This window comes from Rutidosis leptorrhynchoides, chromosome 10 (genome assembly GCF_046630445.1).
Source record: "Rutidosis leptorrhynchoides isolate AG116_Rl617_1_P2 chromosome 10, CSIRO_AGI_Rlap_v1, whole genome shotgun sequence".
NCBI classification, from domain to species: Eukaryota; Viridiplantae; Streptophyta; class Magnoliopsida; order Asterales; family Asteraceae; genus Rutidosis; species Rutidosis leptorrhynchoides.
The window spans coordinates 128999172-129071260 of record NC_092342.1 but is presented as its reverse complement, the minus strand read 5'-3'; the positions used below and the strand labels follow the sequence as shown (position 1 = coordinate 129071260).

At 34.6% G+C, this 72089-nt stretch overlaps 4 protein-coding genes across 4 annotated transcripts; all 4 read left to right on the top strand.

Annotated features, from left to right (window-relative positions):
* The first annotated feature begins 24269 nt into the window (after positions 1–24269).
* Positions 24270–29717, top strand: LOC139873186 (uncharacterized). Its single transcript, XM_071861120.1, has 9 exons — positions 24270–24384; positions 24475–24591; positions 25233–25315; positions 27355–27438; positions 27744–27819; positions 27927–27999; positions 28927–29000; positions 29089–29182; positions 29495–29717. The coding sequence occupies exons 1-9, from the start codon at positions 24270–24272 to the stop codon at positions 29559–29561; spliced, it is 783 nt and encodes a 260-aa protein (XP_071717221.1). The 3' UTR covers positions 29562–29717.
* A 516-nt stretch (positions 29718–30233) lies between these two features.
* Positions 30234–30973, top strand: LOC139871544 (enoyl-CoA delta isomerase 2, peroxisomal-like). The gene has a single exon (XM_071859248.1). The coding sequence runs from the start codon at positions 30234–30236 to the stop codon at positions 30942–30944; it is 711 nt and encodes a 236-aa protein (XP_071715349.1). The 3' UTR covers positions 30945–30973.
* A 1679-nt stretch (positions 30974–32652) lies between these two features.
* Positions 32653–34220, top strand: LOC139873280 (uncharacterized). Its single transcript, XM_071861211.1, has 7 exons — positions 32653–32734; positions 32848–32883; positions 33024–33161; positions 33311–33397; positions 33599–33646; positions 33719–33795; positions 33894–34220. The coding sequence occupies exons 1-7, from the start codon at positions 32666–32668 to the stop codon at positions 34039–34041; spliced, it is 603 nt and encodes a 200-aa protein (XP_071717312.1). The 5' UTR covers positions 32653–32665; the 3' UTR covers positions 34042–34220.
* A 4529-nt stretch (positions 34221–38749) lies between these two features.
* LOC139870619 (uncharacterized) lies at positions 38750–40219 on the top strand. Its single transcript, XM_071858401.1, has one exon. The coding sequence runs from the start codon at positions 38750–38752 to the stop codon at positions 40217–40219; it is 1470 nt and encodes a 489-aa protein (XP_071714502.1).
* Positions 40220–72089: the final 31870 nt, after the last annotated feature.

Here is a 72089-nt window from a genome sequence, read left to right as displayed (position 1 = left end):
AACAATTGCAACTAAAAGCTTGTCTTTCTTGAGGAATAATGCTATGAAATATATGTTCGTTTTTAGCATTATCAAATATTCCCACACTTGAGCGTTGCTTGTCCTCAAGCAATATCGTCTTAAAATACTAGAATCACTTCTTTATTCTTCACACTTTGTACATCAGTGATTTCTATACGGCAGTATAAACAATGGTAGTAACGATATGGTTTACAGTCCCACATGACTATAAAAATTTAGATCCATTAAGGAAATTGGATCTTTATGAAAACATTTGATCTTTTTGAAAATTAAATCTAGTTTTTACCCTAGATAAGTTTTCCGGAATAACCCTTTACCGGTGTTTGCAAAATATTTTTGTGGGTTTGGTGGGTTACAGATTTGAAAATTTTAGCTCAAAACTTGCGGTTTTGTGTCATCCACTTGCTAACCTTGTATTTGGAAAGCAACACGTCCAGTTTACTTGTTCCGTATATTACCTTTCGGCAAACTACCGTCCGGTTGTAAAGGAAAGCGTTGAACAAGCAACTGTTAAGGCAATGTCCCGTGACATGCTTTTGATTATGGTCTATAACGTGTCGAACGCAATTACTATCCTTGGTAGGAGCAATAGTAAAGCTCACCCTTATAATTTTTCGGTCTGGCACAAGGTCCTGTCTTTGACCATGCTATGCAACCACCGTTCTTACGGTTGACATCCGATTTGGTTCAGGTGACCTAATGAATTTTAGGTGAATTCCTAGGATTTTACGTTCAATGGTAATGAACGCATTGAAAATAGGGTTTTCAGAAAACAAATCGGTTTATAATTTTGATCAAAATATTTTCTCGTTTAAGCTCGAGTTTAGATATCATCGAATTCCATGAGTTTGTAATTCTCAATCTTTAAGGTCAATCTCTAGGATTGAGTAATATCAGTCTTAAAAGCTGATTTTTAATCTTTAAGGAGATTATCCTTTCTGGGGATCTGATTCATTAGTCTTATCCAGCTAATTTGCATGGTGCCCCCCCATTGTACGAGATAAATCCTTCTCATGGTTAGGATAAATCTGACCACTTGGCGACCCTGTTTAATGCTGAGGTCCGTGGATTTCCTGCTGATTTTAGTGATGACTTTTCTAGATTTTTCGTCAACCTACAGCTGGTCTGAACGACAACTTCATGACCTAAATCAAGAAGCGCGTGTCTTTTTCGGAAGACTTTACTTCCTTTTAATGATGGAATTGATTCATCGTGTAGATCCATCTCTTCTTTTCTTTCATTGGGTAAAACAGTTTAGTTTAGTCCAAAGCAAAAGTATTTTCAGTTATTTGTTACAAATATATGTGGCATATGTTTAAAATAACTTGGTAAATTTTCCCACACTTGGCTTTTTATTTTTCTTTTTATCGTCCTCTATTCCATTTTAAATGAATTTTAACATTTTAGTTTGTTTCTCAATTTATGTCCTTTTTGAGGTAACAATAATTTCGGTGTTAAAACCTAGTTTTATCGTTCATAAATATGTATAAACATGATTTTGAATTCATTTAATTGAAAATTTTGAAAAATTTTACTAGAATTGGGTAGTCAGTATATAAGACTAGGGCTGTTCTTTTTTTATCAGAGAGCACTAGATTCTAATACAACTACTGCTTTACTAGTATTTTTAATGGTAACCAAGTGTATAAAGTAAAAATTTTAAAATCCGAAAGAATTTAACCCCTTCCCACACTTAAGATCTTGCAATGCCCTCATTTGCAAGAAATCAGTAACAATTTAAATTATTGAGGGTGATTAGTGTGAAAATGATTAAATTTTTACCAAAGTTTCCAAATATATTGGCGTTTGTTTGCTGAATGATAAATGGTGCACGTCATTTGTTCATTCCGTCTTGTTGTTATTTCACATATATTTTGCATCATTGTCGTCAAAATTACTTGCTTTTGCTGAACTTAATGCCAGTCTTTGAAAACGCTTTGTGTTACCCTGTTTTGTGCATAAAAGAGAATACATACAATACAAATATAATCATACATGCAATTTGAAATGGAACTTTGGCATCCCACTTTCAAACTATAAGAAAAATATTAGTACACAATAATAATAAGAATATCAAACATTACATAAACGTAATAAAATGTTAAGTGTTTAAAATAAAAATAAAATTTAACAACTTATCTCTACTAATCAGGAGGTGGGTTAGGAGGATAATTAGGATAGGGATCCCAATTCATGTTCGCGTCCGGGTTCCATGGCTGATTATAGGTGAACTGGTATGCTGCGTCATAATCATATGAATCATAGGGTGGTCTCATTTCTGGCTGATGTGCGGGATAGTATGCGGGTCGGGTCGGATAATACATCTCGCCAGGCTGCAACTGGCTTATAATTTGGCGCTGATGATAATCCCATCGGCCATGCTCTCGTTGCCGGGAATGCTCGTAGTCATTCCGGCGTTGCCATGCCTCGTACTGCATATGCCTATCATAGTTCGTCATGTATTCATCCTCCATACGAACGCCTAAATCAAGAGCAGTCTCCCGAACAACTCCTATAATGTTGTTCGCCTCCTCCATCTCATCATCCGAACCTCTCTCTTCCTGTCGCTGAGGTCCCTCGTATCGATATACCCGACCACGTCTCATCAATAATACCCTTGCACCGTGATAAAGGTTTGAACTTATAGTTTCACCTCCTTCCTCTATTTCGTTCATTGGACCCCCTTGGTGCTTATCTACACCTAAATACTCTCCAATGAGAGTAATGAAAATACCACCACCTATAATACTCCCCGATTTCATCCCCGAAACTACATTAGCGAGATAATAACCAACACAATAGGGAATGTTAACGAAACTCCTCGGGTCTCTAATACACTTGAGGTAGAATAAATCGTTTACGGTCAATTTCTCCTTATTCCTACCCCTTTGTGTAATTGTGTTTGCTAAGAATCTATGAATCACCCGGAGTTCAGCTCTGTCTATATCTAAGTATGTATGATTTCCACTGGCGTGAAATTCATTAAAGTGGGACATACGCCTCCAGATGGCGTTAATATCAAATTCCCTATCTACCCTTTCTCCTTGGGCAATCAGGCTATTACAGTCGGGGCTCAAAAGTTCAGCAGGGGTGTAAATCTGTAAGGCCCTAGCTAAATCTATCATGGACATTCTGTACATTCGTCCACCTAACAGAAATCTAATAAAGCTTCTATCATCTATCCTCCTAACATCACTGTTTAACTTAATAGTACTAAGTAATTCTATACACCATTCCCTATATATGGTTCTACGAATGGAAAATAGGCGCATCCAATCGTTAAACTGAGAATTACCATACCTTTGCACCAATAATTCCCGAATCGGTTCGGCAAGGTTAACTGTTTCCAAAGGTACCCAGTCAATTGCCCTTGGCATTTCAACAACCTTAAAGTAGAGAATGTGCATGTTCTTTTGATAATCTGGATACTCTATCCAACATCGATCAAATCTTAGATTTGGGTGTAACTGATCTTCATTAATGTCTAAGCTCAGAATCCTTTGATGTGGAGCGAATTGACGAAACTGATTCATGAATAACTGATCTTGATCGTGATATGGAATATGTTGCTCCTCCTGTTCTTCTTCTTCTTGTTGCATATGCTGTTCTTGTTCATGAAACATTTCCGGTTCGGGCTCTGGTTGCCTGGATGATGATGCTCCTGAACCTCCAGTATCGGCTTTCTGCAAAACACATTAAACACAAAATTTGTGCATCCAAATATGCATTAGTGTTAGCAAAATAATAACTTGAAACAATTATGATGACATGTTCAATTCATAACATATTTTATACATATTTTCCTAAAAATAACAATTATATACTTTTACATACGAAAATGTGTACAATGTTTTATCACATTTAAACTCTTAAACATGTCAACAATAATCATTATGGCAATTGAACACTTGTTACATGGCATTCAAATCAAACTAGTGCTCATTTTCATTTTTTTGTCAAGTCTATACTTTGTCAAATAAGCATATTTGAAAAATGTACATCAAGTTCATAAGCATTTATCTTAAATAACATGCCAAAATAATCACTACTAGCAATGAAACAAGTTTCAAATGGCCTTTATATCAATTTATCCAAGTTCATGAATTTTTGGACTTAAAAAGTCCACTTTAATTCTCAAAAACATGTTTAGGCTCAAAGTTTGGATCAATTAACTACCTAAACATGTTACACTACTTAATTTAGCAACAATTCATGACAAAAATCGGCCATAACCTGTTTATATCAAAAAGCCCCAAATTGCTCAAGAACACAAACCCTAGATTCTTAAAAATTTGAAGTTTTTAGCTTCAATTCATGTTAAATAGCTTCTATCTAGGATATACATGCATAATATAACAACAATTCAGCTCTAATTACACCTAAATTTAACAAAATCAAAATATAAATTTTCTAGCTCAAGAACACAAAAATTCGAATTTAAAGAGATTAGGGGTGAAATCTTTACCTTTCTCCTGAAGGGGTTGAGACTACTGAATCTAGGCATGATTATTGTGAAGTTTTGCAAGAAATTTGGTGAAAATTGGTGAAAAATTGAGAGAGTTTGGGAGAGTTTTCGTGTATATGTGTGTGTTTGTGAAAGAAAGAGCAGAACTCGGCTGGATTTTGATCCTGTCCAGTTTTTTATGGCCATGCGAGTCGCATGGCTTCCTGCCCATCCCCATGCGACTCGCATGGGGTGTAATTTCTGGATTTTTTTATTTTTTTTTTTTTTATTTTTTATTTTTTTTTTTTTTATATATAAAAACCTTATACTTTTAAAACATAAAATTTAATAAAATTTTAAAAATTTTGTTTCTTTTTTAAGACGAGGTCGTTTCGGGACGATGCCCTAGTCCGTCCCTCGACAAAATTTTAAAATTTGTCTTTTTGTAGCGATTGTTTTAAAAGCTTAGATTTTTGGGTTTTTTCAATGTTTTTGGCATACTCTAATTCAGTAAGATTAAAAATAATGATAATAAAAGTTCTCGTCCCTTCCTCGGGTAAAGCAATTTCGGTTCAAAGACCTAGTCTTCAACTTACGACGAATTTTAAAAATCATATTCTTAACTTAATGAGATAAAGTAAATTTTTGTTTTTAAAATCACACAACTTAAATATAAAATTCAAAATTTAATATTAAAAATTCACACCAAACTTAAAATTTGAAATGCATAAAATTAAAAATTCATATTTTAAAAATTCACACCAGACTTAATTTATAAATTCATATTATAAATTCACACCAAACTTGTTTTAAAAATTCAAATATTTACAATTTTAAATATATTGTTTTTACAAAGTTTACAATATTAACTTAAGATTTAAATATTAATTTTAAAAAAACATGGTAAAAATAAATTTAAAAATCTTTTTGTCTTTTTATCCCACTTTAATCAATCAAATATTATCAAAAATATGCGCCCCTCTTTTCGGTAAAGTAATTTCGGTTCCAAGACCTAATTTAACTCATGACGAATTTTTGAAATATTTTGGGTTGATTGATTAAAGATATTTATACCTTAAGAATAAACGTTAAATTTCGCAGTGATGTAGTAAATTTTTGAACAATATCAATAATTTCGGTCGCCAAACCTAATTTTATTTAATACCAATTTAATACTTTTTAGCGAACAAATTAGCGTTTATTATCAAAAGGTTAAAAATAAAAATAAAAATAAAAACTGTACAGACATACCTGTGAAATAGATTTCTTAGTTATATGATCTATTATATTCATAAGATAGTCGGTTTAATTGGTTTTCCATGGCTGCATAGGCGTAACCTCGAGCATTCATTGTCTTTTCTTTTAAACATATGAACGGTCCGTCTCTGCATAAAGTAACAAATTCGGTATTGGAATAGGTTTGATTATTTGAACATTTACCTCCATGTGACCATTTTCCGCATTTGTGACATCGTTCTAGGTGTCGTGCTCTTCTTTTCGCTGCGGATTTTGATTTTCCTTTACCAAATTGTAACTTATTATCTTCGCATCTGGATCCTTTTCTAACTCCGTCCATTCTTTCTCTGATTACTGATACTATTTCACTCGGTAGTATGTCATTATTTCTTTTAGTGATCAAAGCGTGTAGCATTAGACCATGGTTTAGTTCACAGGCAGTCTTCATTTTGTAAAAACCTAAAAAAATTAAAAATTCAGAATGGGGGGAGAAGACTAGTTCTTTAGGGTCTGCTAGGGAAAGACCATACGTGTTCCATTTTCGAGAACTACACGAAAACAGACAATCTAACTCTAACAGAAATACATATTATCCTTTAAAGACTTGATTCTCCCCACATTTAGTTAGCTGTGGTGTCGAAATTGTGATTAACTTCGTTGTCGACTTCCATCGGACCATGTATGTAATGTTTAACTCTGTGACCATTAACTTTAAATTCAATCCCATTTGAATTTATCAATTCTATCGTTCCGTATGGGAAAACTCTTTTGACTATGAATGGTCCAGACCATCTTGATTTCAATTTTCCAGGAAATAGCTTGAATCGTGAATTGAAAAGAAGAACTCTGTCTCCTTCTTTAAATTCTTTTGAACTTCTGATTCTTTTATCATGCCATTTCTTCGTTCTTTCTTTATAGATTAACGAATTTTCGTATGCTTCATGTCTTAATTCTTCTAATTCGTTTAGTTGACTTAATCGTAGACGTCCGGCTTCATGTAAATCAAGATTACATGTCTTCAAAGCCCAAAATGCTTTGTGTTCAATTTCTACTGGAAGATGACATGCTTTTCCATAAACAAGTCTAAAAGGTGTGGTTCCAATTGGAGTTTTGTAGGCTGTTCTAAAAGCCCAGAGTGCATCCTCCAATTTAATGGACCATTCCTTCGGATTTGATCCTACGGTTTTCTCTAGAATACGTTTTAAAGCTCGGTTTGTATTTTCAACTTGTCCACTTGTTTGTGGATGATATGCGGTGGAGATTTTATGAGTTACTCCATATCTTTTAAGAACTTTCTCAAGTTGATTATTACAGAAATGAGTACCCCGATCACTTATTAAAGCTTTCGGTGTTCCAAACCTTGCAAAAAGACGTTTTAAAAAGTTGACTACAACTCGTGCATCGTTAGTTGGGAGAGCTTGTGCTTCCGCCCATTTAGATACATAATCAATGGCTACGAGTATATATAAATTATTATGAGATTTTGGAAATGGACCCATAAAGTCAATACCCCAAATGTCAAATACTTCACATACTTGGATGACATTTTGTGGCATTTCATCACGTTGACTTATTTTTCCGGCCCTTTGACATGCATCACAGGATTTGCAAAGAAGGTGTGCGTCTTTGTAAATTGTAGGCCAATAGAATCCAGCTTCATAGACTTTTCTTGCTGTTAGTTGAGGCCCATAATGCCCTCCTGTTGGTCCTGTGTGACAATGGTTTAAAATTTTACTAGCTTCATCTCCAAATACACATCGGCGTATTATTCCATCGGGACAACTTTTAAACAGATGTGGATCTTCCCAGAAATAGTGTTTTATATCACTGAAGAATTTCTTTCGTCTTTGGTACGATAATCCTTTTTCAAGGAATCCACAAACTAAGTAGTTTGCATAGTCTGCAAACCATGGGATTTCTTTATAATCTATCTTCAATAGATATTCATCAGGAAAGTTGTCTTGTATGGCCGATTCATTCAGAACTTCTAATTCGGGATTTTCAAGACGAGAAAGATGATCAGCGGCGAGATTTTCTGCTCCTCTTTTATCTCGGATTTCAATATCAAATTCTTGTAAGAGTAAGATCCAACGGATTAATCTTGGTTTAGCATCTTGTTTTGAAAATAGGTATCTAAGAGCAGAATGGTCGGTATAGACCACCGTTTTTGCTAGAACTAGATATGATCGAAATTTGTCAAAAGCAAAGACAATAGCAAGGAGTTCTTTTTCAGTAGTTGTATAGTTTGTTTGTGCTCCTTGTAACGTCTTACTAGCATAATATATAGGTTGAAATCGTTTTTCAATCCTTTGTCCTAAAACGGCTCCCATTGCAAAATCACTTGCATCGCACATTAGTTCAAATGGTAGATTCCAATTTGGTGTTATCATGATCGGTGCATTAGTGAGTTTTTCTTTAAGAATATTAAAAGATTTGATACATTCATCTGTAAAGATGAATGGCGCATCCTTTTCTAGGAGTTTATTCATAGGAGTGGCAATTTTAGAAAAATCTTTTATGAAACGTCGGTAAAAACCGGCATGCCCTAGAAAACTCCTAACTCCTCTAACATTGGTGGGATGTGGAAGTTTAGCAATTACATCAACTTTAGCTCTATCCACTTCAATTCCTTCTTTTGAAATTTTATGTCCAAGAACGATGCCTTCTTTAACCATGAAATGGTATTTCTCCCAATTAAGTACTAGATTTGATTTTTCGCATCTAATTAGCATTCGTTCCAGATTAACTAGACATGATTTAAATGTATCACCGAAGACTGAAAAGTCATCCATGAATACTTCCATGCATTCTTCTATCATGTCGTGAAAAATTGCCATCATACACCTTTGAAAGGTTGCAGGGGCGTTACAAAGTCCAAATGGCATGCGTTTGTAAGCAAAAGTACCATAAGGGCACGTGAATGTGGTTTTCTCTTGATCTTCGGGTGCTATTGGAATTTGAAAATATCCGGAAAATCCATCTAGGAAACAATAGTAACTATTTCCAGCTAATCTTTCCAACATTTGATCTATGAAAGGTAAGGGAAAGTGATCTTTTCTGGTGGCGTCATTTAATTTTCTATAATCAATACATACACGCCATCCTGTTACAGTCCTAGTAGGAATAAGCTCATTTTTCTCATTTGTGATGACAGTCATGCCACCCTTCTTAGGCACGCATTGAACTGGGCTTACCCATGGACTATCAGAGATTGGATATATCAAACCTGCATCTAGCAGTTTAATAATCTCTTTCTTAACTACATCTTGCATATTAGGATTTAGTCTTCGTTGGCGTTGCACATACGTTTTATGACCTTCTTCCATAAGGATTTTATGTGTGCAATACGAAGGACTTATTCCTTTAATATCATGAATTTTCCATGCAATGGCTGGTTTATGAGCTTTCAACACAGAAATGAGTTGTGATTTTTCATTTTCAGTAAGAGAAGACGATATTATTACAGGTAATTCAGATTCACCATGTAAATAAGCGTATTCCAAATGGTTTGGAAGTGGCTTTAACTCTAATTTCGGAGGTTCTTCTATCGATGATTTATATCGATATCTGTCTTCTTCTTTTAGCATTTGAATTTCTTCTGTTGTTGGTTTATATCCATTAGCTATAAGTGTAGCTAACATTTCAGCTTCATCAATTGGTTCATTACCTTCTCCTAAAGAACATTCTCCCGTTCCTTGTAATTCTGGAAATTCTTCTAATAATTCTGCATGTGCATCTATAGTTTGAATATAATAACATGTATCATCTGCAGATTGTGGTTGTTGCATTGCTCTATCAACTGAAAAGGTAACACTCTCATCCTCTATACTTAGGGTCAGTTTCTTACCGAACACGTCTATCATTGCTTTAGCCGTGTTTAAGAATGGTCTTCCTAATATAAGAGGAACTTGAGAATCTTCTTCCATGTCCAAAACAACAAAATCTACTGGAAATACTAAAGTACCAACTTTAACTAGCATGTTCTCCATTATCCCTCTAGGATATTTTATTGATCTATCGGCTAGTTGTATGCTTATTCTGGTTGGTTTTAATTCTCCAAGGTCTAGTTTAGCGTATAGTGAATACGGCATTAGATTTATACTAGCACCTAAGTCTGCCAATGCTTCTATTGAACTAAGACTACCCAGAAAACATGGAATTGTGAAACTTCCTGGATCAGATAGTTTTTCTGGTATCTTATTCAACAGCACTGCTGAACAATTAGCATTCATAGTTACAGCCGAGAGTTCTTCCATTTTCTTTCTATTCGTGATTAGATCTTTCAAGAATTTAGCATATCTTGGCATTCCTGAAATCACATCAATGAAAGGAAGATTTACATTTATCTGTTTAAACATATCCAAGAATTTGGATTGCTCGGCTTCAAGTTTTTCTTTCTTCATTTTACTCGGATAAGGAAGTGGTGGTTGGTATGGTTTAACATAAGGTTTATCCTTAACTGTGTTATCTTCATTAACCTTTTCAACTACCGGTTCTTTTTCCTTATCTTGATCAGGTTGTGGTTCTTGTGGAGTAGGAATAGTTTCATCAGAAGTTACAGGTATTTCAGATGGTTTAAGTGTTGTACCACTTCTTGTGGTAATGGCTTTAGCTGTTTCATTCCGGGGGTTAGCATTTGTATCACTAGGTAAACTTCCCGGTTTTCTTTCACCTATTAACCTTGCTAGGTTACTTACTTCTTGTTCCAGATTTTGAATAGAAGCTTGTTGATTTCTAAATGCTTGAGCATTTTGTTCATTGGTTTGTTTTTGAGATGTGAAAAACTGCGTTTGAGTTTCAACTAGCTTCGTCATCATATCTTCTAAATTCGGCTTTTTATCATCGGTTTGTTGTGGTGGTTTGTTTTGAAAATTCGGTCTTTGCTGATTGTAAGTATTATTGGATACTTGTTGATTGCTAGGACCTTGTTGGTTATTGTATGGAATATTTCGGTTATAATTCTGGTTTTGATTGTAAATCGGTCTTGGCGGTTGATAATTATTCTGATAATTATTTCCAGGCCTTTGGTTTATGTATGAAATATTCTCTCTTTGTTCCATTGTTAATTCAATACTGAGACAATCTTTTGTCAAATGTGGTCCTCCACACTGCTCACAACTAATTCGTATTGCATGAATATCTTTAGTCATCTTTTCCATTCGTCTCTCGAAAGCATCTATCTTTGCGGAAATGGAATCTAAGTCATGGCTAGAATCGGCTCTAGCTGCTTTAGATGATCTAATGATATCTTTTTCTTGGTGCCACTCATGTGAGTGGGAAGCAGTGTTATCAATAATTTTGTAAGCATCAGTTTCGGTTTTCTTCATAATAGAACCACCAGCTGCTATATCTATGTCTTTTCTTGTAGTGATGTCGCATCCTTGGTAGAATATTTGTACTATTTGGCAGGTGTCTAAACCATGTTGCGGACATCCTCTTAACAACTTTCCATATCTTGTCCACGCCTCATATAGAGTTTCATTTGGTTTCTGTGTGAACGTAACAATTTCTGCTTGAAGTCTTACGGCTTTAGATGCAGGAAAGAATTGTTTAAGAAATTTGTCAACTAAAACGTCCCATGTATCGATCGCCCCTTCAGGTAACGATTCCAACCAATCCTTGGCTTCTCCCTTTAAAGTCCAGGGAAATAACATGAGATATATCTGTTCATCCTCCACTTCTCGTATTTTAAATAGTGTGCAGATCCTATTAAAGGTACGTAGATGTTCATTTGGATCTTCCTTCGGCGCACCACTAAATTGGCATTGATTAGTCACCATGTGTAAAATTTGTCCTTTGATTTCATAATCTGGCGCATTAATGTCTGGATGAGTAATTGCGTGACCTTGGCCAGTGCGTTTAGCTCTCATTCGGTCTTCCATACTTAAAGGTTCCAGATTCTCCATAATTGAATTTGTTGAATCGGAATCACTAGATGCTTCAGATTTAATGGTTCGTTCCTCAACAATCTCTGTTTGAATGATTGGTGGTTCCGGAGGAAAGTTTAATGGTTCAGGATCTATGAACCGTTCCTGAATATTTTCTGGATTCTCAATTGTGAGGTTTGTTTCAAAAACTGGATTATCGGAAATTTGAACTGAAGTACTTGGTCGACTGGATGACGATTCTAAAGAAAAATCAACGGCGGTTATATTTGTTAAACGATGTCTTGATCGAGTTACAGGTGGTGAACGTACAAAAGGTGGTGAACGTCTTGCTCGGTGCATTCACAGAATATCCTATTAGTTTTTAAAAGGAAAGAAAAATTATAATAAGTTATCCAATCAATAGACTTTTCTGATTTTGCCCACGTTTCGAATAGCCAAAAGATGCAGCAGAGGGGCAGGATTCGTTTGGTCTCAATATAATTGAGGACTGTTTGGCTCCAATAACCCGGTCCACGTACAAATCCAACTATTACTACGAACCAGAAAATTTTGATGTCTATCAATTTAACTACTCAAAATAAATTTTCGTAATTTTAAGAAATTTAGATAAGAAGTAGAAAAAATTCTAAGTCCTAAAACTAGAATAGCGAGAAATAAGAGAGAAAAAGAGTTTGTCGATAAAGGTTGAAAAAGAAAAAATGGTTGAAAAATAAAAGACGACGGAAAAATAAAAGAAACTTATAAAAACTTAAAAATACTTAACTAACCTAACCTTATTACTACAACTAACTTAAAATTATAATCGCAAATTGAAATTACTAATTGGAATGATAATTGATACATAGTAAAAGGTCTAAAAATATTAAAGCTTACAAGGAAAAACTAAATCCCAAATGGAAATAACTTAAAAAGAAACTAAAACTTAAAAAGGCGTCGCAAAATTCTAAAGCACCTAAATCTTAGTCTAAAGAAAAAGCACTTAAGGAATTCTACGGCAAAGCCTAAAAATATAGGAGTAAAAATAACTATAGCAAAAACTAAATTTAAAATTAATTATGAGCTAAAAATATAAATATTACGCTACAACGATTAAAAAGGGACAAAATATTAAAAGAAATAAAAAGTTATAAAAATATTAGATTTTATAAAAATATTATTTTTATATTTTATAATAAAAGTATTAAGGAAATAAATAATAAAACTAAACAAAAAGTAAAAATAACTAAATAAATTAAAAGCTTAATTATAATAATAATAATAGTATTAGGGTTTAATTAATAATAATTAAATAATAATCGTAATAAATGCGAAATTAGGGTTTGGATGTGACCCTGTCAGACCTGTCATGCGACTCGCATGGTTTAAGGGGGCGGGTCATGCGACTCGCATGACTGAACTGAACCGGTTCAACTGGACAGGTTCAATTTGACAGGTCACGTATATTTAATATTTATTTTCTTTTTTCTGTTTTATATTTAAAATATAAATATATATATATAATTAAAATAAAACTTAATTTTTAAAACTTAAAATACTTTATAATTTTGTAAAAATAAAAGAAACTTAAAAAAATATATTTAAAATACTTTTTTTTTTTTTTTCGATTTTAAAAGCTCTTTTTTTTTTTTTTTTTTATCTTTTTAATTTTTAAACAAAAATATAAATTTTACAAAAACTAATTATAACTTAAAAATTAAAAATATGGCGTTTCGCTTTGGCGAATGATTCCCCGGCAGCGGCGCCAAAAATACTTGATGTCGAACGAGGTGTATATAAAATAGTTATTATTTTACTAGGAAAACACTATTAAATACGATACAATTTTACACAAGATATTTATTTATTTATAGAATGGATATACTTAAACCTTGCTACAACACTTATAGGCAGTGTACCTAATCGTACAGTAGTGTAGTTTTTTAGTAAGTCCGGTTCGTTCCACAGGGAAATCTTTAAACAAAGCTCAACGCTATATTAGTTTATTTTTATAAAAATACAAATATATATATAAGTAATATTATTATTATAAAGGGGGGTTTTTTTTTACCGTTTAATGACCGGTTTGTCGATTTTAAAACTTTAGTCGCAGTTAAAACCTAATGTAAAATATAAAATAAATACAAGACTTAAATTAAAGCGTAAAGTAAATAACGATAATGAAATTGCGAATAATAAAAGTGCGATAAAATAAACTTGCGATAATTAAAAAGTACGATAATTAAAAGTGCGATAAAATAACAATAAATAAAAGTGCGATAATTAGAAGTGCAATTAAATATAAAATAAAGGAAATTAAATATGAAATAAAAGAATTATGCTTATTTAAACTTCCGTAATCATGATGTTTGACGTGTTGATTTTAGTTTTATGCCCATGGGTTAATTGTCCTTTGTCCTGGATTATTTAATATGTCCGTCTGGTTTTTGTCCATAACAGTCCATCAGTCATAAATATAAATTGCAAGTGTCCTTGTCAAATTATTATTATACCCGAAGATAAATATTCCAACTAATTGGGGATTCGAATTGTAACAAGGTTTTAATACTTTGTTTAATGAATACACCAGGTTATCGACTGCGTGTAAACCAAGGTTTTACTACTTTGTTAACAATTACACCAATTACCCTTGAATGTAATTTCACCCCTGTTTTAATTATTCTAGTGGCTATTAATCCATTCCCGTGTCCGGTTAAATGAACGATTATTCGTACATATAAATACCCCGCCCATCGTGTCCGATCGAGTATATATGGTAATTTATAGGGACGCCCAATTGTAAATCTTTATATTAACATTAACAAACTTTCATTTAGTTAAACAAATATAAAGCCCATTAATAGCCCATAGTCTAGTTTCCACAAGTGTCGTTCTTTTGTCCAAACCCCAATTATGGTACAAAGCCCAATTACCCAATTTTAGTAATTAGCCCAACATCATGATTACTTCGTTTTAAATAAGCATAATAATAACTTAGCTACGAGACATTAATATAAAAAGGTTGAACATAACTTACAATGATTAAAAATAGCGTAGCGTTACACGGACAGAATTTCGACTTACACCCTTACAACATTCGCTAACATACCCTTATTATTAGAATTATAATTAAAATTAAAATATAAATTATAAATATAAATATATTTACGTATGAAGAGGAAGAGAAAAAAGATGATTAAAAACTCGGCAGAAAACTGGCTTTTTATAGGACCTGACCAGCAATCTCACACCATGCGACTCGCATGGATTTGTGCTTCTGGCCATGCGAGTCGCATGGCCACCCTGGATCCAGCCAAATGGCTTTGTTTTCTTCTTGCCGACGTAATATAATAATAATAATATATATAATATATAATTATATATAATTATATATATATTATATTATATTCTTGTGCATAGTAGACTAGATATTTTTGGTCCGTTGCGTCGGGCGTTTCTTCTTGGCTCAGGTCCCGGTTCCGGATTTTCGGACGTCCTCGCGTATTATTTTAAATCGCGTACTTTGCGTTTTGTAACTTGTACTCTTGTCATTTTGAGACGTTCTTCATCAATATTTTGAACCTTTTTAGTTGTATCTTGTACTTTTGAGCTTTTTGGTCGTTTGCGTCTTCAATTCGTCAAATCTGTCTTTTGTCTTCACCTTTTATTATTTAAACGAATATCTCTTGTAAATAGAACAATTGCAACTAAAAGCTTGTCTTTCTTGAGGAATAATGCTATGAAATATATGTTCGTTTTTAGCATTATCAACAACATTTAACAAGATCGTTAACCTAAAGGTTTCAAAACAACATTTACATGTAACGACTAGCGATGATTTAACGACTCAGTTAAAATGTATATACATGTAGTGTTTTAATATGTATTCATACACTTTTGAAAGACTTCAAGACACTTATCAAAATACTTCTACTTAACAAAAATGCTTACAATTACATCGTCGTTCAGTTTCATCAACAATTCTACTCGTATGCACCAGTATTCGTACTCGTACAATACACAGCTTTTAGATGTATGTAATATTGGTATATACACTCAAATGATAAGCTCTTAGCAGCCCATATGAGTCACCTAACATATGTGAGAACCATCATTTGGCAACTAGCATGAAATATCTCATAAAATTACAAAAATATTAGTAATCATTCATGACTTATTTACAAGTAAACAAAATTACACATCCTTTATATCTAATCCATATACCAACGACCAAAAACACCTACAAACACTTTCATTCTTCAATTTTCTTCATCTAATTGATCTCTCTCAAGTTCTATCTTCAAGTTCTAAGTGTTCTTCATAAATTCTATAAGTTCTAGTTTCATAAAATCAAAAATACTTCCAAGTTTGCTAGCTTACTTCCAATCTTGTAAAGTGATCATCCAACCTCAAGAAATCTTTCTTATTTATAGTAAGATATCTTTCTAGTACAAGGTAATACTCATATTCAAACTTTGATTCAATTTCTATAACTATAACAATCTTATTTCGAGTGGAAATCTTACTTGAACTTGTTTTCGTGTCATGATTCTGCTTCAAGAACTTTCAAGCCATCCAAGGATCCTTTGAAGCTAGATCTATTTTTCTTATTTCTAGTAGGTTTACCTACTAAAATTAAGGTAGTAATGATATTCATAACATCATTCAATTCATACATATAAAACTATCTTATTCGAAGATTTAAATTTGTAATCGCTAGAACATAGTTTAGTTAATTCTAAACTTGTTCGCAAATAAAGTTAATCCTTCTAACTTGACTTTTAAAATCAACTAAACACATGTTCTATATCTATATGATATGCTAACTTAATGATTTAAAACCTAGAAACGCGAAAAATACCGTAAAACCGGACATACGCCGTCGTAGTAACACTGCGGGCTGTTTTGGGTTTGATAATTAAAAACTATGATAAACTTTGATTTAAAAGTTGTTCTTCTGGGAAAATTATTTTTCTTATGAACATAAAACTATATCCAAAAATCATGGTTAAACTCAAAGTGAAAGTATGTTTTTCAAAATGGTCATCAAGACGTCGTTCTTTCGACTGAAATGACTACCTCTTACAAAAACGACTTGTAACTTATATTTCTGACTATAAACCTATACTTTTTCTATTTAGATTCATAAAATAGAGTTCAATATGAAACCATAGCAATTTGATTCACTCAAAACGGATTTAAAACGAAGAAGTTATGGGTAAAACAAGATTGGATATTTTTTGATTGTTGTAGCTACGGGAAATATTGTAACAATTCTATACAAATCATATCCTAGCTAACTTATATTGTATTATACATGTATTCTAATATATTATGTAATCTTGGGATACCATAGACACGTATGCAAATGTTTTGACATATCATATCGAACCATGTATATATATTATTTGGAACAACCATAGACACTCTATATGCAGTAATGTTGGAGTTAGCTATACAGGTTTGAGGTTGATTCCAAAAATATATATACTTTGAGTTGTGATCTAGCCTGAGACGTGTATACACTGGGTCGTGGATTGATTCAAGATAATATATATCGATTTATTTTCTATACATCTAACTGTGGACAACTAGTTGTAGGTTACTAACAAGGACAGTTGACTTAATAAACTTAAAACAGTAAAATGTATTAAAAAATGTTGTAAATATATTTTGAACATACTTTGATATATATGTACATATTTGTTATAGGTTCGTGAATCGACCAGTGGCCAAGTCTTACTTCCCGGCGAAGTAAAAATCTGTGAAAGTGAGTTATAGTCCCATTTTTAAAATCTAATATTTTTGGGATGATAATACATGCAGCTTTATGAATGTTTTACAAAATAGACACAAGTATGTGAAACTACATTCTATGGTTGGATTATTAAACCGAATATTGCCCTTCAAGTCTGGTAGCCTAAGAATTAGGGAAATGACCCCTAATTGACGCGAATCCTAAAGATAGATCTATGGGCCTAACAAACCCCATTCTGGAAATTGGAATGCTTTAATACTTCGATTTATATGGTGATTGCGATTGCCAATTTATGACATACTTGCGAGTATACGGGGAATATTCTATATGCATTATGTTAATGTCGGTTACCAGGTGTTCATCATAGAATGATTTTTATACACTTGCGAGTGTAAGATTATTGAATAAATGAAATCTTGTGGTCTATTATATTAATTTTATAATATATAGGTTAAACCTATAACTCACCAACATTTTTGTTGACGTTTAAAGCATGTTTATTCTCAGGTGATTATTAAGAGCTTCCGCTGTTGCATGCTAATATATGGACAAGACTTGGTGTCAGCATGCTTGTATAATATTGTTTAAAACTGCATTCGAGATTTACTTTGTTGTAACATATTAATATTGTAAACCAATATGTATTGGTAGTGTGTAAGTGTGATATTTTTAGATTATCATTTCTGATAATCTAGGTGGTGTCCTTTTAACATTGTCGATAAAATAAAGGTTATGGTTTGTTTTAAAAACGAATGCAGTCTTTGAAAAACGTCTCATATAGAGGTCAAAACCTCGCAACGAAATCAATTAATATGGAATGTTTATAATCAATATGAACGGGACATTTCAGTTATAGGTACTGAACAAACCGCATTCCTCAAAGGTCGTAATATCCTTGATAGCGTCTTAATTGCAAATGAAATAATTGATGAATTAAAACGTAAAAAAAATAAAGGACTAATCTTTAAAGTAGACTTTGAAAAGGCATTCGATTGCAATGAATGAGACTTTCTATTTAAAACCATGCAATTCATGGGTTTCGGTTTAAAATGGATTAGTTTCATTCGTGCATGTCTTTCCTCTTCGTCTATCTCTGTACTAATCAATGGCTCGCTGAAAGGATCCGTTCATATACATTATAAACGATTCACAATAGTTGATTACATCGCGAGGTATTTGACCTCTATATGATACGTTTTACAAACATTGCATTCGTTTTTAAAAGACAAACTTTCTTTACATTAAAAATTGACGGCATGCATACCATTTCATATTACATCCAACTATAATTGACTTAATATTAATCTTGATAAACTCAACGACTCGAATGCAACGTCTTTCAAAGTATGTCATGAATGACTCCAAGTAATATCCTTAAAATGAGCTAATGCACAGCGAAAGATTTCTTTAATACCTGAGAATAAACATGCTTTAAAGTGTCAACCAAAAGTTTGGTGAGTTCATTAGTTTATCATAATCAATCATTTCTGTAATAGTAATAGACCACAAGATTTCAGTTTCTATAAATATCCGTACACTCGCAAGTGTATAAAAGTATTCTATAAGCTGTAGGCACCCGGTAACAAGCCTTAACGTTCATGTTTTACCCTCTGAAGTACACCAGATCAGGTGTGTTTAAAATAACCTCGAAGTACTAAAGCATCCCATAGTCAGGATGGGGTTTCTCAGTCCCAATAGATCTATCTTTAGGATTCGCGCCTACCGTACATAGACAAGTAGTTTAATGTTACCAAGCTAAGGGTATATTTCTGGTTTAAACCCACGTAGAATTAGTTTTAGTACTTGTGCCTATTTCGTAAAACATTTATAAAAACAGCGCATGCATTCTCAGTCCCAAAAATATATATAAAAGGGAGCAAATGAAACTCACCATACTGTATTTCGTAGTAAAAATACATATAACGTCATTTAACAAGTGCAAGGTTGGCCTCGGATTCACGAACCTATATTAATTATATATATTTATATGTTGGTCAATATTTGTCTAACAATTTTTGGTCAAGTCATAGTGTACCACAATCCTAATGCTCGAGACTAATATGCAAAAGTCAACAAAAGTCAACTTGACCCAAAAATGACTTTCAAAATCTATACATGTTTATTATATAACTTATATATAGTAGTTTTATATATTTAAATATATTATCAGATCTTATTATACTAAATAATACAAGTCATTTATTAATAAATAAAAATTTATATTAAAATTCATATATGATAAAAATATACTTTTATATATCTCAGGTAATAAAATTTATAAAATTCACTTAATATCATAAAAATATAGTGGTATGTATTATTAATGTAATTACATTACGTGTGGTAAAAATATCTTTGTACGCATATTTATTTGATAAAATAATATTGATAATAATAATAATGATAAAAATAATAAAATGATAGTTTCAATAAAAATATTAATTTTTAGTAATAAAGATAATTTTAGTAATAACATCAACTGATAACAGTTATAATAATCGTTTTAATAATAATATTAAAATTAATGATAATTAAGTTGACCATATCTTTTAATCCGTTCATCGAAACCACACGATTTCTAAATGAAAAGTTATTAATTTTTTTTCTTCAGCTTTTCAACGACATGCATATCATATAACTTATCTCAGTAGCATATGTATCAAATTCGTGATTTATCATAAACTATTTAACGACGAAACTAAGCATACAAACATGCATAATCATATATACTCGAGCACTAGTTAGGGATACACTATTAATATATAAAAGATAAGATATGAATGCTCACGTATCAATATTGTGATTCAATATTGCAGGAAAGTACGTAGACGCAACAAAAATGATAAACATTAGGTTGACCTCACGAGCAATACCCTCGATCAATACCCATAACCTTCATAGCTATAACCCATAATTTCCTTAGCTATATCCCATTTGAAAACTTATTTTGAAATCGTCTGAATATAACTCCGTCGTAGTATTTTATGTATACTAATAATATCTTGAAATAGTACTAAGTAAATATATATATATGTAATTCGATTGAGAGAGTTTAGAGAAATATATTTTCAAGTTTCTATGAAATAATGAAACCTATTGAATTCTATTTATAATAGATTTTTGAATTATTAAAGTGAATTATTAAAGTATGAATTATTAAAGTGAATTATTAAAGTATAAATTATTAAAGTGAATTATTAAAGTATGAATTATTAAAGTAAATTATTAAAGTATGAATTATTAAAGTGAATTATTAAAGTATGAATTATTAAAGTGAATTATTAAAGTATGAATTATTAAAGTTAAAGTAAAGTAAAAGTAAAGTAAAGGTAAAGTTAAAGTATAGTAAAAGTATAAAAACTATGTATGTATAATACGCGTATATATATAATATTAATTTAAATCATTATATATATTTAATGAAATAAAATATAAATATATTTATATTTATTATACTGGTTAAGTAATGAGTTGTCAAAAGTGATTCTAGATATTTATAAAAGTTATATACGTTTTAATAATAAAGTTCTTTTTAAACTGAAAACGTTTTTGTACGTTTGAAAATAGATTAATAGAATATTATGGAAACCAATTCTCCACTAGCTTTTGTCTAACTTTCGTAAATGACACTTTTTATTTTTATTTATAAATAGCTTTACAAATTATTCCGAATATCGTTAAGAGGAATAGATTTTCTCAAATCATAGTGGACCTCTCAACAGAGACTTGTAATCATAATTCAATGTTTCTGATAATTCAATCATTTAATATATTTTTTTTAATTTCGTCGATAATCATATTGAAACAAATACGTTCATATAAAGCATTATACGTTTAAATACTTTGTTGACATTTTCAATTTATAACATATACACATATACATACATATTCATATATGTTCATTTAATGGTTCGTGAATCATTGGAATTTGGTCGAGGTTTAAATGAATGTATAAACATAGTTTAAAATCCTTGAGATTTAACTTAACAAATATTGCTTATCGTGTCAGAATAATATAAAGATAAAGTTTAAATTTAATCGGAAATTTCCGGGTCGTCACACTCGCCCACCAGAGAATTTTCTCCCGGAAGGGGAATTCGACAAGGTGATCCCATATCGCCGTTTCTATTCATCATTGTCGCCGAAGGTCTTAACATAATTGTCAAAAGAGCATTAGCCAATGGTCTTTTACAAGGATTAAAAGTCGGGCACGACAACCTCATCATAACACACCTCCAATACGCAGACGACACAATCTTTTTCGGTGAATGGAATAAAAGAAATGCCAAATATATCTCCAAACTCCTAAAACGTTTTGAAAATATATCGGGTCTCAAAGTTAATTTCCGCAAAAGTAAGCTCTATGGTATTGGTACATCCATGGCCGAAACCGAGCAAATGGCTAGTTACATTAACTGCTCTCGGGATCTAACTCATTTACTTATCTCGGCCTTCCTATTGGAGTCCCCACTTCACACACCTCTTCTTGGCATCCAATCGTGGAAAAATTTGACAAAAGACTATCGGATTGGACTGCCAAATCAATTTCCTTCGGGGGTCGCCTTACGATCATCAAAACTATTCTAAGTAGTATCCCATTATACTACTTTTCCTTATTTCATGCACCATCCGCTATCCTTAGGGTACTCGAATCTAAAAGACGAAAATTCTTCTGGGGTGGTTCTTCAAATGATAATAAAATTAACTGAATTAAACGGGATCAAATAATGTTACCATATGAAAGTGGGGGTTTAAACGTGGGGTCTTTTTTTGCTAAAAACATATCACTACTATGTAAATGGTGGTGGCGTTTTAAAAACGAAGATAATGCACTATGGGTAAAAATAATCAAAAGCATCTATGGGCCGGGGGGGGGGGGTTGGATACTAACATTTTATGCAGGAGCATTTCAGGTCGCACCATTTGGAAAGAGATTATTAAAGCAGGAAAAGTCGCAGACAACGTAGGAACATCTTTCACATCGTCGATTTCAAAACGCATAGGCAATGGCACACCGATTAACTTTTGGCATGATATATGGATCGGATCAGAAAATTTAAAATCATTATTTCATAGACTCTACATGTTAGAATCTCATAAAGAAACTATTGCCGATAGAATACTGTACGTTAATTCCACTTCGATCGGAAATTGGGATTGGTCCCGGACTCCCAGTGGCCGTGCAATGGATGAACTTGAGGAACTCAATAATCTATTATCTTCCGTAAGTATTTCGGATTGCCCCGAATCATGGAAAATTTCCCTTGACGCATCCGGCATCTTCACTACATCAACTATGTAAAACCTGATCAATACGCTTAAATATGGCATCAACTTTAGAAATCTATCATTACCTCGCAACAAGTATGTCCCACAAAAGGTCTTCATATTCTCATGGAGGGTCATTCAACTAAAAATCCCAGTCAGAAGTGAACTTGATAAAAAAGGAATTGACCTTCACACCATCTTATATCCCCTATGCGATCACCATATCGAAACCATTGATCATGCGTTGATAAATTGTCAAAAAGTGTCTTCAATTTGGATACAACTACTCGATTGGTGGAATCAAAATAGCACAACAATTTCTAACATCAATGAAGCCATCATCTCCGATCAAGGCTTCTCGCATAACCCCGTTGGATCTTCCTTATGACAAGCTACTAAATGGATTGCGTGCTACATTATATGGAAACATAGGAATCTAAAAGTTTTTTTCAGGAAAAATATGGAACCCTGCAGTGATAATATCCGAGATTCAAACTCAAAGTTTTAGCTGGATCTCAACCCGTTCACGAAAAAAAACATCAATCGATTGGCATCAATGGCTCCTCAACCCTTCATTCTACGTGGCATCTCCTCCAAATCGCATGGGAGTCGGTTAATATGGCATTATTTAAATCGGGTAGTGTTCGTTTGTTCTATTTAGCCTATGTGGGTTAGATTAAATGGGTAGGTTGTTTGTCATCTTTGTCGCCGCTTGATCGGCACGGCTGTCTCCTCCTGCCCTGCTTGTGTTTCTTCACAAGTTCGTCCCTCATTGGGTTATTTAGCCTACGTCACTCGCGATTATCCTTTTAGTTTTAACTCCAATCTTTTTCCGATTGTTTCGATTGTTAATATCATTGTATAGAAGCGTATAGGGAATTGTATTGTTATAATCCGGGTAATAATAATAATACTTTTTGCTTTAAAAAAAAAAAAGATAGATACATAGATTTGTGCATATAGAGAAGAAGCATTTGTATATTTGAATAATTTATTTCGGCATGTTTGATACCTTACCTTTTTACGATATCATTTAAAATAGATCATTTAATAACGTTTTTTATTGTATTGTGTAGACTTTTCAAACAAACCCAAAACTAATAAAGTGAAATTTCCAGTATTTGTGTAAATTCTATGCTTAATAGTTAACACCAGATCCGGAACAGCCCGCATGATCCGGCGGGAACTTTCGACTTTGCATACTCATATTCAACATAGCGTTATGTGTTTCTGGAATAAAAAACGCGTTGGTGTGAGTTGTTATGTATGAAAGGTAACCCGAAATATTAAGCGTTTTTTTAAAAAGTGTCTGTTCGCGTATAGCTAGTTGCGTTGTGTTCGTAAAATTATTTCGAGTTGAACAGCGAAGGCAAGAAAATATAAAAGGTGGTGAGCGGGAAGATATAGCCGGTTAAAAGTTTGAGTGGAGTTTGTTTGAATATTTTAATTAAATTAATAATTTTATGTTTGATACCCCTTGGGGTGGAGTTGAAATGTTGTGCAAGTTGGGGGGATTTTTTTTTTTTTTTTCCGAATGTCGTTGGCTTTTTTTTTGTTCAAAAACGACTATTCCACGCACAATAGCGGATGTAAAATCACAACCGGTTCATTGTAGCAACAACCACCGCAAAGCCTGACAGTAATCGCCCAAACAACGGTGGTGGTGGTTACAAACGCCATGGACGCCGGCGCTGTTTTCCGAGTTCTAAAACCTTCAAATACAATTTTTAAGAGATCAATCAGTCTCCGGCGATGCACATCGTCTTGCAATTCGCCCACTACGATTCATACACGTCAGTCAAATATTCAACTCCTCATTTCAATCAATTAATTAATTCATTCCATATACCTTTTAACAAAACCCGAATATGATTTGAATACAGGAAATTCGAGAACAACAAAGAGAGCATACGATGGTTTATTGTTGGATGCAGGTGGAACACTTTTACAATTGGCTAAGCCTGTTGAACATGTTTATGCTTCAATTGGTCGTAAATACGGTCAGTTTCTATAGGTTTTACTTTGTTAATAACTTTTTTTTTTTGGGCAAAGAGTAAAATATATAAAAATTGAAAAAGACAATACAAAAGGCTGGATATACCCAAAGCCCTCAATAGAAAACAAACATACAACACCCCAAAACAACAAGCCCAACCAACACCAATTACATATAAACGAATCTAGAACCTAATAGCTGCAATTTCCACATTTTAGCTGCTTTAATCACAGCACTGGATGGTTTGACCTTAAAGGTCAACATTTTCATCTGAACATAATTGAAGATCATATCACTCAGAACATTGGCAGATCTCTTGACATCCTTAAACACCCGATGGTTCCTTTCTTGCCAAATGTAATATACACAAGCAGCCAATACCAATCTATTGAGAATACACCATATATTATTGGTATGAGGATACTTTGTTAATAACTTAAATAATAATTAATTAATGACTTATTAATTATGCAAATTTTATGATTAGATTGGTCATAATTATGCTAACATTATGCAAACTTTAAGTGGTAAAACCAGGGGTAATTATGTGTTTATGAATTGTAGATAGTTTTTTAGTACTTTAATAGGATGATAAATTAATTATGATTAATTTATAATTTATGTTATTAGTTGTTGAATAAATAGGTCTAGAAGTAACTCCAGCTGATATAAAACAAGGTTTTAAAAGAGCCTTTGCTGCTCCATGGCCCGAAAAGCTTCGTTACCAGGTATGATTCGAATTTGATTTATTTATTATTGTGAATTTGTATAAGTTTCGTTTTGTATTCGAATTTGATGGATCTTATATGCCATTGTTATAAAAAAAAAAATACTATTTTTTAGTATGGTTGATATCATGGACCTACAACACATCAATCAAGTTTAAATAATATAATGATGATATTCTTTATGAAATATTTTTATATTTCAGAAACAATAGCAAATATGAATTGTTCCAGTAAAGATTGAGTTAAGTGATTGTTTACCGAAGCATGAATTGATTGAACCTAAAACTAATTTTGGAAATAGATTTAGGTTTGACTGCTTAATTTGGGAAAAAAGTGATTAATAGATTGTTTTACTTCTCCCAAAGACAGGGGTTCGGCTGGTAATAGAGGTGTTAAAATTCACCAAACTGAGAGTGTGCACCAACTAATTCAATGCAAACACCAATACAACCCCTCCAGGCCCCCACACACTAAATGAACCAAATCGCCCCTAGTTCTTCAGGTGTTTCTTCACGGTAACTAACACCCGGGTAATCTTTTGGACGGCTTACACGTCCGGGAGCAGATTACCGGGTAGACAACGTTGTTATCCTGGTGGAAGGGCTTACATGTGAACATGGCCTGAGGTCTTCTCAAGTGAATCCTAACGGTAAATCGTTCCTGGATTATCTTTAGGACGGCTTACCTGTTCACATCCTCAGACTGTTTCTAACCGTGGAGGTGATGTCAAAGGCAAGTGATGTACTTTTTGGTCATGTGGCAAGGTCAAGAAATGAAGTTTTTTAAAGGGAAGTGTTTAATTTGAGTGTTAAATATTGTGGTGGTGATGTGGTAAAATATTATTGGTAGTTGGGTATATAATATATTAATTAATAATATATAAAAATATTCGAAAAAATCTGATTGACTGAAACACATTTGACACACTCGTCAAATTCTCGACTGACGCCCCGGGCGTCAAATTTTGACGCCGCGTTAGGGGCGTCAAGGGCGTCAAAAAAGTGCCACATCGAATTCCACCTCATCTGACGCCACTTTTTCATGCTGGGTTAAAACCAGCCTCATTGTCGCCCGTCCGGTTACGTACCATTTACCTTTTAAGACGGATAATCCGGGGAAAGATATCTGGTAAGTTTATGACTTGTCAGATAGTCCACTTATTCTTGTCCCGGACCTTGGTGCCGGTCCCGTTCAAGGGCTTATCTGATATTTTGTTAATAAATCATATTAAGAAATATGATTTATTTGATACAGATCTATATGCGTATCATCAATGGACCTACAACATATCAATCAAGTTTAAATAATATAATGATATTGATATTCTTTATGAAATATTTTTATATTTTAGAAACAATAGCAAATATGAATTGTTCCAGTAAAGATTGGGTTAAGTAAGTGATCTATATAGTCTAATAAACCTCTAAAATGATGATGTCATCATTATGCTAAATACCCCTTAATTTTGCTACACCATGATGTCATTATTATTATTATTTTTATAATAAAAAAATAAAAATTACCGATTAAACATACTTGTCGATTTAAAGCGAAACATAAGCTAACCAAATCCCATCTAGATTCGTTTATTATATATTAAAATTATCCGATTCTTAATTTTAGATCCATTTGGGTTTTATACAATTAACTCTTACATGTTTAATTGGTGTATTAACTAATTGGGTTTATTATGATTTGGTTTAATCTAGATTAAAATTACTATTATTATTAGAAATATAAATGTTCAACTTATAATAATTATAATTATAATTATTACATTATTAATATTCAAATATGAGTTCTTTTTACGAAATTAATTACGTTACATATGTATGCGAAAATACATGTCTCTATATATTTGTAAAAATAACGACAAGTTTCTTAGTGAAACGGGTCATTAAAATAAATGATTTTAGCATTTACATTCACTTAATACCTAAAACATGTCATTAAATTGTTTCGTTTAAACAAACCCGTGTTTTCACGGGTCACTTCACTAGTTGTTTACTGAAACATGAATTGGTCTTCGTGTTTAATAGGGAGATGGAAGGCCATTTTGGAAGCTTGTTGTTTCTGAAGCTACTGGTTGTGCCAATAATGATTACTTTGAAGAAGTTTATGAGGTGAGTCGTGTAATGACTCATATTTACGGGCATAATAATCGTACCACTTTTTGTTGAAATTAGTAGAGGTGGCAATTTCAACCTTATTCATTTATAAATGGGTCAATTTGGGTTTTGTTTGATCTTAAATGAGTGAAGCGAGAAGTTTAGCTAAACATGTCCAATGTCTATGATTCATTGATTCATTCATATAACCTTGTAAATGGTCTGAACCTTAATCTGTTTTAACCCGGTTTCCTGCTTGACACCTCTGATTAATTAGCATCTCCAGATGTTAATATTTTGCTCTAATTTTTATTAATTAGTACTATGCCAATGGTGATGCTTGGCACCTTCCAGTTGGAGCGTACGAAACTCTACTGATTCTAAAAGAGGCTGGAGGTCATAATAATTAAGTACTTTTCTTTATCTTTTAAGCAGACGTATTTTGAGAGTAATGCATTTCTGTTTTGTTTATGTGAAATTCCCAACTACCAAATATAATACAGTTAAACTGGCGGTTGTATCCAACTTCGACACTCGTTTGAGGAAGTTGCTACAAGATCTTAGCATTGTAGACTTGTAAGTATCAACCAACATCTTATTAAATGGATATACTAATGAAACAGCAATTTCTGGCAACTACTAAGATTGTCTTAAAACTCATTTTAAGACAATCACTTATATTGTGGCAACCACTATCTTTACCCATTGCATTTCTCAATTTAAGAACACTGTAATTGTTGGGATAGGTTGCAACTTTGACCCATTCACTTATAAATGGGTTGATTCGGGTTTGTTTTATTTATAATGGGTAAAGATATAGTTTGTCAGGGATAACACTTTCTAAATCATTTTGTCACGAATAAAGATATTATAACTTCTAGACAAGAAGTGTTTTGGGTCTACTTAAATCGATATCTTTAGACCAATATTAAATATTGAATATTATCCTTTTTGGCCCATTACCCATGACCTAACCCCACCCATTTTCCACCTATATGTCTCTAACTGGCATGTATGATAAGTCAAAATTTGGACAATGTTAGGTCAAAATTTAATTTTTTTAGTATTAAATTTGTGCCAATATACCAAAGAGCCAATGGCTTAGCGGTATCGAGGTCACCCTTACAACCTTGAGGTTGAGGGTTCGAGTCCTGTTTAGGACAATTCGTGGTGTATATATTCGAGTTAGATTTAGGTGGGTGTGTGAGTTTTGCCTTTCAAAAAAAAAAATTTGTGCCAATATATATGATTGAAATATTTATGTTATATGATTGATACATTTATGATTTATGTGTAATATATAGTATATGTTTAATTTATTTATTGGTAAAAGTCAACGTTGGTCAACCCCAACTCGTCTCCGTCATCTCCCCGACTCGACCGACTAGTTCCTCTAAGGTCTTGACCGACTCGTCTCCGTCATCTCCCCATTAGAATGTTGATTGAGAGTGAAAACATGGAGTGTTTTTTGAATTTAGATACACTATTTTTTTTTATGGCTAGGTTTGATGCTGTCATAATTTCTTCAGAGGTCGGGTATGAAAAACCAGATGCAAAAATATTTGAAACTGCTTTAGGTATTTAAGACTACATCTACTGATCATTTCATTTCTTGCTAATATAGATTTGCACATGATGCACCATCTACTCATAATGATAATGCAGATCGAATTAATGTGAAAGCGGAGAAAGCTGTACACGTAGGAGATGATCAAAAGGCTGATAAGTTGGGCGCAAATGCAGTTGGCATCAATTGCTGGTCAGTTTTATTATTTGATATTTCAAGTGTTAAGTGTCCATGCTCGGCTTTGCATACTTGCGGAGGCTTATTATTACATTATTTACAGTGGGGTGTGCTTAAATTATTTTTTTTTTATTTTTTTTATTTTTTTTTGCAAAAACTCTTATTTTTAGTACGGCAAACTCATGCACCGTATATAATTTTACACGAATAATGTCCTAAACAGGACTCGAACCCATGACCTTAAGGTCAGAGGGGCGGCTCCCTGATACCGCTAGGTCAAAGGCCTTTTTACCTGATAATATTGTGGTTGATTAAACTGATGAGCAGGTTATGGGGAACAGAAGTGAAGACATTTTCGGATATTCAGGATCGCATTCTTTTACCTGATTCTTAATATTTACGAGCACGATCTATACAAGTTCTTTAATATCGGACTGCCACAAATCAATTTGGTTATTATTAATACAGGTGTGCGATCAGGCTATGTTTACGTTCTAACTTAAAATGACAGGTTTCTTGGTTACAATAATAATGTTAAGCCTTCTGACAAGTTTTTTGGTTTCAACCTAGGTTGACGAATTCAGGCAGAAATATGAACTTCAAACCTTTTGCAACAGAAAATCGATACTTAATAACGTGTTGATTTAAGCTAGTTTGCAGAATACGTTACAAATTGATATATTAGTGAATATTTCCGAAGTTCGTATTTCTGTTTCGAACTTTCTGTTTCGAACGTTAGTGAATATATAACGAAAATCGATACTTAATAACGTGCTGATTTAAAACAAAACACCCTTGATTTACACGATTGATCAGAAATACGAGCTTTAAACCTTTTGTAGTAGAAAAATGTTTTTCAATAATATATGAATTTGAATGTGAATACAATTAAAACTAAAATAAATGTAGGTGGATGTCCCACTATTAGACTTCATGAAACGTTAGTAGTTTATCAACCAACCAAACTAATTACTTAACTCCACTGATGATTACCCATTCATTATTTATACAACTCATTCCAAAATTTTTAAGACATTGATCACCTTCTACCACTCTAAACATCATCATGTGTTCCGTAAAAAAACACGACAACATTTTCTACCTAACCCTAACCGGCGACGATCAACACCTACTCAACCCTACTTTCATCTCGTCCATCCGTTCATCACTCTCCGAAATCAAATCTGAATCTGCTCCAGGATCAGTCCTAATCACACTTGCCAATGGAAAATACTTCTCAAATGGCTTCGATGCCAAATCCAACGATCATGAAGTGTCTTCTATCGATCGCCTCCTAGAAATGGTAAACCTATTTAAACAGTTGATCACGGACTTCATCTCGCTCCCAATGCCAACAATCGCATGCGTTACTGGTCATGCAGCAGCTGCAGGGCTAATTCTAACAATTAGTCATGATTACGTGTTAATGAGACGTGATCGTGGTGTTTTGTGCATGAGTGAGATTGATTTAGGGTTAACGTTACCGGAATATTTTGTTGCAATGATTAGGTCAAAATTTGGGAAACCGGAAGCGATTAGGGATGTGGTTTTGAGAGGGGTGAAGGTTAACGGGGATGAGGCTGTGTCGATGGGGTTGGTTCATTCGGCGCATGATAGCGAACAAGAGGTGGTTGAGGCAAGTGTAAGCATGGGGCAAGAGTTGGTGAAGAGGAAATGGGATGGTGAAGTTTATGGTGAGATTCGAAAGTCTTTGTATCCGGAGTTGCGTAAGGTGTTAGGATTGAGTACTAAGGATCTTGCTAAGATAAAGTTTTAAATTATAAGTTTTGAAAATTTGATATTTTATACTCCGTATATCGTTTTTGTATCGTGTACTTGCTTATTATACAAATATATTTATAAAGTTTTAGCTCGAGAGTCCTCTTAACATCCATATCAATATTTTTAGTAAGGGGCACTCCGCACTCGCCTTGGTGGAGGTTTAATCGTTAGAAATTCGTGAGCCATAAACCAAATATCATAACCTTTGGTATCGCCTACAAAACATCAAGGTTCACGCTTTTGCACTTGTGCATTGGGATGTGGTAGAGAGGTCTCAAGTTCGAGTCTCTCCCCTTAAAAATATCTGTGAGATTTATTTCCTGAAGCCGAATTGTCTTAGGAAACAAGGGAGGAGCTTTCTTAGGGCAGGAGGGGGCCCTCGCCCCTCCAAAAGTTTGAGTAGCTAGTGGGGATTTGTAGCCCTCTGAGTTACGGATGTTTGGGCGTTTGAATCAGCTAAAACAGAGTCCGTATGAAAGAGATATGACCAAAATAGTGAAGGCTCGCAGAATTTGCGAGGTGCCACCATTTTGATTATATCTCCTTCAAATAGACTCGAATTTAGTTCATTTAAAGACTCAAACGCTCGTAACTCAAAGGACTACAAATTTCATTTTGATTGTTACCTAAAATCAAAAGCCACGATTCCGGTGAGGCCTTTTCCTATCGGAGATATCACCAACATACTCTAAATTAATATCTTTCACTAAAATTATTTAGCATCTCGATATAATATGTCATGTTCGACCCCTCCAAAATCATTGTTCAAGCTCCGCCACTGTTGGGAAAGGTTTTACCGACCCGTATTCAGGACACAGGTCCGACCGCCTGCCCTCGTGATGGTTTAATGTTCGGATCTCTGTCATGCAGTTTAGGTTTTTTGCCTGAAAGCGCATGTGTGCACACCAAATGAGAGAGAACAACTTACCTTTAAAAAAAAGGAAAAGAAAAAAGAAACGTAATAAATATGGAAGGATAAAAAAAAAAAAAAATGGTGTATAAGTTAAATAAAAATACGAGCAAGGCTTGACCCAATCACATGGACCCGGTTTGGATCCGCACCTCGCTTAAAGTTGAAGCTATACATACACATTCAGCTTAATATTCAAGCAATACTTACTATACTATAAATATAAATAAATAAAAATATTCCCGATTACGATTACGATTTCTCTAAAACAACAGTCATACGCCTGTGTTCAGTCAGCCCAATTGAATCACCGGTAATATTGAATTTTTATTCTATTTTTTTTTAATAGTCTAAATATATATCTATAGAAGATAGACTATAGATATTATTTTAATTATTTTTATTATTTTTATTTATTTATTATTATACATTTATACAAGTTATTTTTTTGATTTTTTTTCAAAATTATTAGCCGTCCCTGATTTCTACGATTTAGGAATTTGGTTATCATTTAAAATTAAACATAGGTTTCGTTCGTAGCAGATGAGTCAAACATTCTGAAAATTTAGGGAAAATTTGGGTTTCCACCCAAACCAGACCCGACCCGACCCAATTGGGTTCGACCCGTTTTGACTCGCTTAAAAAGCTAAGCCGTTTGGGTTCAACCCATTTGGTTTTGACTCAAACCCGACCCGGCACGACCTGACCCGATTGCCAGGTTTAATTATGAAGCTACACATGATGCATAAATCCTTATTGATTTTATTTTATTTAACTTTTTTTTTTATTTGCAGTTGTTAATTGAAATGGAACAATTCCCACAAAGACAATTGTTTGGTGGAGCAATTTCTACTAGTTTCCCCCTTAGGTTTGAGGTTAGTTTGTTTTGAGTTTTACATTTTCGATTTCCGTTTTTTCGTACTTGTTGCGTATGTTCTTCATTTTTAAAGTTTATAATCTTTTTTGATATATAAATATTTAATCTCAGGATGTGAGTACGATTCGTGAAGTTCCTGATCATCAGGTTTGTTTATTTAGTCCATGTCTTTTGTATCTGTTGTTCAATATGAATTACATAACTGTGTAACATGTGTGTTCTTCTTGAATTTTTCTTGTTACATATTGTTTTTCCTTATTGGATTTATTATTTGTGTTTGTGTTCAGGAAGTGTTTGTGGACCCCGAACGTGATGACAGCCTGATAATCGAGATTTTAGAAATGAAAGATGATGTTGCAGACAGTGCAAGTGCTACTTGGTTTCTTCAAGATCTTGCTAGTGAACAAGGCGCCGAGGGCAACATTGTAAATTCCCTATCTTTCACCTTCTTTACAGTTTATAAACTACATTGACACCACATAATATTAAAACGTTGGTCGACTACTTTTAATGATTCATTGTGAACATCAATATGTGTTCTAAAATCTGTGTTTTTTTTTTTTGGTTCATTTAGGTGACTGAACAGTCGGCAATATTCGAGGCTCAAGAGTTAGGATACAGAAACGTGCCTTCTGTTATAACAACTGCTACTGCTCAAATGGTAAAAAGATAGTAATTTTGATTAGTTATATTAATAGTATTTTGAGATGAAGCTGTGAAAAAAGATAGTAATTTTGATTAGTTATATTAATAGTATTTTGAGATGAAGCTGTGATCCTATACAAACAAGATACAAATGTAATTAATTATTATTTTTTATTATTATATTTATGTTCATTTTTTATTGTTACAATTCGTGTAGGCTATCTCCAAGGGGCGTCAAGGAAGAGAAGCACAAAATCTTGTAAAGGTATCTCGTCATATTTTCTTAATATCTATTATTATATTATCTTTAATGGTTCTTATTGTACGGTTTTTTAAGGTTTACTTGGCAAATTTGAGACTTAAAGGTGTTCGAACTGATATACTCATCACTGCTTATGAGCCTGTCTTCATAAGGTATGTATGGACTATAGGTTAAAATAATGTTATCATGGTTAATTTTAAAGTTCATGAATCAATTAATCGACTTTGTTTGTTTGGTGTTGTGGTTGCAGCCCTTTAAGTGAAAGTGCACAGTCGGTTGGAGCTGGTGCAACGGTACCTGCAGTCGAGTCGGGTCGAACCCCGATGGGTGATGTTTTCAAGCAAGTGGTTTCGACATTTAGGATCAATGATTGGAACCTTTTTGGCACTTCTGTTTGATAAAATAACAGTAGTAGTTCTTTCTTTGATTAAAACTTGCCTACAGACATTTGGATCCATCTGTTTTTTGATTCATGTTTGTTATAGGTTTAGGATGTTTTGAGGTTTTACTAATTTATTAGGTTTATTATTGTTTCAAATGTTAGTTTTTGAATGATTATTAATGATGTTCTTGGACAGTATTTTGAAAGTGATTTTGAGATATTGAATGTTAGATGTATTATATAAACTTCTTGTGTTGTGAAAAATGTGACAGGATAAGCAGAGTCTATGCATAAATCAATACATTAACATACTAGAGGAACAAAGTACATGTTTGTAAATCGTCCGATGATTAATGATTAATGATTAATGATCTTTCCACTTCTAAAGTCGCATAGCATATGGATGACATAATTCTATTTTAGTACTGGTAAAGTTGTTACTTGTTCTATCCTACTGAATGATTGTGCTTTTAGGTATTCCATTTGGCTTGATACCAAACATCATCCTAAACCTATAACAAACATGAATCAAGAAAACAGATTCAATACAACATTTGGTTAGCTCAAGCATAGATCTTAATACGATGTATGATGTAATTACTTTACATGTTCTGGAGATACATGATGCATTCTCCCTCAATTGTAATTTTCGGGCTTTCATTGTTTTGATGAAATGTTCCCTCAAATTTCTTCGGGCACAGTCCACAATTTTTTAATTTGTGGTTCTTTTGCAACTTCTTTTCCTTTTCTTCTATGACTCGTTCAAATACGTACTTGTGGTTGTTGGTTTGTTTCACGAATTTCTTCCACCTCCTCGGCTTCGAGAGATGAAGAGTTTATTGTGGTTATGATCATGGTTGCATATATGGTATTTGATGGGCATAACGCCCGATTGCGTGAATTGTGAAAAGTTTTGTTATGACCATGGTGGTTGTGATGGAAATTGTTGTTGTAAAAAATAAGAAAACAATTGAGCGTTATTAAATTCTCCAAGAAGATTTTGTTGCGGAACATTGCCAAAAGGTCGATTATCCATTTGGTGACCTGAACGAGTAGAGATTTGAGGAACCGCCCTCATTAAGATTGGAATTTTGATTTGGTTAGATATGGTTATGAGATGTTTAGAGAGAATTATAGAAATGCGTTAATCTTTTGTAGAAAAAATGTGTAGAAGTGTGTTGAATTTATAGGGATAAATCGTTTTATTTTATTTATTTTATTATAATATAAAAAATTAGCCCTCTGTTTTTGAATTCACAAAGGTTAAATTGGGTGGCCCAATCCAAACATGACACGCACAAACGCACACTACCATCACTCTTGTCAATGTGCCGGAAGTGGTGGTGTGGCCGGACTTGAAGATCGGGGGGATGATGGAAATAGTGAAGGTAGGTGGGTGGGTTGGATGTGGTGATTGGAATATTTGGGGGTGGAGATAATATTAGGTTAAAAAGTCATCAGAAGTTGGAAGCTTAAATTTAGGTCTTCCCGCTTGCTGATAAAAAAAGATCTTATTTCGTCTTATATCTTCAAAAAACCAAACCATCTACAACGAAAACGTCTTCCCGCCCGCACACATAAGACATAATAATGTCTTCAATATAAAAAACAAACGACCCCTTATTCAACTTGATATATTAAGCATGGATGAAAAGGTATATATATTTTCTTGCGACATACTTATTTCTTTATTATTTTGCTTAGTATAACTTGATAACAAGCGCAATGCACATTCTTGTTAACTTTTAATTTTATTACATAGTTAATAAGTTATTGTTACATCATGTAAACGTTCATGCCTTCTGCACATCATGTTTAGCACCGTTACTTTTGACCCAATTGGTATTTTTACATATTAAAAATACTCGGTCTCATAACATTCTTGTGTATCGGTAGGGTGGTGTTAGTTGGATTTGATTTTGCACTGTTACTTATGTGCATCTTTTTTGTTGGAGCTGTTTTTTACTTTGCAGCAACCAAATGGGTCAGAGTGAGAGGGTTCATTTTGTTTTGTGTTTTATTTTTTGTGAACTAACAGTATGTTGGAATTGCTAATCGTTTCCTTTGATTGTAATAATATTGTGAAGTAACATAGGGTTACAATTGGTAACTATTTCCTTTGATTGTAATTTCTTGATAGCGATTGAGGTGCTGTATTTTGTGAAGTTACATCGGTTTGCAGTTGTTTCTAGAGTGATATTGGACAATTACTACTTATAATACGAGTAATAATTGTTTTTGTTATAAGCATTAATTATCTTCAATTATTTTCTTACATACAAGCATCAGGTGAGGTTCTTGAATATCAATGAGGTTGATGATGGTAAAATAACCACTATTGTAGTTTTTATGCGACTGCTTTTTAACTATTTTTATTACTTCACTATTTTGTTGTTAGGGCCTAATTGAGTTCTGGAGTTCTAAGTATATCTATTATGTGCGGAGGAATTGGAAAAGAAGGAGACTTTTGAAACAACACTGAATTTGCAGTCAACTAGGTTTGTGGTCTGCGCTTTGCTGCGGTTTTTGTAATCTGTTTTTGTTGTTGCTTGCTGGTTTTCTAGCTGCTTGCTACTTTTCTACTGCATCTGTTGATCTTCGGTTGGTCTTTATGTTAATCTTCTGTTGTTGTTTACTCTGTTTCGTGCTACTAATTCCTTGCCTTTTGTGTAACAAAAAACATGTAATCCTTGTAAATAAAACCTATAAAATCAAACAACTTCTTTGGATAATTAGGATCAGCAATGCTAATTCCTTCCTGCCTAGAGTCATTTAAAATGGCTAACGAAGCTTTGAATAGTTAGGATCAGCCATGTTGTTTACCCTATAAGATGCATGGGGCATAAGTAGCCATAGATAATAGATAAAACTATTCAAAGGAGAGCTATAACCCACTATAAAAAGGTTTCCTTACAGACATGCAAGTATTGTATAACAACCATACAAATTATACAAAAGCCATAACCATTTGACACTTATTGCTAGCAAGATAAAGTAGGAAATCAACTACAATGCCACTTTAGGAATATATTTTTTCAGCTCAATATAATTACAATTACAATAGGACACTAAACTTTTTTACACACATCAAATTTAGTTTATACTCATCATCCATTTTGGTAACTTCATTATGTTTCATGTATGTTATTACTTCTGTATATGCATGTAACTGAAATATATATTACATATGTAGTGTTTACACATATTAGAAATGCTACTATATTTGAAATGCTAATGTAATAGTAATTGTTACTGTAACATCCTCAGATCGGGCCCAGAAATAAGATGACTATTGTGCCCTTAGGCATATTTGTGCGATTATTTATGCCTTTATTTTATTTATATGTGTAATATTATTTTATTAATTAGTTAAGACCAGTTTGTGACAAGGGTCACAGAACATGTTCGTTTATTTAATTTGGACTCCGTTAGGGCAGTCAAATTAAGTACAGAAGTTATCAGATAACTGGTAAATACCCGTGTGTGATGGGGTATGGGATTTTAACACAATTAAGTGTATTGTGCAGCTCCCTTCTCTCATTATTCTCCATCTCTTTAGAAAATTCCTAAATCAAACCGTACCCATTTCTTCTTCATTCTCAAACCCTAGATTTCCAATTGGTGTTCTAGAGCTCAAATCTGTTGTATCATCTCGTTCTTTACAATTTACAGAGTCTATTGAGGTAAGAATCAAAGAGTTTCAAGCTCTAATCTTTGAGAAATTGAGGTTTTTGTGTCAAGTTTGTTAAAAGTGCAAATTGGGTCAAAATGATTGATTTTGATGTTGTTAGTTTCAAAATCTTGTGGGTTTGTGTTTATTGATGAATAGTGTAGTCGATTGATACGAATCGTGGTCAGAAGTGGGGAAAAGTCTATCATCGACGTTTCAAAAAGGTCGAGGGGTCTCAAGGCAATTATTAAATTGGGCAGTCCATTAGTCTCATTATTAGTCTTAATGTCTTTTATTAATGTCAGTGAGTGGGTTACAGAAGTTCTAAGGGTTATATATACCCATGTATGTTATGGGTGAGGGCAGACAAGAAATATTTGAGTTGTTTAGTATTTGGGAGACCCCTACTTCTCGAATTGTAGGAACTATCTGTGTTGATATTTGAGCTTCTTCTTAATATAAATAAGAACCTATTTTGGTCCGTATCAATTTGTATCAGAGCGGTCCGATTCTTGGACTGATTTCAGAAAGAAAAAAAGGGGGGGGGTTCTTTTTGGGTGTTGACTGCTGCTGTTAATAGTATGGCTAAGAATGTTGCAGAGTTGGAAACTGAATTTAGGGAATATCAAACTGAAAATATGGCTCGATATGCTACTTTGGAGAAGAAATTAACTGCTGACATTGAGGCGTTAAGATTGGAAGGTAACCAGCGCCATGAAGAATTGAAGAACTTATTTCAGGTCTTGGTTTCGATGCAGACCGTGAAACCACAAAACAGTGAACCGCTAAAGAGACCCGATAAGGCCACTAATTATGAGCCTTATTATGATGATTTGGGGTTTGAGATACCCCAATACCATGCCGAGACTAGTGGTGCAGGAGGAAGGAAAAAGAGTGTCGATTATGTTGGAGTACGAAATTCAAATATTAGTGATTTAAATGGTGAGGAGGTGATCATCAATTTACATATCCACCAAAGTTTGAGGCAGGTTCACATTCAACAGTAGCCAGAAGAGGGTATCAAGGGTATGACCACCGAATGAAGAAGTTGAAGATGCCGGTATTCGAGGGTGAGGATGCTTACGGATGGATTTACCGTGTTGAGCGTTATTTTGAAGTTCAAGGGATTCCACCACAAGAACAATTACGAGCAGCTGCAATATGTATGGAGGGGGAGGCATTATCATGGTATCGTTGGAGAGAGAATCGTACTCTGTTTTATTCATGGGATGGTTTTAAAAGAAGGTTATTAATACGCTTTAATCAGTCTCAAGGAGGGAATCTTTATGAACAGTTTCTGGCTATAAAACAGGAGGGAATAGTTCGTGAATATGTCGCTTTGTTTGAAAAATTGGCTTGCCAATTAGTTGGAGTTCCAGATTTGGTCATGGAAGCAACATTCATAAAAGGACTCAAACCAGATTTAAGGGCTGCAGTTAGGATAATGAAACCTGAAAATTTGGCACATGCAATTGAATTAGCGATATCTATTGAAGACAACCAATTATATGAAGGGGTAACACGAGCACGTTCAGGTACTTACCGCACTAATTCAGATTCTCCTGGTTACAACCGCAATAGTGGCTTAGTATCAACTCGTTCATCGGCTGCCACTACTCGAGTTCCTGTTCCTACCCCTACTGTAAAGGGTGGAACACTGAACCGGGCAGGCCAATATAAACGCCTAACTGAAGCTGAACTTTCTGAAAAGTGCTCAAAGGGTCTGTGTTTTAAATGTGATGAGAAATATGCTCCGGGTCATCGTTGTCCTAGTAAATCCTTGCAAGTTTTACTGGTTCGAGAGGATGATGACGATAATGATGAGATATTAGAAGATAGTGAACATGCTCACTTAGATTCAGTGGAGGTATGTATAAATTCAGTTATTGGATTTACTCCGCCTCACACAATGAAACTTCGTGGCAGTATTGGTGGACTTGAAGTTATTGTGTTGATTGATTGTGGGGCATCCCATAATTTCATATCAACCGAGGTGGTTCAACGATTGGGATTAATAGTCTACGGTAATAAATCAGTAGGCATGATGATGGGAAATGGAAAATTTGACAAAAGTCAGGGTGTTTGTCGAGGGGTAGTACTTTCACTACCAGAATTACAAGTATTTGAAGATTTCTTTCCTATGGAGTTGGGAAGCACGGATGTTATTTTGGGTATGAAATGGCTACAAACGTTGGGTGAAATGACTGTTAATTGGAAAACGTTGACTATAGAATTCTCTAGTGGTGATAAGCGAGTTATAATCAGAGGTGACTCGGGGTTGCGTCGTTCGTTCGTTTCACTTAAATCAATGTGTAAAGCATTACAAGCTGAGAATGGGGGTTTTCTCATTGAATTAAGGAGTTTGGAAATGGGGTCTGATGAACCTAACAGTCTTGTTCCTCATGTGTTGGAAAAATTTAAAGATGTCTTTAGTTCACTGCAAGGCTTACCCCCTCATCGAGACCATGAACACACAATTATTCTCAAGGATGGAACGGAACCCATAAGCGTACGTCCTTATTGATATCCGCATGTGCAGAAAAATGAGAATGAAAAATTAGTAAGCGAGATGCTCCAAGCAGGTGTTATTCAACCCAGTTCCAGTCCCTTTTCAAGTCCTGTCCTGCTAGTTAAAAAGAAAGACGGTGGTTGGCGTTTTTGTGTAGATTACAGGGCCTTAAACAAGGCAACTGTATTGGATAAGTTTCCAATTTCAGTCATTGATGAACTACTGGACGAATTACATGGTGCTTCTATATTCTCGAAACTGGATTTAAAGTCAGGTTATCATCAAATACGGATGAAAAAATAAGATGTTTCAAAGACGGCTTTTCGTACACACGAGGGGCACTATGAGTTTTTAGTGATGCCGTTTGGCTTAACTAATGCTCCGGCGACTTTTCAATCATTAATGAACAAGATATTCCGTCCTTACCTGAGAAAATTTGTTTTAGTATTCTTTGACTATATTCTTGTATATAGTCGGTCCCTTGAAGAACATAGAGATCACTTGGGCATTGTTCTTGGTATTTTGCGAAAGCAACAATTATTCGTCAATAAAAAGAAGTGTACTTTTGCTCAAGACAAGATTGAATACTTAAGCCATGTGGTATCGGGAGATGGTGTATCAGCGGATGAATCAAAAATACAAGCAATGACTGAGTGGCCTGTTCCAAAGAATTTGAAGGAGTTACGGGGATTCTTAGGACTAACAGGATATTACCGTAAATTCGTTAACGGTTATGGCAAGATAACTTGAGCTTTGACTGAGCAACTTAAAAAAGACAAATTTCAATGGAATGAAGAAGCAACCAAGGCATTTCTAGCTTTGAAAGATGTGATGGTTAAGGTACCCGTGCTTGCGTTACCAGATTTTACAAAAAAAGTTTGTTGTAGAAACAGATGCTTCAGGACACGGAATTGGTGCAGTGTTAATGCAAGAAGGCAGACCAATTGCATACTTCAGTCAAGTACTTGGATCCCGAGCTAGATTGAAGTCGATTTACGAAAGGGAATTAATGGCTATAGTCTTGGCAATACAAAAGTGGAGACCGTATTTATTGGGAAGACATTTTCTAGTACGGACTGATCAATGTAGTCTGAAGTATTTATTAGAGCAACGACTAGTTACTGAAGAGCACCAAAAGTGGCTTACAAAACTGTTAGGATTTAGCTTTGACATTCAGTACAAGGTTGGAGCTGAAAACAAAGTTGCTGATGCATTGTCTCGTCGTGGTGAATCTTTAAGTTGTTCAGTTATAACTATTCCACGGGTCATCAATTGGGAAGAAATGTACAACGATCTGCTACAAGACCCGGAGTTGACCTCTATCAAAACACAAATTAAGTCCGGTGAATTTACTACAACCGATTATAATGTAGTTGGAGATCAACTTCTGTACAAAGGAAGGTTAGTGGTACCACACAATTCTAAGTGGATTCTACTTCTTTTGAATGAGTTCCACAGAAGTGTAATAGGGGGGCATGCTGGAGTTTCAAAAACATATCAGAGAATAGCTGCTGAAATCTATTGGGTAGGGATGCGAAATGATGTTGCTAAATATGTATCTGAGTGTGAAGTTTGTCAAAGGAATAAATACTCAACGATGATACCAGGGGGGTTACTACAACCATTGGAATTACCTGAAAAGGTTTGGGATAATATTTCAATGGATTTTATTGAAGGGTTACCTAAATCTGATGGTTTTACTGTGATTTTAGTTGTTATTGATCGGTTAAGTAAGTATGGACATTTCATGCCCTTGCACCATCCTTATACCGCAAATAAAGTGGCTGCGGTTTTTCTTAGAGAAGTAATCCGATTACATGGCGTTCCTATCTCTATTGTTTCAGACCGTGATAAAGTCTTCCTAAGCAAATTCTGGAAAGAAGTTTTTCGATTGCAAGGTACTGTTCTTAAATATAGTACTGCCTACCACCCTCAAACGGATGGCCAAACAGAGGTGGTTAATAGAAGTATTGAAACGTATCTGAGATGTTTTGCGTCTGATAAACCGAAACAGTGGTCAAAATGGCTATCATGGGCAGAATATTGGTACAATACTTCGTACCACTCTTCTGCCAAGACTACCCCTTTTAAGAATTTATATGGTCGTGAACCTCCACATTTGGTTCGTTATGGAAGTCAACCTACCCCTTTGTTTGAGGTTGATCGGTACTTAGTGGGACGTGATCAGATCCTGGACGAACTGAAGAAACATTTATTAAATGCACAACAACATATGAAAGCCAAAGCTGATGTTCACAGGAGGGATGTCCAGTTTGCAGTGGGTGATAAAGTGTTTCTCAAATTACAACCATATCGTCAACAATCGCTAAGCCAACGTCACAATCAGAAACTTGCTCCCAGGTTTTTTGGACCATACGAGATCTTAGAGCGCATTGGACAGGTGGCGTACAAGCTTAAGTTACCGGATACAACTTTGATTCATCCTGTTTTTCATGTTTCGCAACTTAAAAAGAGCATTGGAAATCATGACATGGCTACCGAACTTCCTGAGTCTACAGAAATGGAAATTATATTACAACCAGAAGAAATCATGGGTATTCGTGCTGGCACAACTGAAGATGCGGACAAAGAAGTCTTGATACGTTGGAAGAATTTGCCCGATCATGAAGCTACTTGGGAACCGATGCTTAGTGTTCAAAAACAGTTTTCGAGTTTTCACCTTGAGGACAAGGTGGCTCTTTGGGAAGGGGGTAATGATAAGAATTGTGGTCAGAAGTGGGGAAAAGTCTATCATCGACGTTTCAAAAAGGTCGAGGGGTCTCAAGGCAATTATTAAATTGGGTAGTCCATTAGTCTCATTATTAGTCTTAATGTCTTTTATTAATGTCAGTGAGTGGGTTACAGAAGTTCTAAGGGTTATATATACCCATGTATGTTATGGGTGAGGGCAGACAAGAAATATTTGAGTTGTTTAGTATTTGGGAGACCCCTACTTCTCGAATTGTAGGAACTATCTGTGTTGATATTTGAGCTTCTTCTTAATATAAATAAGAACCTATTTTGGTCAGTATCATCGATTTGGTCAGTTTTGAGGTAAGAAACGAGCTCTAGAGCAAGAAATGGCGAATTTTGGGTTAAACCCGTAGCTGTGTTCATCTTCCTCATCAGATGAACACACTCGGTCGAGTGTCTCTTGACACTCGACCGACTGTGTAGACGATTGACCGGTTGAGTGACACACTCGACCGAGTGTGTCTGTGTTCTGATCAGATGATTTGACTTAGTCAGTCGACCGTGTGAGAGGACACTCGACCGAGTGTGTGGACACAGTCGAACGACTGTGTGAGTCAGTCGACCGAGTGTCTTTGTAGGCAGAATATTTTACTAAGTGTTATTTCCTAGCCGTTATGATGTCCGCGTGACTTATGATGATCAGGATGTAAATTCTGAAAATGCATAAGTGTTAGGTGGACTTTTAGCGGCGCTTTTTGTGACTGATTTATGTACTGTGTTGTTTTGTGTTAACAGACAGAAACTAACTTGATTTGCTTTATGTTCAAGTGATAAGGATAAAGAAGCCGCTCAATGATAGATTATCTGAGCTAGTTGCTGGTATTCGGTGAGTGGGTCTATCTCCGAATAGAGTACTAAGTAGCTGACACGCTACTTGTTCAGACTCATTATTATTATGTTTTTGTTCAGTATGATTACCATGCGTAGTTAAATATTGTCATGCTAGTTAGGACGATTGTATGACTGTTTATCTGGGATCTTATGTGCGCACTGTTAGTTGGACACCAACCGAGGCAGCAAGGTTGGGAACCCACTGAGGCGGCAAGGTAGGGTTGATGTGAGGTCGACTGTGGTAGCCTGGTCGGGTCATGATGTTACTGATTGTTCAGTATAGCATAGAAGGACGCATGTGTTGCGTCTGGACGGTTATGCAGTGGAATCAGTAAAGCGGACTATCGGTAGACTGTAGCTTGATCAACTAAGTTGTGTGCTCGTACAAGCCGCCGATCCTCATATTGTCAGTTGTTGTTGTATGCTAGTTCAGGACGTTAGCATAGTTGTGACCCCTTGCATGTTCAGTTGCTTATGCTTTGTCTGTTAGATAGTATTCATTCACTTAGCAGTTGTGCTAATTCCCCCACACTTTCACCCCTTGCAGGTTTAGGTACTGCTGGTTAGGACGGGTGTTGCGGATGGGTTGAAGACATGTTTGACTATGCGTTGACTCTGATATTTTCTAAATTAATGATGTTTTCACGTAACACCGTTGTTGTATTAAGTTGGTTTGTAAACAATGTTATGTAAACATTAACTATTTTTATGTAACACCGACGTTTTTGAAAGGTTGTAACAATGTTAACTAAGTTGATTTGATAATTATGGTTTGTAAATATTAACTAAGGTTGTTTTGATAATTATGTATTTACTTCCGCTATGTTTAAAAAAAAATCAGGGTGTTACAGTTACACACAACACATATATGTTAGAAATTAACTGTTGATATATGCAATGTTGACTCATATTTGAAATGCTTGTATACTTTAAGACACCTTGTTGGTCCATTGATTAACAACAGGAGTATTGTAGAGGGGGGTGAATACAATTTCTTTTAATTAACTAACCAATTAAACACGGTTTAGTATTCAAGCATGTAATGTAAATAGAGTCAAAGGTAATTTTTCAACTATTATTCTTTATTGATTAAATCACAAAGAATTACAATTATCCTTGGCGGAATGATAGTTGGTTAATACAGATTTACCTAGGTATAGCTATGAGGATAAACTTAAAGCTATTACACGTTTTGGACTCTAAATAAATAAACCCACATCACTAGTTGTTACAATAGTAGATACAACAATTTATAGTAGTCCTATTAACCGTGTAATGGTTCTATTGTCCACTGGTACATAGGATGTCTGTACTTGTGGGGACAACTGCATCAGAGAGCGTGCTCTCCTCTTTCCTCTTTGGTAGCTATTTGCAGGAACACCCCAATTCGTTTTGGCACCACTATTCGTTTAAACAAATAGAATGTTGTGTTCCCTAGGCATTGACAAAGTATAACACATGTCTGCACATGTGTTAAACTTCTGCATTCCCACGTGGTCTTGTAAGGTCACTTGTCAGCCGCCGACGCGTGTCCTTTCTTGTTCAACTTTGTCTTTGACTTCTGTTGAATAGTACAATTGATGTAGACCACTCAGGAAACCACCATGCTTGTAATTTACATGGTTGTCTTGGGTTGTATGCTGCTTACCAGGTTTACTGGTTCTTCTTATACTGAGTCACTTGATATTCTTGAATTGCTGGGTACTCATCCTGTGCTAATTCAAAGAATACACTCTTCTTTGTGCTGGTAGACTAGGCAGCATACTAAACACTAGACACAGTAATATTTGCTGTCTATACATAAACAATAAACAAACTTGTGCCGGCTGCACATAACATTTTAGTGCAAATAAATTACAGTTTTGTCATAATTAAATCCTTAATTATTTTGGGGACTCAACAATCTCCCCCTATTTGATGATGACAAAACTTATGACATTTAGAGAAAACACTAAAGCTAGCACAGAGGGACCTATTTGAAAAACAGGCAGTAAACTTATCCCTTTTTAAGTTTGTTTTGGGATCTTTTGCTGAGTTATCTATATCTTATAATTTGATATGATTTTGAAGATAAACTCATTTCACTTTCATTACAATAGAGTATATACAGTAATTGCAAGAAAATCATAATAAAAAATGAAATAAACAAAAGATACAATTTGAGCACTAGAGGGCCATCTATCTTTATCTTTATCTAATTCATCTTCAGATAGCTCCTCTTGTTTGATTTTCCAGGCTTCAGGAAATAGGATAGGTATATCAGCAGGGTTAAATACAGGGATATGAGGAGGTAGAATGATGGGATCTTTTCTTTGTGGGCCTTCACCAGTAGATTTATTTCCTTTAGGTTTTTGAGAGAGTACTTCTTCTACGTTTACTACTGGTGCATTCCCAAATTTTGTTGCTTTGTTGAAGAGCTCTTGGAGTTCTGGCTTCAATGTCTTTTTAATACCACTTTCAGCTTTACCAATGAAGTACTCCAATATCTCCATCCATTCACTGAATCCTAAGGATCGTAACTCATCATAGTTTATCCTTTCTTGAACATTATTCTCCCTGCTGACATTGAAAGCTCTTTTTGAGCCTCTGTGCACTTTGATGATCTTGCTGGGATTTGATCTTCTGTTCATCACATCACCATACCTGCTCCTATAATAATGATAAGATAGTTCTATGGTTCGGTCAGTTTCTATAGGAGCAGTAGCAGGTGCTTTCTCAGCAGCTTCTAGTTCATCAAAGGCCTTATCCTGTTCCTTGACAATGGCTTTAACTAATTTGAGGGACTCAGCCTCTTGCTTTCTATCAGCAGCCAATTTGTCTTCTTCTTCCTGAAGCCTTAACCTCTCAGCGAGTTCAGCATCAGCAGCCTCCCTTCTTTGCCTTTCAGCTTCTAAGCCCAATAGATAATCATCGACATTAATTTTCAGGGATTTTGCTATTTCAATCATCTTTCTACCCTCTTCAGTTCTAAGGGCAGCACGATACTGCCTTAGATCTATTCCCAGCTGGTGAGCCTCTTGAAATTGAGCTTTCTTGTAGTGACCCGAACTTTTCCATGTTTATATATATTAAATGAAATTGTTATTTACATGATTAAGTGTTTCCAACATGTTAAGCAATCAAACTTGTTAAGACTTGATTAATTGAAATAGGTTTCATATAGACAATTGACCACCCAAGTTGACCGGTGATTCACGAACGTTAAAACTTGTAAAAACTATATGATGACATATATTAGATTATATATATAATTAACATGATATTATGATAAGTAAGTATCTCATCAGGTATTTTAACAATGAGTTATATACATAAAATTGTGTTTATTGAATTAAGAAACTCGAAACGATATATATAACTATTATCGTTATAACAACGTCTTACTAATTACATATGAATCATATTAAGATATTGTTACACTATGTTTAATCATGATAAATGATAAGTAAACATGTCATTATGTATATTAACAATGAACTACATATGTAAAACAAGACTACTAACTTAAGAATTTCGAAACGAGACATATATGTAACGATTATCGTTGTAACAACATTTAACTGTATATATATCTTACTAAGATATATTAATATATAATAATATCATGATAATGTAATAATTTAACATCTCTTTAGATATAATAAACAATGGGTTAACAACATTTAACAAGATCGTTAACCTAAAGGTTTCAAAACAACATTTACATGTAACGACTAACGATGACTTAACGACTCAGTTAAAATGTATATACATGTAGTGTTTTAATATGTATTCATACACTTTTGAAAGACTTCAAGACACTTATCAAAATACTTCTACTTAACAAAAATGCTTACAATTACATCCTCGTTCAGTTTCATCAACAATTCTACTCGTATGCACCCGTATTCGTACTCGTACAATACACAGCTTCTAAATGTATGTACTATTGGTATATACACTCCAATGATCAGCTCTTAGCAGCCCATGTGAGTCACCTAACACATGTGGGAACCATCATTTGGCAACTAGCATGAAATATCTCATAAAATTACAAAAATATTAGTAATCATTCATGACTTATTTACATGAAAACAAAATTACATATCCTTTATATCTAATCCATATACCAATGATCAAAAACACCTACAAACACTTTCATTCTTCAATTTTCTTCATCTAATTGATCTCTCTCAAGTTCCATCTTCAAGTTCGAAGTGTTCTTCATAAATTCTACAAGTTCTAGTTTCATAAAATCAAGAATACTTCCAAGTTTACTAGCTCACTTCTAATCTTGTAAAGTGATCATACAACCTCAAGAAATCCTTGTTGTTTACAGTAAGATATCATTCTAAATCAAGGTAATACTCATATACAAACTTTGATTCAATTCCTATAACTATAACTATCTTAATTCGAGTGATAATCTTACTTGAACTTATTTTCGTATTATGATTCTACTTCAAGAACTTTCAAGCCATCCAAGATCCTTTGAAGCTAGATCATTTCTTGTCACTTCCAGTAGGTTTACCTACTAAACTTGAGGTAGTAATGATGTTCATAACATCATTCGCAAACAAAATTTAATCCTTCTAACTTGACTTTTAAAATCAAATAAACACATGTTCTATATCTATATGATATACTAACTTAATGATTTAAAACCGGAAAACACAAAAAACACCGTAAAACCGGATATACGCCGTCGTAGTAACACCGCGGGCTGTTTTGGGTTTGATAATTAAAAACTATGATAAACTTTGATTTAAAAGTTGTTCTTCTAGGAAAATGATTTTTCTTATGAACATGAAACTATATCCAAAAATCATGGTTAAACTCAAAGTGGAAGTATGTTTTTTCAAAATGGTCATCAAGAAGTCGTTCTTTCGACTGAAATGACTACCTCTTACAAAAACGACTTGTAACTTATATTTCCGACTATAAACCTATACTTTTTATGTTTAGATTCATAAAATAGAGTTCAATATGAAACCATATCAATTTGATTCACTCAAAACGGATTTAAAACGAAGAAGTTATGGGTAAAACAAGATTGGATATTTTTTGATTGTTGTAGCTACGGGAAATATTGTAACAATTCTATACAAATCATATCCTAGCTAACTTATATTGTATTATACATGTATTCTAATATATTATGTAATCTTGGGATACCATAGACACGTATGCAAATGTTTTGACATATCATATTAACCCATGTATATATATTATTTGGAACAACCATATACACTCTATATGCAGTAATGTTGGAGTTAGCTATGCAGAGTTGAGGTTGATTCCAAAAAATATATATACTTTGAGTTGTGATCTAGCCTGAGACGTGTATACACTGGGCCGTGGATTGATTCAAGATAATATATATCAATTTATTTCGGTACATCTAACTATGGACAACTAGTTGTAGGTTACTAACGAGGACAGCTGACTTAATAAACTTAAAACATCAAAATGTATTAAAAGTGTTGTAAATATATTTTGAACATACTTTGATATATATGTACATATTTGTTATAGGTTCGTGAATCGACCAGTGGTCAAGTCTTACTTTCCGACGAAGTAAAAATCTGTGAAAGTGAGTTATAGTCCCACTTTTAAAATCTAATATTTTGGGATGAGAATACATGCAGTTTTATAAATGTTTTACAAAATAGACACAAGTAATTGAAACTACATTATATGAGTGAATGATCGAAGCCGAATATGCCCCTTTTGCTTGGTAACCTAAGAATCAGTAAACCGATCTACTAATTGACGCGAATCCTAAAGATAGATCTATTGGGCCTAACTAACCCCATCCAAAGTACTGGATGCTTTAGTACTTCGAATTCGTTTATATCATGTCCGAAGAATTTCCCGGAATGATAGGGGATATTCTTATATGCATCTTGTTAATGTCGGTTACCAGGTGTTCACCATATGAATGAATTTTATCTCTATGTATGGGATGTATATTGAAATATGAAATCTTGTGGTCTATTATTATGATTTGATAATATATAGGTTAAACCTATAACTCACCAACATTTTTGTTGACGTTTTAAGCATGTTTATTCTCAGGTGATTATTAAGAGCTTCCGTTGTTGCATAGTAAATTAAGGACAAGATTCGGAGTCCATGCTGGTATAATATTGTTTAAAAACTGCATTCGAAGACTTATGTTGATGTGTAATATTATTGTAAACCATTATGTAATGGTCGTGTGAAAAACGCTATATTTTAGATTATCATTATTTGATAATCGTCGTAATATTCTAAAGGTTATGGTTTGTTTTAAAATCGAATGCAGTCTTTGAAAAACATCTCATATAGAGGTCAAAACCTCGTAACGAAATCAATTATTATGGAACGTTTATAATCAATATGAACGGGACATTTCAGTTGGTATCAGAGCGTTGGTCTTAGAGAACCAGAAAATTGCATTAGTGTGTCTTACCGAGTTTGTTAGGATGCATTAGTGAGTCTGGACTTCGATCGTGTTTTTCTTCAAAACGATTGCTTAACATTTTTTTGTTGGAAACTGTAACGACCCGTCAAAATCGCTATTGACGCGGCACGTTAATCATTGATTCCACAGTGAGGTTTTGACCTCTATATGATACGTTTTGATAAAATATTGCATTCATTAAAATAAGTGACTTTCTAAACATAGAAAGTTATAAACATGTGGGCAAGTGCTTAGGTATAAGCAAAACCCCGAAATACATAAGTCTTTAATTTACAGGTTGACATCACAGTCCAATTATTTATTACACAACGCAGTTTTATTTTGAATGCAATAAACTTTGTACAAAGCATGAGAGACTCCATGCAGGCAACAAGCACATCACAGCGGAAGCATTCTAAGGACCTGAGAATAAAACATGCTAAAAAGTCAACACGAATGTTGGTGAGTTATAGGTTTAATTGCTCGAGTCATAAACATATATAAAGATAGACCACAAGATTTCATCAAAAGTTTATCAATAGATTCTACGTAACAGAGCACCCTGGTAACTAAACTTAACGCTATAGTGATAATTACCCCATTCGTTTTAATACACACAAACCAACGTGTCTTAAACTCAAATAACATACGTCCGTTAAAAGGCTAGCGCTCTAGCTCGGACGGGGATGTCAAGCCCTATGGATCCATATACAATTATTCGCGCCCACCAGTCCATATCCTATGTACTGGCAGCTACTAGTTACCAAAGCTAAGGGATTTTCGGTTTAACTCAGTGTAGAATTTTGTATGTACTTGTGTCTTATTGCGTTTAAAATAAATTGCATGTATTCTCAGCCCAAAAATATTTAAAGTATTTAAAAAGGGAGACTATAAACTCACAGTTCAATATTGCGATTCAATATTGTAGGCAAATTGCGTAGACGTAATGATGGTAGACGACTGTATGGTTGGCCTTGGATTCAAGAACAATACCCCGAATAATACCCAATATTTCCTTAGCTTAAAGCGGTTTGAAACCTGAATTAAAAACACCCTCGTATATACCTTATTATTATTAAACTTAAATTTAAAATTATAATTATAATATAAATATAAATATTGAGAGATAAATGTGAAAAAACTTCCTCGAACAAACTGCGTATTTATATTACTTTTCGATTTACTGTAGCTCATGCGATCGCATGAGTTTTCAGTGTTTTTGCCATGCGATCGCATGGCCGCCTTTTCCGTTTTTGTTTGCTAGTTCGTCGACATCAAATAGTGTTTACTGTAGCAAATAGTGTTTACTGTAGCAAATAGTGTTTTACTGTATCAAATAGTGTTTTACTGTAGCAAAGTAATTTTTACTGTAGCAACTAGGGTTTTACTATAGGAAAGTCGTTTTTACTTGTACATATATATATATACATACATATAATTGTTCATGAATCGTTGAGAGTAGTCAAAGGTAATTGTATATATGAAACAGTTCTAAAATTTTGAGACTCAATCTAACAGACTTTGTTTAACGTGCCAAAATAATAAATCGTATAGAGAATTGGTTTAAATTAGTCGAAATTTTTCGGGTCATCACAGAAACTATATATTATTAACATGTAAATATTATGTGATATATTAACCTCTTAATGTGTTTGATATTGTGTGATAGATGTCTACCACTAGTACAAATCCCATTGATTCACCTAATAATAATGAAGAGTCGAATATATTTTGGGAAGATTCACAAATTCCCGAAGAGGAACCGGAAGAGGAGGAACCGGAAGAAGAGGAACCAGAAGAGGAGGAATCGGAAGAGGAGGAATCAGAAGAAGAGGTTCCGGAGGAAGAAATATTGATACCTATAGTAAATCGATTAAATAAAAGAAAATCCTCAACCAACGGACCAAAGTTAATAATGGTCAATGGTGTTTCCGCTGAGGAAGCAAAATATTGGGAAGATTACCAATTTTTCGATGAATCGGATCCCCATGAGGATTCCAATGATGTTATAGAAATTACCTAGACCCAATTTAATAAAGCGAAAGAAAATAATAAGGGAAAAGGTATAAAAATAGAGAAACCCGATTCCAACCCCGATGAACTTTATATGTATCGGCAACATCCGTATTTCCTAAAATGTAACAATGACCCGGGAACCTCTAAACCACCAGGTTTTTCTAAACCATTGTGGAAAACGACGGCTCGTATTAGAGGAACACCATATATTCCTAGAAAATTAGGAAAACGAACAAAGTCCGAAGAAGAAGAAACCAGTGATTCAGATTAGAGGGTTGTAATCATGTTGTGTATTATATGTATTGTAGTGTGCTTGTACTTTTATGTTCTATGTAAAAATTGCTTGTATTGTTTGTTAATTATCTTTTACGAATCTAATCCTTGTCTATTTTACAGTATAAAAACAAAATGGACGTTAAGGGTAGATAACTGAATATTTTAGAAGATCTACCAGAGGATATGATTGAGGAAATCTTGTCTAGAGTCGGTCAGAATTCATCAGCACAATTAATTATGGCAAAATTAACTTGTCAAACATTTGAAAGACTTTCCAAAAATGCCTTAGTTTATAAAAGGCTTTCCTTTGATAGGTGGGGTATATCACATTGGGGAGACCGTAAGTTATGCCGTGTTTTCTTTAAAACGTTAAATGCGGGGAACCAAATGCAATTTTACGCTACGGGTTAAGAACCTATTTTGACTCAACATATCCCAACATAGGGTTTCGTGAATTAGAAAGAGCTTCTAACATGCAACATAAAGAAGCATGTTATGCTTACGGGTTAGTGATGTTCACTTCTTACCAAAGTGAGAAAAAGAACATCGGATTGCAACTTTTAAATAAAACCTTCCCACAAGTGACGAATTCAGTAGTTGGGGTGAGAAACAAGGTTTTTAGATTATTACAGGGCTGTTGGACATTACGAAACCCTCGTCCTTTTGACAACATTACAACATACTATCTTGTCAACGGTCACAACAATTATGTTCCATAAGACCAAGGATGGGAAGTAGTCTTAGTAAAACCAGAATGCATGACTTGTTTCTGGACTTATGAATTACGTGTCTTTATTTCCTTTGCTGAACAACTTACGTATTAACTTGATTTATCTTCAAAACTGTCCTGTATCAAAGTGTACTATATTTCATGTTATATGTAATATAGCGAAGTTGTAAGTTTGAAGAATATTTGTATGTGATATATTATTATAATTAGTTTTTCATATGGAATTGTAGTAGTTGAATTGTATATTAGCTACTAAGTATGAACTTAACGGGTAGGTAGTACCCGAATTTAAACTTATAAAATGCTAATATGAAGAAAAAGCTTTTATAAATGAGTTCATATTATGCTACGAAATACTATTGACTACTCTTAATATTCTGTATGATTAACTCGATTCAGTTGGCTATTTTGAAGGAAATGGCACCGACTACTCGACACACCATGAATATGAGCGAAGAGGAATTTCGTACCTTTCTTGCTGCAAACATAGCTGCAGTACAGGCTGCGCTACATACCAACAATAACTCTGAATCTAGCAATGCAGCTAACGGCGCAAGAAATTGTGTAGGATGCTCCTACAAAGAATTCACTGCCTGCAAACCTTTGGAATTTGATGGAACCGAAGGACCAATTGGATTGAAACGGTGGACCGAGAAAGTCGAATCGGTGTTTGCCATAAGTAAGTGTACTGAAGAGGACAAAGTTAAGTACGCTATGCATACCTTCACAGGTACTGCGTTAACGTGGTGGAACACCTATCTTGAACAGGTAGGACAAAATGCTGCTTACGTACTACCGTGGTCGGCATTCAAGCAATTGATGAACGAGCAGTACCGTCCTAGAAACGAAGTCAATAAACTCAAGGCAGAACTTAGAGAGTTACGAACACAAGGGTTCGACGTTACCACATATGAACGACGATTCACAGAGTTGTGCCTATTGTGTCCGGGAGCATTCGAAGATGAAGAAGAGAAGATCAACGCATTTGTAAAAGGGTTACCAGTAAGAATTCAAGAAGATGTGAGTTCACACGAGCCCGATTCTATACAGAAGGCAAGTCGAATGGCTCATAAACTCATAAATCAGATTGAGGGAAGAATTAAAGAGCAGGCGGCCGAAGAAGCCAACACGAAACAATTCAAGAGGAAGTGGGAGGAAAACGGTGACAAGAGTCACCAGTACAACAACAACAACAATTACAACCACAATCGCAACAACTATCCCAACAACCGCAACAACGATCGCAACAATAACCGTAATCCTAATAATAACTACAACAAACATCCCAACAACAACAACAACTACAACAACCGTTTCAACAGCAATAACAATCCCAACAACAACCTCAATAACAACAACGGCAACAAAAACCAAAAACAGCCACGTTATAGGTGTGAAGAAAATCATCAGGGGTTTTGCACGACATTTTGCAACAGGTGTAAAATAAATGGTCATAGCGCGATAAAGTGTGAGGTCTACGGACTAAAATTTAACCAAACTAAAGGAACAGATAATGTCAGAACAAGTAATCCCGAAACGAATAGTGTCGAAGCAAGTAATACCAACGCTGTTTGTTATAAATGTGGAAAATCGGGCCACATTATTAGAAATTGCCCGAATCAGAGGAATACTAATGGGCAAGGCCGTGGAAGTGTTTTCAATATTAATGCGGCAGAAGCACAGGAGGACCCGGAGCTTGTTACGGGTACGTTTCTTATTGACGATAAATCTGCTTATGTTTTATTTGATTCGGGTACGGATTGAAGCTATATGAGTAGAGAATTTTGTGCTAAATTAAGTTGCCCATTGACGCCTTTGGATAATAAATTTTTACTCGAATTAGCAAATGGTAAATTAATTTCAGCAGATAATATATGTCGGGAGAGAGAAATTAAACTAGGGGATGAAACGTTTAAAATTGATTTAATACCAGTCGAGTTAGGAAGTTTTGATGTAATAATTGGCATGGACTGGTTGATAAAGGTGAGAGCAGAGGTTGTTTGTTACAAAAATGTGATTCGCATTATGCGTGAAAAAGGAAAACCTTTAATAGTGTACGGAGAAAAGAACAACGCGAAATTAAATCTTATTAGTAGTTTGAAGGAGCAAAAACTAATAAGAAAAGGTTGTTACGTCATTCTAGCACACATCGAGGAAGTTAAACCTGAAGAAAAGAACATCAGTGATGTTCCCATCGCAAAAGAATTTCCCGATGTATTTTCGAAAGAATTACCAGGATTACCCCCACATCGATCCGTTGAATTTCAAATAGACCTTGTACCAGGAGCTGCACCAATAGCTCGTGCTCCATACAGACTCGCATCCAGCGAAATGAAAGAATTACAAAGTCAGTTACAGGAACTTTTAGAGCGTCGTTTCATTCGACCAAGCACATCACCATGGGAGCTCCTGTATTGTTTGTCAAGAAGAAAGATGATACATTTAGGTTGTGTATTGACTACCGAGAATTGAACAAACTTACCATTAAGAATCGCTACCCACTACCGAGAATCGACGACTTATTTGATCAACTACAAGGCTCGTCTGTTTATTCGAAGATCGATTTACGTTCTGGATATCATCAAATGCGGGTGAAGGAGGATGATATTCCAAAGACTGCTTTTAGGACGCGTTACGGTCATTACGAGTTTATGGTTATGTTGTTTGGATTGACTAACGCACCAGCTGTGTTCATGGACCTCATGAACCGAGTGTGTGGGCCATATCTTGACAAGTTTGTCATTGTTTTTATCGATGACATACTTATTTACTCGAAGAATGATCAAGAGCACGAAGAACATTTGAGAAAAGTGCTAGAGTTGCTGAGAAAAGAAAAACTGTACGCTAAGTTTTCAAAGTGTGCATTTTGGTTGGAAGAAGTTCAATTCCTCGGTCACATAGTGAACAAAGAAGGTATTCAGGTGGATCCAGCAAAGATTGAAACCGTTGAAAAGTGGGAAACCCCAAAAACTCCGAAACACATACGCCAGTTTTTAGGACTAGCTGGTTACTACAGAAGGTTCATTCAAGACTTTTTCAGAATAGCAAAACTCTTAACTGCATTAACGCATAAAGGGAATAAATTTGAATGGAAAGATGAACAAGAGAAAGCGTTTCAATTGTTAAAGAAAAAGTTAACTACGACATCTATATTGTCATTACCTGAAGGGAATGATGATTTTATGATATATTGTGATGCCTCAAAGCAAGGTCTCGGTTGTGTATTAATGCAACGAACGAAAGTAATTGCTTATGCGTCTAGACAATTGAAGATTCACGAACAGAATTATACGACGCATGATTTGGAATTAGGCGCGGTTGTTTTTGCATTAAAGACTTGGAGGCACTACTTATATGGGGTCAAAAGTATTATATATACCGACCACAAATGTCTTCAACACATATTTAATCAGAAACAACTGAATATGAGGCAGTGTAGGTGGATTGAATTGTTGAATGATTACGACTTTGAGATTCGTTACCACCCGGGGAAGGCAAATGTGGTAGCCGACGCCTTAAGCAGAAAGGACAGAGAACCCATTAGAGTAAAAGCTATGAATATAATAATTCACACTAACCTTACTACTCAAATAAAGGAGGCGCAACACGGAGTTTTAAAAGAGGAAAATTTAAATGATGAAATACTCAAAGGATCGGAGAAGCATCTTAATATTTGGGAAGACGGAACCCGGTATAGGGCTGAAAGAATTTGGGTACCAAAATTTGGAGATATGAGAGAAATGGTACTTAGAGAAGCTCATAAAACCAGATACTCAATACATCCTGGAACGGGGAAGATGTACAAGGATCTCAAGAAACATTTTTGGTGGCCAAGAAAGAAAGCCGATGTTGCTAAATACATAGGGGAATGTTTAACGTGTTCTAAGGTCAAAGCAGAGCATCAAAAACCATCAGGTCTACTTCAATAACCCGAAATCCCAGAATGGAAATGAGAAAATATTACCATGGATTTCATCACTAAATTGCCAAGGACTGCAAGTGGTTTTGATACTATTTGGGTAATAGTTGATCGCCTCACCAAATCAGTACACTTCCTGCCAATAAGAGAAGATGACAAGATGGAGAAGTTAGCACGACTGTATTTGAAGAAAGTCGTCTCCAGATATGGAATACCAATCTCTATTATCTCTGATAGGGATGGCAGATTTATTTCAAGATTCTGGCAGACATTACAGCAAGCATTAGGAACTCGTCTAGACATGAGTACTGCCTATCATCCACAAACTGATGGGCAGAGTGAAAGGATGAAACAAACGCTTGAAGACATGCTACGAGCATGTGTTATTGATTTCGGAAACAGTTGGGATCGACATCTACCGTTAGCAGAATTTTCCTACAACAACAGCTACCATTCAAGCATTGAGATGGCGCCATTTGGAGCACTTTATGGTAGAAAGTGCAGGTCTCCAATTTGTTGGAGTGAAGTGGGGGATAGACAGATTACGAGTCCGGAGATAATACAAGAAACTACCGAGAAGATCATCCAAATTCAACAAAGGTTGAAAATCGCCCAAAGTCGACAAAAGAGCTACGCCGACATTAAAAGAAAAGATATAGAATTTGAAATTGGAGAGATGGTCATGCTTAAGGTTGCACCTTGGAAAGGTGTTGTTCGATTTGGTAAACGAGGGAAATTAAATCCAAGGTATATAGGACCATTCAAGATTATTGATCGTGTCAGACCAGTAGCTTACCGACTTGAATTACCACAACAACTCATGGCTGTACATAACACTTTCCACGTCTCAAATTTGAAGAAATATTTTGCTAAAGAAGATATCACTATTCCGTTAGATGAAATCCAAATCAACGAAAAACTTCAATTCGTCGAAGAACCTGTCGAAATAATGGATCGTGAGGTTAAAAGACTTAAGCAAAACAAGATGCCAATTATTAAAGTTCGATGGAATGCTCGTAGAGGACTCGAGTTCACCTGGGAACGAGAAGATTAGATGAAGAAGAAATACCTGCACTTATTTCCAGAAGATACATCAACACCTCCAACTGCTTAAAATTTCAGGACGAAATTTATTTAACGGGTAGGTACTGTAGTGACCCAAACTTTTCCATGTTTATATATATTAAATGAAATTGTTATTTACATGATTAAGTGTTTCCAACATGTTAAGAAATCAAACTTGTTAAGACTTGATTAATTGATATAGGTTTCATATAGACAATTGACCACCCAAGTTGACCGGTGATTCACGAACGTTAAAACTTGTAAAAACTATATGATGACATATATTTGATTATATATATAATTAACATGATATTGTGATAAGTAAGTATCTCATCAGGTATTTTAACAATGAGTTATATACATAAAATTGTGTTTATTGAATTAAGAAACTCGAAACGATATATATAACGATTATCGTTATAACAACGTCTTACTAATTACATACGAATCATATTAAGATATTGTTACACTATGTTTAATCATGATAAATGATAAGTAAACATGCCATTATGTATATTAACAATGAACTACATATTTAAAACAAGACTACTAACTTAAGAATTTCGAAACGAGACATATATGTAACGATTATCGTTGTAACAATATTTAACTGTATATATATATCATACTAAGATATATTAATATATCATAATATCATGATAATGTAATAATTTAACATCTCTTTAGATATAATAAACAATGGGTTAACAACATTTAACAAGATCGTTAACCTAAAGGTTTCAAAACAACATTTACATGTAACGACTAACGATGACTTAACGACTCAGTTAAAATGTATATACATGTAGTGTTTTAATATGTATTCATACACTTTTGAAAGACTTCAAGACACTTATCAAAATACTTCTACTTAACAAAAATGCTTACAATTACATCCTCGTTCAGTTTCATCAACAATTCTTCTCGTATGCACCCGTATTTGTACTCGTACAATACACAGCTTCTAAATGTATGTACTATTGGTATATACACTCCATTGATCAGCTCTTAGAAGCCCATGTGAGTCACCTAACACATGTGGGAACCATCATTTGGCAACTAGCATGAAATATCTCATAAAATTACAAAAATATTAGTAATCATTCATGACTTATTTACATGAAAACAAAATTACATATCCTTTATATCTAATCCATATACCAAAGACCAAAAACACCTACAAACACTTTCATTCTTCAATTTTCTTCATCTAATTGATCTCTTTCAAGTTCCATCTTCAAGTTCTAAGTGTTCTTCATCAATTCTACAAGTTCTAGTTTCATAAAATCAAGAATACTTCCAAGTTTACTAGCTTACTTTCAATCTTGTAAAGTGATCATCCAACCTCAAGAAATCCTTGTTGTTTACAGTAAGATATCATTCTGAATCAAGGTAATACTCATATACAAACTTTGATTCAATTCCTATAACTATAACTATCTTAATTCGAGAACTTGATTTCGTGTTATGATTCTACTTCAAGAACTTTCAAGCCATCCAAGATCCTTTAAAGCTAGATCATTTCTTGTCACTTCCAGTAGGTTTACCTACTAAACTTGAGGTAATAATTATGTTCATAACATCATTCGATTCATACATATAAAACTATCTTATTCGAAGATTTGAACATGTAATCACTAGAACATAGTTTAGTTAATTCTAAACTTGTTCGCAAACAAAAGTTAATCCTTCTAACTTGACTTTTAAAATCAACTAAACACATATTATATATCTATATGATATGCTAACTTAATGATTTGAAACCGTAAAACACGAAAAACACCGTAAAACCGGATATACGCCGTCGTAGTAACACCGCGGGCTGTTTTGGGTTTGATAATTAAAAACTATGATAAACTTTGATTTAAAAGTTGTTTTTCTGGGAAAATGATTTTTCTTATGAACATAAAACTATATCCAAAAATCATGGTTAAACTCAAAGTGGAAGTATGTTTTTCAAAATGGTCATCAAGACGTCGTTCTTTCGACTGAAATGACTACCTCTTACAAAAATGACTTGTAACTTATATTTCGGACTATAAACCTATACTTTTTCTGTTTATATTCATAAAATAGAGTTCAATATGAAACCATATCAATTTGATTCACTCAAAACGGATTTAAAACGAAGAAGTTATGGGTAAAACAAGATTGGATATTTTTTGATTGTTGTAGCTGCGGGAAATATTGTAACAATTCTATACAAATCATATCTTAGCTAACTTATATTGTATTATACATGTATTTTAATATATTATGTAATCTTGGGATACCATAGACACGTATGCAAATTTTTTGACATATCATATCAACCCATGTATATATATTATTTGGAACAACCATAGACACTCTATATGCAGTAATGTTGGAGTTAGCTATACAGGGTTGAGGTTGATTCCAAAAAATATATATACTTTGAGTTGTGATCTAGCCTGAGACGTGTATACACTGGGTCATGGATTGATTCAAGATAATATATATCAATTTATTTCGGTACATCTAACTATGGACAACTAGTTGTAGGTTACTAATGAGGACATCTGACTTAATAAACTTAAAACATCAAAATGTATTAAAAGTGTTGTAAATATATTTTGAACATACTTTGATATATATGTACATATTTGTTATAGGTTCGTGAATCGACCAGTGGCCAAGTCTTACTTCCCAACGAAGTAAAAATCTGTGAAAGTGAGTTATAGTCCCACTTTTAAAATCTAATATTTTGGGATGAGAATACATGCAGTTTTATAAATGTTTTACGAAATAGACATAAGTAATTGAAACTACATTATATGAGTGAATGATCGAAGCCGAATATGCCCCTTTTGCTTGGTAACCTAAGAATTAGTAAACCGATATACTAATTGACGCGAATCCTAAAGATAGATCTATTAGGCCTAACGAACCCCATCCAAAGTACCGGATGCTTTAGTACTTCGAATTCGTTTATATCATGTCCGAAGGATTTCCCGGAATGATAGGGGATATTCTTATATGCATCTTGTTAATGTCGGTTACCAGGTGTTCACCATGTGAATGAATTTTATCTCTATGTATGGGATGTATATTGAAATATGAAATCTTGTGGTCTATTATTATGATTTGATAATATATAGGTTAAACCTATAACTCACCAACATTTTTGTTGACGTTTTAAGCATGTTTATTCTCAGGTGATTATTAAGAGCTTCCGCTGTTGCATACTAAATTAAGGACAAGATTTGGAGTCCATGCTTGTATAATATTGTTTAAAAACTGCATTCGAAGACTTATGTTGATGTGTAATATTATTGTAAACCATTATGTAATGGTCGTGTGAAAAACGCTATATTTTAGATTATCATTATTTGATAATCGTCGTAATATTCTAAAGGTTATGGTTTGTTTTAAAATCGAATGCAGTCTTTGAAAAACGTCTCACATAGAGGTCAAAACCTCGCAACCAAATCAATTAATTTGGAACGTTTAAAATCAATATGAACGGGACATTTCATTTCTCCTCATCAGTAGAGAGCCTTTGACCACTGTTATTTAAATATACACCAATTTCAATACCATAAGTCAAGGCAGTGATGTAGAATGGCTGATCAAGAGGATGATGCAGCAATCTAACTTGGCGTATCCTTTCATTAATAGCTGCTTGTCTTTACTCAAGCAATTCTGGTACAGTGATCTCCAGCCTGTAAGCCTCTCTTTCATCTGGATTCATTCTAAATAGATCTGGCTCACCACGGGTAACTGAATCATCTTCCCAAGTAGTGTGTTTATCATGACGTTTTGGGGAAGATGGAGGATACATGATTGATTCTGCAATGCCAGAAGAACTCACTGGAAACTGATTAACACGATTATCCTGTGTTCTGTTAAAATAAGTGAGGGTCTGGGGAGAGATAGGTGATTGAACAAATAAGTGATCTCCTCTACCCCAGACTGCAAAGTCAGCAGGATTAGCCGTATCATCATCTTGATTATCACCTAGCTCAACCACCTTTGCTGGGTCTTCAACACTTGTAGCACCCAACATCACACTTCTGGCTGGGTCGTCATTCACAGCACTCCTTGCCGTGTCTTCAATACCAGCTGACTGACTAGTATCAGCTGGCACACCTGCCACAGTATCTTCATCAGCTGCCTCAAATAGGGGTCCTTTCCTTCAGGGCTGGTTGTCCCTAGGAGCAGATTTCACCCTTTGTCTGTCGATTGGAATGGGTTCAGCTGATGGTTCTTGTGTTGATACTGGTTCTTGTGGAGGCAGATAGGGAACAATAGCAAGATGCTCCCCCTTAACATCATCAACATTAAGGTCTGTTATTTATGCTGGCTGTTGTTGTGTAGCTGGCTGAGCAGAAGATGCTGGTCGAGAAGATGAGCTAGTTTCTAATATTGCATCTAGCCATTTCATGAACACGTCAGCTCTTACTCCTCCTGACCCAGTAGATTGCAGATAATCTTTCATTTCTTCAGGGGTCATTCTCTTGATACTGTCTGATCGCTCAGCATACAACTTTGCCCTTTTCTTGTCATACTTAACCATGAACTTAGAATTTCTTTTACGAGCATCTCTTTTGTACCTTTTAATGCTGATTAGTTCATCATTAATATCCAACTTGTCTGGGTCCAGGCTTCTTCTATGTTCAATTTTGTGATGTTTACGAGCAACATAAGCCTCCCATTTGGCATTAAAGGCATCATTTAAATCTTGCTGTCTCTTCTGATGTCTCTCCAGTTTTCTTTTCATTTTCCTTTCAATCGTTTGAGAGACAACAAAAGATTCAGCAACAGCCAGCTCAGAAATATCACTGGGCTTACTGCCAGAACCAATATCATCCACTGATGTGGTAGACACACTGGGTTGAGATTCACCAGCAGCCTGTATAACAGCTTTAGTATGAGCGTTGCTGGGCTTAGTGCCAGCACCTTGATCAGTACCAGTACCACCATCATCACCATCTATCCTTTGCTGTTTAGGAGCCTTTTCATTCTCATGCTCCCCCTCAGATTGTTTTCTCTTTTTGGACTTCTTTTTAGACTTCTTCTCCCCCTTTTTGTCATCAGCAGGGGCAGAAGGGTGATGAGGGGAAACATGTGCATCAAGGTCACTATCTGACTCAGGAACTGAAAATGCAAAGTTTTTCCAGTCAGCATCAGCAGGAGAAAGATGAGCACCAGGATCTACACCATATTGTCGGAGACACATATTTGAAGTTCTAACTTCATTTCTTGCAACACCCATGGCCATTTGATTAACAGTGGCCCTAACATCTGCTTGTAGGGCAGCCATTTGTTGCATAGTCTCCACCAATTGAAGATAAGTAGAGACAGGAACCATATTAGCCATTTGCTGCTCCTGCGAATCCAACCTCTCTGCCAATACTCGATTCTCTTCATTAAGAAAAAGATTCCTTCGATTAGCAGCATCAAGATCAGTTTAAAGACGGGAAATATGATCAACATATTCATTATGAGAGATGATTCGCCTCTTGAGGTCCTCATCTTCTTCAAATTGTTTGACAATAGCATCCCCCGCTAGATCAGCAAAAGCACATACTTGTTTGAGCTGGTTTTCAATGGTAGAAGTGGTAACCTCCCCAGCTCTGCGTATGGCCTCAGTCATTCTATCAACAATAGCAGAGCGAATGGTGCTTTGGAGATCTGGCGTAACCTCGGCTAATGTCTTATAGACAACCATAGTGGAGATGGCAGCTACCTCATCAACATTAAAACTGCTGGTTGAGGGACGATTACTAGAAGCTAACGTAGAAGTACCTCCGTGGGGTGGTGGAGGTGGAAGGTCAGAATCTGACTCGTCACCATGATCACCATCATTTTTACCTTCACCCGAAGGTTTAGAACCACTGGTATTCTTGTCAGCATCATTATCAGCATCATCAGTTAGATCCACTGTTTTGTCTTTGGAACCAGTCACATTATCATGAGTGACTGGTCCGCCCTTACCAGTACCTTTATCAGCATCACCATCAGATAAAAAAGATGATGAGGAAGAAGCTAATGAATCAGAAGGTACTGGCGAATCAGGGACATTCTGCATAACACATTTACCAGTAGTAGGATCTATGATGAACTTGAGAGGCCTCCATGTACCAGGACATGGAGAAGCAGCTGGAGCCATACCAAAGTAGTGATAGTATGGCTGCTCATTAACTTGTTGTAGCATGGCCAACCTCTCATATATCTCTTCTCTTGCTGGTCGATCCAGGTGAGATAATAGCTCAGTCAGCTCCTCTTCTGGTAATTTGCTGGCTGAGACTATAGCACTTTGGGGATCAATGGTCAGCTGATCCACCAGCAAGGCAACTCTGGGAGTGATGGAAGCTCCCCTATAGATGAAGTTAGGTACAACTTCATTAGGATCTGGTACCTGGCACACATATGGTTTCTTTTCAGCAGAAGCAGTAGCTTGAGAAGAATCAATGGTGGTAGTAGCAGAGGTACCAGCATCCATAGTGGGTTCCGTAGAACCAGTGACATGTGCAGTATAGGCAGCATGTGATGTGATAAGCTCATCAGTAAGCACCACGTCATCTTGGTCACTACCTGTGATAATCTCCTCAATAGAAGCAGTTGGAGAAGTAACAGTGGTAGTGCCAGAAATATTAATATCAAGAACCTCCTTAATAATATTACCAATGACCTTTTCAAGTGCAGGAGTGAAATGACCCGTCCCAATCCATAAGGACGAATACAATAACATTTGGTTACATCGCGAGGTTCTAACCTCTATATGATACATTTTACAAACATTGCATTCGTTTTTAAAAGACAAACTTTCATTTCATCGAAAGTTGACGGCATGCATACCATTTCATAATATATCCAACTATAATTAACTTAATAATAATCTTGATGAACTCGACGACTAGAATGCAACGTCTTTTGAAATATGTCATGAATGACTCCAAGTAATATCTCTAATATGAGTAAATGCACAGCGGAAGATTTCTTTCAAACCTGAGAATAAACATGCTTTCAAGTGTCAACCAAAAGGTTGGTCAGTTCATTAGTTTATCATAAACATTCATTTTCATCATTTTAATAGACCACAAGATTTCATATAATTTATTGTACACGTAACCCGAGTACAAAATAACACGCGTAACCCGCGAATTAAAAATAATTCATATGGTGAACGCTTGATAACCGACTTAACTTTAATGCATAGAATATCCCTAAACAGAACCTCTCTGTATAATAATAATAATCTCGAAGTACTAAAGCATCCGTACCCCGGATGGGACTTGTCGAGGTCCATAGATCTATCCTTAGGATTCGCGTCAATTAGGGGCCATACCCATTTCCTAATTATTAGGTTACCAAGCTAAAAAGGGGTGATATTCAATATTCATAATCTAGCCATAGAATGTAGTTTTTGATCACTTGTGTCTATTTCGTAAAACATTAGTAAAATCAGCGCATGTATTCTCAGTCCCAAAAATATATATAAAAAGGGAGTAATGAAACTCACGATATTTTATTTTGTAGTAAAAATACATATGACGAAACTGAACAATGCATGGTTGGCCTCGGATTCACGAACCTATATCAAGTATGTATATTAACACTATAATAATATTCAAATAAATATATATTTTGATATTAGTAATATACTTGTGATATTAAATTTAATATTAATAATTACTTAAATATTTTTATTTTATATATTTTATTAAATTATCATAATAATATATTATATACTTTATTAATATATTTTGAATAAATACATAGTATTAATATTTTTAAATACTCATAATTTTTAACATGATAGTATTTTTAATAAATTCGAGTTATATTAAAACGTAAATGAACAAAAAGTTTATTTTATTAGTAAAAGTAGTATACTTATTATATATACTTCTATATATCTAATGTTTGTATCTAACTTATAATTTCTATCTTTTTAGTTTAAGATCATAAAAATATAGTTATATTTTATATACAAAATTCATTTAAAACTAAAGTTATAGTTAGTAATGTTAATAATAATAATAATAATAATAATAATAATAATAATAATAATAATAATAATAATAATAATAATAATAATAATAATAATAGTAAAAATAATAATAATAATAATAATAATAATATAGTTGTAATAATAATAATAATGATGATATTAGTAGTAAAAATAATAATGATAATGATAATAATATTGATATTAGTAATAATAATACTTATTTTAATAATAAAAATAATAATAATAATAATAACAATAACAATAATAATAATAATAATAGGAACAATAAGTATACTACCTTAAAGAGATGCTTCAAAAAAAAATAATGTCACAGCCCGGGCTCGAACCCGAGACATCTCGAATAAACACAACACGCTCAACCACCCTTCTGTTTCAGTTTTGACGGTTTAAAATACATACCAAATATATTTAACACCTATGATTCGGTTTCCATTAACTTCTTTTTCAATAACATAATTTACGGCCCACTTGCAAAAGAGATATATCGGTCCAACATAAAACTTGAGCTGGGTCACAGAAATATGGCCCAAGTTGTTAGGTTTTCATGTCGACAGAAAAGAACAGGAACCAGCGACTGGTCAGCAACAGTAATCGATTTCTTTTTTTCGCATCATTATGTCATGATCATTGTATCATCATCAACAATCACTTCATGTATCACTCGTCATTATCTATTCATGTCACAGGTTCACCGTCGTGTACCATTGGGATTTAAATCACCAACAGAAACAGGAAAGAACATAACGGGTAGTAGCAAGGTACTGTTCATCTTCTTCTTAGTGGGTTTTGTTGTAGGTTGTTTTGGGTGGCATCCGTACAAACCAGGAAACATCAACGTAGCAGTTAAATGGGAGATGGAGATCCGTAAGGGTCTGTTGGTAGTTTTCATATTGAACAGAAACAACAACAACAACAACAACAAAAATGCAACGGTTGTGGGTTTCAATCGGAATAGTAAAACAATAATAGAAACAAAACTTACAGCAATGGAAGAATAAAAAGAAAGATAGAAATAGCAGTAGTTCGCGAATAAACGGAAAGGAAGGAAAGAAAATAAGCTTTTCAGGGTGTTGGGGTTGGTAACCGATGGTTTATGATGGTGTGAAGTCCTTCGATATTTAATCAGGAAGGCGGATGTATTAGGGTAGTTGCAGGTAGCTGTAGAGATAATAGAGAGAGATATAGAGAGGAGAGAGAGAGAAAGATAGGTAAAGGATTTGGAATGTTGACCGGAGGTTTTAGTAACCGTAGGTGATGATTGTGATCATGGTGGTGAGGGTAATCGGTGGTGGTTTCTTGGCTCCAATAGCAGCTGCAGAAGTGGTGAATGAGTGGTGGTTGTAATCATGGGTCTCATGTGGTCGTGAGAGTTCCATGATGGATATGGAGGTACTCACGGTGGTTATAGTGGTCGGTGATGGTGGTTCTTGCGGTGGTTGTGACAGCCGGAGATGATCAGGGTGTGGTGATGTTCGGTATTGGTGTAGGGATGATGAGAGTGATCAATTGAGGGTGTAGCTTAGTGATAATACTCCATATATCTATATCTATATGCATATTACATTACATACATATATACTCATATAATTATATTTACAGTAAATATTAGTATTAATATAATAATACTTATAATAATTTTAAATAACTTATTCACATGCTTTCCAACTAACACAGAATATTGATAATGCTAGAAACGTGTCCAACACACAGTACCGCAGCCTCTTAAATGAATTATTGTGCCGACAGTTGATAGGGTATTATATCGTACTCCGTTGTTAATAAGTGGCGGATAAAAATGTTCAGAAAAATTCCATATTTTTAAATTAATTATATTTATTTATTTTGGTCATTATGGTATAAAATTCGGTCATTAACTATTAAATAAAAATTACATTAATTATTCACTCCCAACCCCAAGTAAAATATGAAAAGTTTTAGAATTCAACAAATAGCTCCTAAATACATTTTTAATAAATCTAAAATTTATAGAATCCATTTTCGGATCACCGTTTATTTTTAAAATAATATTAGTTCGTATTTTACTCATGTAATATTCATAGAATGGCAATTGAGTGTATCAATCGTTTACTGAATAGATTCAAAATCACAAAATATATATTTAATATACTTTATATATATATATATATATATATATACATATATACATATATATATATACATATATATATATACATATATATATACACACACACACACACACACACATATATATATATATATATATATATATATATATATATATATATATATATATATTTTTAAATAATTATTATCATAATATCATTTTTATTTTATTTTACGTAATTACTTTTAATAAGAACAACATATAATATTTCAAATTATTATTAATATATACATACACACATATCTATTTATAATTAATTGTTCGTGAATCGTCGAGAGCAGTCGAAGGTCAATTGAATATATGAAACAGTTCAAACTTTTTGAGACTCAACATTACATACTTTACTTATCGTGTCAAAATCATATAAAGATTAAGTTTAAATTTGGTCGGAAATTTCCGGGTCGTCACAAGGAGGAGGTTCCATTATCATCTCCTCAACCACTACAGAATCAGTGGTTGAAGCAGCAATACCAGAGACAGTAGGAGGAGTAGCAGAAATATCAGCAGTAGCTAACTCCTCATTATCAGTAAGAATAGTGGAACCAGCAACCACATTGTCTCCAGTAGGGCCAGCAGCAGTAGAAGCAACAGTACCAGTACCAGTACCACCAGTAGACAAATCAGTAGCACCACCAACAGTAGCAGAAACGGAGAGCTCATCAGTAGAAACAATAACATCTTTTTCTTGCTCCCCCTCTGCCTGTTCATCTACCCTGCTAAGAACTGAAACAAAAGAACATATTATGTTAACAACTGTAGAACCAAATAAATTTGACTCAACAATTGCATATGTTATTGGTCTCTGGGGACAGACTGGTGATTTAGTCAGCCCTTCGATTGAGACAGAGTTAGGTGTCTGTAAGTACAGCTGTGACTCTGCTGACTCATTGGCAACACATGTTGACCCAGAGAGTGTAAGAGTTCTGGCTGGTAATGATGTAGGAGTGAGACTCTTAGCAGGATCCAAGTAACATTTAGGCTGTGTAGTGGCCTGAGCTGATTCAACATGATGAGGAACCAGCTCAAGACTGCTTTGGGGGTCAGTTATGTTCTCTGCTGGTTGTACTGTCAGCAGAGGATATTGCATGATATTCTTTGTAGAAAAATGTGAAAGTGCCTGTTAGAAGAGTATGGGTTGCTACTCTTCTTAACACTAGTTTTAAAACCAGTCAGCTTTGGAGTAAAGGTTGTGTCTTTAACTCCAATTTCATTTTTCAAGTCAGCAGTTAAAAGATTTTTAATTAAGTTAGAGATTTCTGCTGTTTCGTCTAGAGACGCACCAGGTTCCATAGCAGCTTTCTTTGCAGAAGCAGCAGTTGAGACTGGGGCAATCCCTCATGTGGTTTGCTTGGAGCCAGCTTTAGCTCATTTGGATTTTCCTGTTACCAAGAAATAGTTAAGCAACGGATTCCAATACTAGAAGTGGGTAGTCAGTATATAAGACTAGGGCTGTTCTTTATGATCAGAGAGCACTAGATTCTAATACAACTACTGCATTACCAGTATGTGAGACAGTAGCTGTACTAGTTGAGGTAGCTGGCTTCTTTCTTTTCACAGCTGGCTTTCTCTGAGGTCCCTCCCCCTCAGCTGGTGCAACACCAGAGGCAGTCGTAGGGGCAACTCCACCTTGAGCAGTGAGATACTCAAGCATTGCTGGCGTCAAAGCAGCATATAGAGTAGTAGGTTTATGCTTTGGCATCCCCCTTGCTTTAGAGGTAGGTCAAATGATTTATCAGCAATCTCCTGATAAGCTTCACCCAGCTCATTTTCAAACACAATGCTCAAGAACCTTGGAAAGGGGATTAGATGTGTTCGTTTGGGTGCAAGCACCATTTCCCTTAACCTGAGGTAGATCTCAGCTGCGTAGTCAATGTTCCTGTTGAACAGCAAACCATGACCAATTTTGAGCTCAAAATCTGAGCACTGATCAAAACTACCGGACTTTTGGCTGATGCACTGGGTCAGCAGTCTAAAGAAGTAATACCATAGCAGTGGCATGTTCTTTCTTAGTGGTGTATGAGCAATTGGACTGGAATAAGCAATCGTTTCCAGCACTTCCCTCCTCAAATCATCGCTCGTCGGTGAAGTAAGAAATGGACCATCGGGTAATTGAAGGGCATGTCGGAGGGCATCAACAGTGATCGAGCAATTGAGTGTTTCAGTCACCATGCCACGAATACAAGGAGCATTCTATTGAGGGGTGTCCATGGTGGCAGTATACCAAAATCTCGCTAAACAGGCCGGATAGAGGCGAGAAGGAACTCCGGTGATGGATCTCGCCAAGGGGCATCGCCTGATGTAGTCAGTCAAAGCCTCATAGCCAATGTTGGCTTTAGACTTAGGAATAGAGAGAGCGTGTGCTGTATTGCCTCTGGAAAGGCGAATCAGTGCATGGTCTGGTGCATTAGCAGCCCTGATCAGATTGGGGTGAAGATTGAACAGTGGACCCTGTAGAGCTTGTTCCTCAACGACCGGTGGAGGTTGCAGTTCTGGTTGTTGTTGTTGTTGTTGCTGTGGTTGGTGTTCCTCCGGTTTGTATTCTGTGGGTGGTGATTATGGATGTTGTTGTTCTTGGTCTGCCATTGATGAACTCGTTGAAGATGGATGTATGAAAGATATGAAGATTTGTGATTTTAGAGAGAACAATGTTTTTGAAAGGTAAATCAAAGAGTTAATAACTGAAGGTTATTATGTGGAGTTGATCGCCTTATTTAACCTTTCGAATTGGTGGAAAAAGTGCAGGAGAGAGAAAATGGCAACTGTCATCTGCAGGCGCGTGGGTAGATGTGACAGACTGGCACGTTTTTGATGGGACACAGACTGTTGACATGATGTTTAATCGGCTTGAACACTCATGCCTCCCATTAAGTATTAAATGCAGCAGTTTTCAAATCATATTGAAGTTAAAAACCATAAGATAAATATTGTATTAAATACAAAAATTCTTTGTGACATTTAATATGTAATGAATTTAATTTTAAATCATTGGAAGTAAATGAGTTTTAGATTTAAGGTATCATTTAAGTATTGTGAGCTATTTATTATTTTGTTTTGAACATTGAATAACCATGATATAAAAGACCTTGTTGTGTTGACTGTTTGACATGTAGGCAGTAAGTGAAAGAAATTTTGGCTTACTGGTTTTTCCTACATGTTGTAGAGCCAGCACACAAATAAAGTTGCCTTTTATTTTAAAGTTCAAGCATACCCATCTCAGAGATGAGATAGTTAAAACGTTTCTCATCTAAGGGCTTTGTGAAAAGATCTACTAACTGTTGGTCTATTGAAATAAAATCTAGCTCTACATCTCCTTTTTGAACATGATCCCTTATGAAATGATATCAAACGTCAATGTGCTTAGTTCTTGAATGCATCACAGGATTGTTGGTAATAGCAATAACACGTGTGTTATCATAGTAGATTGGAGTCTTTGTAACATGAACACCATAGTCCTTCAGCTGGCTTTGCATCCATAGTACTTGAGCAGTATAACTACCAGCAGAAACATATTCTGCCTCAGCAGTAGATGTGGACACAGTATTTTGGTTTTTTGCTCGTCCAGCTGACTAGCCTACCACCCAGTAACTGGCAACCACTAGTAGTACTTTTCGTGTCTATTTTACACCCTGCAAAGTCAGCATCTGAATACCCAATTAGCTCAAAATCCTGATCTTTGGGATACCAAAGATCACGTTTAGCAGTACCTTTCAGATACCTAAATATTC

What these genes read in the sequence shown, in the direction of transcription:
- LOC139873186 (XM_071861120.1), top strand. Translation starts at nt 24,270, where the DNA reads ATGGACGCCGGCGCTGTTTTCCGAGTTCTAAAACCTTCAAATACAATT. An exon ending in TTCAATTGGTCGTAAATACG is followed by an intron (nt 24,592 to 25,232) that starts GTCAGTTTCTAT and finishes TTGAATAAATAG; the next exon opens with GTCTAGAAGTAACTCCAGCT. An exon ending in CCGAAAAGCTTCGTTACCAG is followed by an intron (nt 25,316 to 27,354) that starts GTATGATTCGAA and finishes CGTGTTTAATAG; the next exon opens with GGAGATGGAAGGCCATTTTG.
- LOC139871544 (XM_071859248.1), top strand. Translation starts at nt 30,234, where the DNA reads ATGTGTTCCGTAAAAAAACACGACAACATTTTCTACCTAACCCTAACC.
- LOC139873280 (XM_071861211.1), top strand. Translation starts at nt 32,666, where the DNA reads ATGGAACAATTCCCACAAAGACAATTGTTTGGTGGAGCAATTTCTACT. An exon ending in CAACTGCTACTGCTCAAATG is followed by an intron (nt 33,398 to 33,598) that starts GTAAAAAGATAG and finishes CAATTCGTGTAG; the next exon opens with GCTATCTCCAAGGGGCGTCA. An exon ending in TATGAGCCTGTCTTCATAAG is followed by an intron (nt 33,796 to 33,893) that starts GTATGTATGGAC and finishes TTGTGGTTGCAG; the next exon opens with CCCTTTAAGTGAAAGTGCAC.
- LOC139870619 (XM_071858401.1), top strand. Translation starts at nt 38,750, where the DNA reads ATGCCGGTATTCGAGGGTGAGGATGCTTACGGATGGATTTACCGTGTT.